The following is a 70,669-nucleotide window of genomic DNA, read 5'->3' as shown; positions in this document are numbered from 1 at the left end:
CAACTGTCAGAGATCTGGTATTGATCAGGGACCTGAAAGGAAAACAGTGTTACTTGGCAAGAAGGCCTGCCTAGGCATTCGTAATCTTTCCACAAAATTAATTAATTAGTTGAGTTTTGTGTGGAATTCTGGACATACACATACACTTAAATGTTTTATTAAGCTTAATTGAACTAATAAGGTAGAAGATTGGAAATTAGTGTTAGCTATCAAATTTTAACTGTCCTTATTAGAGGCATTGCCACTGTACAATGAATGTTTAAAGAATGTCTTCCCAAAACTTTGTTAATGCACTACAAGTATAAAGACACTGTGTAACAAAACCCTTGCTTCTAGGTGATATCCATGGGCAATACTATGATTTGCTTCGACTCTTTGAGTACGGTGGTTTCCCGCCAGAAAGCAACTACCTGTTTCTTGGGGACTATGTGGACAGGGGGAAGCAGTCACTGGAGACTATCTGCCTCTTACTGGCATACAAAATCAAATATCCCGAGAATTTTTTTCTTCTCAGAGGAAACCACGAATGTGCCAGCATCAATAGAATTTACGGATTTTATGATGAATGTAAGTACTTCTGTATCGAAGTAAGGGTTACCGAAATTGAGTTACTTGGTCATAAACTGATATAGTTTTGTTGATACAATCTCTCATTTCCTATTTCATCAACTTTTTTTTATCTTAGTATTTTCTTTTGGGGGCGGGGGCAGGGTAGATGGATATTCACAGCTAACTTAAGAAAGGATTCCTGCCCTAATGGGTTTGGCTCAGTGGGAAGAGCGTCGGCCTGTAGACTAAAGGGATCCTAGGTTGGATTCCAGTCAGGGGCACATGCCTGGGTTGCGGGCTTGGTCCTCAGTAGGAGGCGTGCAGGAGGCAGCCAATCAATTATTCCAGTGGTTCTCAACCTTCCTAATGCCATGACCCTTTAGTACAGTTCCTCATGTTATGGTGACCCCCAACCATAAAATTATTTTCGTTGCTACTTCATAACTAATTTTGCTACTGTTATGAATCGTAATGTAAATATCTGATATGCAGGATATATTTTTATTGTTACAAATTGAACATAATTAAAGCATAGTGATTAATCACAAAAACAATATGTAATTATATAGGTGTTTTCTGATGGTCTTAGGCGACCCCTGTGAAAGAGTTGTTTGACCCGCAAAGGGGTCGTGACCCACAGGTTGAGAACCGCTGAATTATTCTTTCTCATCATTGATGTTTCTGTTTTCCTTCCTCTCTGAAATCTATAAAAAATATTTTTCTTAAAAAGGATTCCTTTTACACAACTGTTATCTCAGCGAGTACTTTGAAGTTTTCATTGAAGTTCAAATCCAGGTGATCTCTTTGTTGTGACATATATCCTAGTGTGAGAATATTAGCTACATCACTTTCAGTTTCTATTTAATGCAAAGGCCTTTAAAAATGATTTAGAAGGTCAGCATTGGTTTGGTCATTAAGAAGACTCAATTATTGATCTTGTATTCAAGCTGCCCCCATCCCATTAGGCAGGTATATTTTGCCACCTAGTCTTGTGGACATAAAAGTGTCCTTGGCATAAATGGCTTTCATTTGATGGTTTGTAGACTTTTAAAACAATTATTGATATTTTATTAAATTTTTACTGTAAATTTTATTAAGGTGATGTTTTATTCAAATGTAGATTTCTCATGAAGCAATTTAAAAACTGCGGCCTTAAGTGATAGATTTATTTCCCAAGTATAACCAGCACTCTGTACTATTTTCTTTCTATCCTTATGACTGTGGTACTGGTAAGGCTGAGGTATTTGTTGTTGGATAAAATGTGAATTGTGTGTTTCCCTTTCTGATATCTTTTATTTTTCTATTTTTTATTGATTTCAGAGAGAAAGGGAGAGAGAGATAGAAACATCAATGATGAGAGAGAATCATTGATTGGCTGCCTCCTGCACATCCCCCACTGGGTCGAGCTGGCAAACTGGTCATATGCCCTGACTGAGAACCAAACCATGATCTCCTGGTTCATAGATCAATGTTCAACCACTGAGCCACGCTGGTCGGGCTGAGCTTTCTGATATGTAATAATAGGAAACTGCATTAGGGATTCTGGCTCAGAATCCCAGGATTTGAAGGCCTGCAGAGATGTTGGCAATTACCCAAGCTAAACCTTTCTGGAGCCAGATGTTCCTAGTGGTCTGAAGTGGCCTTGGACAATGGGGGTCAGGGGATGTAGAGAAGTAGAAGAGAAAGCAGGGGCTCAGGACTTAGTTAAGATGCTCAGAGACAACATGAGGGGAAAATCCTAATTTTTTATAGAGCAGCCAACAACGATAGCAAAGAAACTTGCAGGAGATGCTGGAATGTGTTGCATGACTAAGGAATCAAGGAGCAAAGCAGACTTCAGAAAGAAAGAGAATTGTTGGCACTGGCAAATGCAGCATATGGGCAAAGGGAAGATCTAAGGGAGCCCTGGGTGGTCATTCAAAGAGGGCTGCCTAATCCTGTCCAAGGGATTTTTAAAAAATTTATATTTTTATTGATTTTAGGGAGGACGGGAGAGGGAAAGAGAGATAGAAACTTCAGCGATGAGAGAGAATCATTGGTCAGCTGCCTCCTGCATGCCCCACACGGGATCAAGCCCGAAACCCAGGCATGTGCCCTGACCATGAATTAAACCATGACCTCCTGGTTTATAGGTCGACGCTCAACCACAGTCATGCTGGCCATGCATCAGTCTCTTTAACCATCCTAAAATTTTCACAGGTAAAAGAAGATATAACATTAAACTATGGAAAACTTTCACAGACTGCTTTAACTGTTTACCGATAGCAGCCATCGTGGATGAGAAAATATTTTGCTGTCATGGAGGTATGTGGGCTGATTTTAATTCCAAATGGAACTGTGGGGTTTTTTATCCCTTCTAAATGGTATATTTTGACATTTTTGAGTTATCATTGGGATGACTTCTTCTGTCAGATAACTCTTATTGATCATTAATCCACTTTGGCACATCCAGGATTATTTGGATAGAAGTCTGAAGTAAGCAATTTATTTGTTACAGGGAATTCTAGATTCTATAACAGTTTGATTTGAAAACAAAACAGAACATATTTTTAAATATAAAATGCACAGCAGTTAACATGCTGGACCATAGATCTAGAATACCGAAAATGTCAATAGACTTTCCCTGGGTAGTTTTTTATCCTTTCAAAAGAGGATTTTAATTTCATACATGTTTTAGTATATGGAACTGTTTCCATATACTGTGCCCACAGATTAGTGCTTAGAATAAATTCCAGTGCTAATTCAGTTTTGTTTTTGTTTTTTTTTACCCAAAGCTTAGTAAGAAAACAAATCCATAGATTTAATTTAAGACTTCGCCATTAAGTCTCTCTGAAGTGGTTTTCTTTAAGTTTTTCTTATTTAATAGGTTTATCACCAGATCTTCAATCTATGGAGCAGATTCGGCGAATTATGCGACCAACTGATGTACCAGATCAAGGTCTTCTTTGTGATCTTTTGTGGTCTGACCCCGATAAAGATGTCTTAGGCTGGGGTGAAAATGACAGAGGAGTGTCCTTCACATTTGGTGCAGAAGTGGTTGCAAAATTTCTCCATAAGCATGATTTGGATCTTATATGTAGAGCCCATCAGGTATTGATTTTGAATTTTACATGTACACTTAAGAGCATGTGTGTGAGCACAGATTCTCCTTGTTGATTTTGGTGGGTAGGTATTGCTTGTTTATACAAAATGTCTCTGGAAGTTGACCTGCAGCATATTAGGCTCAACGGGAAACTAAGAGTGGTTTTACTCAACTAAAATTTGCACCTCCTTAACACTGAAAACATTTTTTCTCCAAGGTGGTTGAAGATGGATATGAATTTTTTGCAAAGAGGCAGTTGGTCACTCTGTTTTCTGCACCCAATTATTGTGGAGAGTTTGACAATGCAGGTGCCATGATGAGTGTGGACGAAACACTAATGTGCTCTTTTCAGGTAGAGGATGTTTTCAACATTGTTTCCTTTTATTATGTCTGAGAGAGGAAGAAATTGCTTTAATAAGTAAACCCCCTTTTAAGGGAAACATTATCATAGAACCTTTCCCCTAATTTCCAATTTAACTGTTTTTGCATTATTTAAATAGGTTTTAGAGAAGCACAAAAACCAATACATTAGCTCTTTATGCTGGTGTCTCCTTTACTATAAATCTAACTATAATGTTAGTATGTTCAGTTTAAATTGAATCACCACTTGCATGTGAGAATAGTGCTAACTCCATGTGCCAGATGTGCTGTGATTACTCAGTTCTCCCACCACTTTTCTGAGTGTAAATTTTCTCCAGTATAATTTCTACTAAACCTCTGTTGATTCACCATGACATCATTTGGCCTTCACTCAGCACAAAAGCATCATTTAAACAAAGTAAAGTCTGTTTCTCTGTCTCTTTCTCCTTCACTTAAGTCAAACTTGTACCACTTCAAGCCAGCCCAGTCTTAAATATAAATAGAGCCACTGAAGTCACGTGCAGTTAAATGGAATAAAACAAAATTTTTTGCACCAATTATCAGGGGGAACTTGCAGCTCCTAGAGATTATGAGAGGATCCCCTCAGAGTTTGAGAAACAACATTCTTACAGCATTTTCTCTCCTTATGTCAGAAGGGATAGCGTAACGATTCTACGAGGTGTAACTTGAGAAAATTGTCAGGTTTTTTTCCAGAGGCAAAATAATTTGTCTGGATTACATCTTTTATCTATTCATCATAACATTTATTACGGAAATGTTTATTTGTCATCTTGGTTCATGTTAATAAGCTATTGGGACTTTTGAGGTTGTTGGGGCAGTTTCAAAGTCAAAACCTTTTGAATAAAAGATTTGAATGGCATTTAAGAGATCTTAAGAAGATATGGTTTTGAATATATTTCCTAAAATGCTCTTGTCTTTTGAATCTTTGCAGATTTTAAAGCCTGCAGAGAAAAAGAAGCCGAGTGCCACAAGACCCGTAACACCTCCAAGGGGTATGATCACAAAGCAAGCAAAGAAATAGATACCATTTTGACACTGCCTAGTTCGGACTTGTAACATATAGTATATAACCTTCATTTTTAAAACTGTAATGTGTATTGGTCAGCTTGCTCAAATAGTGTGTTTGTGGGGCCCTCCCTTCCATTTTTTCAGTTAATGAATAGCATTTGCTGGTTATAACAGCAAATGAAAGACTTTACTCCCAAGAAAAAATGTTTTGTTTTTTAATTCTCTCTTCCTTTTGAGAACAAGTTTAATGATGGTGTTAAAGCTGTGCACCCCCCCAGACAGTTTATCCTGTCTAAGGGGTAACTGTACAATTGACTTTCTTTTTTCAATTCAGTAAAACCCATGAATAATGTAAATGCTCGTTTTCTTTAGGATATAAAGAGAGCCCTAGGGTGCTCAGTCTGTACATGTTATTGTCATAAAATGCATACTGTTGATACAAATCACTGTGAACATTTTTTTTTTTTTTTTAGGAATTTGTTTCAAAGGGATTGCTTATTTCTCTCATTGTCATGTCATGTACGAACTGGTTTTTATAGTTATCAACATTAGGAGTAACTTTCAACCTTGCCAGCATCACTGGTATAATGTATATTTAATTAAAGCACACTTTCCTCTACCTTATACTTAAAATGACAATTAAAGCCATTATTTTAAATGTTTGTGACTCTTTCCTAAAGCCAAAGTTTCTGTTGAAGTATGTATTGACACACCCCCAAGTATAAGGAGGTATGGTTTGTGTACCCATGCCACCTTCTTGAGGATTCAAAACCAGGTTTTTGAGTTTGAATAGCAATTAGTAACATAGTGCTGTTTAAGCTATTACTGATTAAAGTTAATAACATTTTGTACAATTTCCATATAGTCTATTCATTAAGTAATCTTTTTACAGTTGCATCAGGCCTGAACTCGTCCATTCAGAAAGCTCCAAATTATAGAAACAATACTGTTCTGTACGACTGAGCAATTATGCTTTCTTTGGCCTACAGTCTTTATTCTGCGGTGAAGTTGAGGCTTATAAGTCAAAACAAAAGAACTAACTTACCTATCCACCAGTTTATACAGAACTTACATTATCTATGACTTTTTTAAACCAAGATCTGTTCAAAAGAAATCTGTTTCAACAGATGACCGTGTACAATACCATGTGATGAAAGTGAATTCAGACTTATTAAATGACGAACTTGTTAAATCCTCTCAGTGTCAATTTATCAGCACAATGCACACAGGAGAACTATTGATGGCATATTGACTAGATGTTAAAGAATAAATTGCTCTGGAAACCACACAGTTTCTATTTGAATTTGTCTTCTTTCAAATAGTCTTGTTTTCCCAAGATGGATTATAATGCATGCTCATGTTCTTTGAGTTCTAACCTGGATGTAGCTAAGTTTCTACAGTGGCGTGATGAGATTAAACTATCCTCCCATAATATATTTGGGAAGGTGTGGGGTTTGGTGAGCTGTGATTTCATCCGTATTCATAGTTTTCTTTTTGTCTGGGTTCAGTTGGACTTGGCGGTAATTTAGGAGCTACTTTATATTTGTCACATGTGTTGAATGCACACATTAATCTCAGAGTAAATTAAAAGTGGGTAAAGCATTTTAAATTAAAAGCACTTTTGTCATTTTAAATTAAAAGCTCTTCTGTCAAAAAGGGAGTTTGAAGAGGACCTGCTTGTGAGGGGCAGTTTTAACTGATGGTGGAGGGGAGAGTGCAGGCATGCTGGGGTGGCCTCCCATCTATACAAACGGGCTCTGGTCCTGAGGCATCGCTGAGTCCCTGGCCCCCCGGGTGCTCCTCTGCCAGTGAGAGAAGTGAGACCTCGTGACCTATTGCCTTCCTGCTCCACGTTCAGTGATAAATCCACAGTTGCATTTCACTTTTCCTCTAATTCTCCCAGACCTCTTTGACTGCAGGGGAAAAATGAGCAGTAATTGATTGTGTCAAAGGCCACTTTCATATGTCTTGAATCTATGCTCTGGACATTATCAATTGTGTCACTTCTAAGGTTTCAAAAATAAAGTTGTAATATTGGGCCACTCTGCTTAGGTTATAGAGTGTAGAGTGTGGTGCCTGGCTTAAAATTCCTTCAGAAAACCAACAGGCATGGGATTGGTTAGGTAGAGAACAAAGTCAATATTTTGGGTTGTAGGACGTGAGGTTTTAGAAGAGCTTTGAATAATTTAAAACTTGTATGTGACAACAGAACTTGAGGCCTTACCTTGTAACTCCCAGTCTACCCTAACCTTTCTCATTTGATTAGCTAGTGGTTTCACCTGATTCAAGCCCTGCCTCCTCTCCTAGTTGTATAATTTGAGGAGTTAAAATGCTGAGCCACACTGTCCCCTAGCTACAAAAGGACAGTCCCTGCCCCTCAGTGTGAATCATTGAGTGAAATAATGTGATAGGCTCAGAAGAGTGTTTGACTTAGAATAGTATTCAGTAAATAGTTACTACTTAGTGCCTTACCATTAATCTCAGTTGTTTCATGTGTTTGAATATCTCAATTGGTTGATTGTAAGTAGCCACCTACCTTTTGTTTGTGGCCTGGTTATGACCTGGTTCTGAGCCGTGGATAGCTAAGCCTTTCTGAGTACTGACTGCATGCGGAACACATGGATAATTTTCAGCAGATGCAAAAGAAATAACTAGGAAACATGAAGTCGTAATTATTAGTGTAATATGTTAAATGGTAATTTTCTTTTAAGTGACTGTTTTATAATGTATTCCAGCTCTCAAAATGCACCATTATAAAACCATTAGGAAGATAGGTGATAGCTACCCTTAAATGTAGCTAAACAGTCTGTATAATATAATTTAAACCCATCCATTAAAGTCATGGATTGGTACCTACTGGACTAGGCCTACCCATATCCAGCTGCAGTGAACAGCACAGATGTTACACGGCACCCTTGTTCTTGAAGCACCTTGATTTAAGACCAGAGACTTCTCAAGTAACACACACAAATGTGTTTTGAGACATGGGGACTAGGAACAAGTGAGTGCTGAGCCGTGAAGGTACAGGATTTAGATTGATGGAAATGACCTGTTTTCTATGATGGGAGGTTAAAAGGAAACTCAGTTTGCTGGTAAACGAAGGCATCATGCTATCCAGGAAGGGCATAAATGTGGTGGTTTGGATAGAACTGGGATCTGCTGGAGGGCAAAGAAGAAATGTTTCACGCAGGTTTGGCTATGCAGACGACAGTGAAAGGCTTTTGAGTTCTGTATGCCCATTTCCCACCTCTTGGAAGAGACCCGAAGCTCGTTTAGCCTTGTAGACCAGCTAGCTTGAACCTGTGTGAATGACTTCACTCTTCAGTTCTGCATATCTGCTGTACACCTGAGCCTAGACCAGAAGAATATGCCCTCTGCCTCAGGCTTTTTCTCACCTATAAATAGGGTACTTACTCCTTGATGGGATTGTGACTATTAAACCACAAAAGGTGCCTACAACTTGGCTTACACATTCAGTAAACAGCTCTAAGATACCAAAGGATATTTCTAAGATTGACATCAATGACAATGCAAAGCAATATCAGGAAAACTTGGTGCAGGCACAAGTCGATTTTCGTTCATCCTTGCTGGATTATATATGTGAGCTGCAGAAAAAGAATGAAATAAAGATGCACTATTAATGCCTTCAACCTTAACCCAAGACTGAAACAGAGTGAATACACTTACAATTCCTGGCTTCATTGGAATTTGTGCATGATTGACTAAGTGAACAGAGAGGACTATCCATCTGATCAGCAACAATAGCTTCAGTAGCTGGAAAAAGCATGGCTTTTGAATTTGTTGCAAATATCTGAATAAATTCCAATACAGGTAGGCATTTCTGTTGTGGGAATTATGTCATTTTGTCTGTTATTTGAAGTATAAATATGTTACAGGATTAAATAAAGCACTTTTGTTAATTATGAAAACTTGGAATCAAATAGAAAGCAACAGTTCAATAAGAAAATATAGTTACCTAGATAAGTTCAGAAAGAACTTTATACTCTGAGCTAACAAAAGTTTATAAGAATTTTAAAATATAAGGCACACAAATTATTGGAAGTTAATCAGGTGGCAACAGTCTTAAATACTTCAAGAAATATTTGGAAAGCATATCAAAGCACTGTACAGGCTTGAGATCGAGGGATTGTGTAAAATTGTCACCACCCAGATTTTTTTAAAATAAATATTGTTTAAAGTATTACATATGTCCCCCTTTTCCCCACCATTGACCTCCAACACCAGATCCTCACCACCCCACCACCATCTGTGTCCATGGGTTATGCAAATATGCATACAAGGTCTTTGGTTGATTACCTCTCCCCTGCCTTTCCTCCGAGATTCCACACTCTATTCAATGTTCCCATGTCTCTGGATCCATTCTGTTCATCAGTTTATTTTGATAATTAGATTCCACATATGAGTGAGATCATGTGATACTTGTCTTTCTCTGACAAGTATTTTACTTAGCATGATACTCTCCAGGTCCCTCCATGCTGTCTTAAAGCCATCCAGGTTTGGTTTGGTTTTTTGTTTTTAAAAAGAGAGAGAGGAACGTCGATTCTACTGAGGATCAAGTGTGCAACCCAGGCATGTGCCCTGACCGGGAATGGAGCTTGCAACCTCTTGGTGCATGGGTCCATGCTCAAGCACTGAGCCACACTAGCTGGGCCCAACTAGATTTTAAGTCTTGAAATTGGGAATGACATAGTCATTATCTTACTATTAGGACACAACATTCAATTTGGTGGTAGGGCCAGCCAAAAGTCATTGTCTCCTACCAGCTTCAGGTAAAAGCACCTACGTAGTATTACAAATGTGCAAATACCATAGGAGCAGTGCTAAGAAAGTATTGTTCCTGCCCAATGTCAAACATTGGAAAATCCAAACAGTTGTAATAATTAAACCGTAAGGCATAGTTTTTCCCCCCTATGGATTTCAAGTTCATTCTTGTCTCAAACAATTCTCTAATATTGGCTGAGACCAAATGTTGAATTGTAATCATTCAGCCAAGATGCATATTTGGTGCAACTATAGGAAAAATTCTGAAGAGCCATTTAAAAATGCATATTTCTGTCCAACTGGTGTGGCTTAGTGGTTGAGCATTGACCTATGAACCAGTTCACAGTTTGATTCCCAGTCAGGGCACATGCCGGGTTGTAGGCTCAATCCCCAGTAGGGGGTGTGCAGGAGGCAGCCAATCAATGACTCATAATGTTTCTATCTCCCCCTCCCTCTCTGAAATCAATAAAAATACATTTTAAAAAATAGAAGGGTGGGAAAATAAATAAAAATGCATATTCCTTTTTTCTTCTAGCCACCATATTAGCGCAGTGCCAAATGCCGTGTCTCCCAGAAAGGAACAGCCCACACACCAGTTGTTCAGGGCTGGCGAACAAGAAAACAGTAACTAGTCATTATGTTCTTGGACAGACTGGCTGCTTGACCTTTCCTGCAAAATCCCGGCAAGCTAGGTAGGTGTGGCAGGCAGGAGAGCCAGCTGGTGGGATAAAGGAAGTTCATATGCCATCTGCTGGAGATTTGCTCTTTCACCAGCTGCATGAGCCTTTAGAGCAGTGGTTCCCAACCTGTGGGTCGAAACCCCGTTGGGGATCAAATGACCCTTCCACAGGGGTCGCCTAAGACCATCAGAAAACATATATAATTACATATTGTTTTTGTGATTAATCACTATGCTTTAATTATGTTCAATTTGTAATAATGAGAATACATCCTGCATATCAGATATTTACATTACGATTCATAACAGTAGCAAAATTACAGTTATGAAGTAGCAACGAAAATAATATTATGGTTGGGGGTCACCATAACATGAGGAACTGTATTAAAGGGTCGCAGCATTAGGAAGGTTGAGAACCACTGCTTTAGAGGAATCAAATTCCATACCTTATACCAAAATAAATGCACTTCTTCCAAATTTGAAAACCCACCTACAAACACCAATATCTTCTCATGTTTAGTGCTAACCCTTTGATTAAGGGATAGCTGGAGTTGACTGGCAGATCATACCCTCAAACCTCCCCCACCCGCCGTTGGAAGGCTGTGCAGTGTAAATGATAAACTGCACGGGTCCTGTGTGGGTCAGGGTTGGCTGGGAAAGCTCACTAGCTTGGCTTACATTGGTTTCAGGGCTGCACCTGTGTTTCACTGTTTTTAGGGTCACTGAGTATTATACCCAGTAAGATTCAAGATTTGCTGCAAGTGCAAATTATTGGGTGCACATTTTGGTCACCATGAATGGTGCACTTTAAAAAATATATATTTTATTGTTTTTTTTACAGAGAGGAAGGGAGAGGGATAGAGTTAGAAACATCCATTAGCTGCCTCCTGCACACCCGCTACTGGGGATGTACCGGCAACCAAGGTACATGCCCTTGACCGGAATCAAACCTGGGTGGGACCCTTGAGTCCGCAGGCCAAAGCTCTATCCACTGAGCCAAACCAGTTAGGGCACGAATGGTGCATTTTTATGAGATTATATTTTAAATTCATGATCTTATCCAGATCAGTATCATTTCATTCAAAACTTCAACCTCTGCTTTTGCATTTATATAATCCAAGAGTGGAGAAAGGTGATCTGCCTTCTCTCCCCATCTCTAAAAAGACAGGGTGCCTCTAAGAATGCTGTCCAAACTTTGACAGTTAGAACCCTTCAAAGAAAATCATGTGAAAGGCATCCTACGTAAAATGAATAAAGTCAGAACCGCTCTATTAGAAGCAGAGACTGGGGGCTGTCCCCCCACCCCAGCTCCAGCCCCCCCCCTCCCCCCGCCCCCCAAAGGATTGAAACCACTTCTCTAAGAGAAATCCTGGCTGCTACTTTGAGGCCTGTGTTTGTAGACCAGCATCGGTAAGATGTCGGTACAACCTTCTACAATTACACCTTTCTCAAACTTTGTGATGCCTTGTCTAAGATCTAAGTAGCTAAGAAATTCAATCTAAGTACTCTTCGGGTAGAAAGTTAATCAAGTAACCCCTTTCAGAGTTACTTAGCCGGCTTTCCTTTCTTGGTATTGCATTAAGGGACACAGTAGACCAGGAAAGCCTAGGATGAGAGTAGCAGCATCGTGAGGCCACTGATGAGACGGCTGTCCTGCCTCTCTTAACCCTTTCTTGTTCATCCTCTCCTCAGTCCTGATTATTGTCCTGTCTGTTTTCATTCTGCCTCATATTTGAGCACGTGGTTTACCACTCTGCCTCCTGCACGAAGAGCCTGCTCCTAAACAGCAGGGACTTCCTCTTCTCTCTCTCCCTCAGCTCCTGGCCTGGGTTCCTTGGATGCAAATGATAGAACCCAGTTCAATTGACTGAAGCAAACAGGATGAGCACCAACAGCCAGATCCCATCCTGATTTGAGCAGATGCCAGCCATGGGCTCTCTGTCTCCCAGTGGCTCCATTTGTGTCATGTGCCCACCTCTCAGCTGAATGAGGGGGCACACTGATGCACAGTTCTACCAGACCCAACAGGGTTCGTTCCTCAAACAGGAAGTTGCTGCTGTTACCAAGAGAAAGTGAAATGGGCTCTGAGCAGCAGCAACACCCAACAAATGTCCAAATATGGGTGGAGAAGGCAGCATGTTCCTGGCAGTGAGTAACGCTGACCCAAACGATAGTGAAACGCGTCATCTCAGAAACAGGCATCCATGTGGCTGCTGGGGTGAGTGAATCAGTGACATCAGGGGCCCAGGTGCTTTCCACCCTCGCTTTGCCCTTTGGCCAGGAGCAGGTGCACAGTCCGGGCCCCATGTCCAGCCCTTGACAGGAGGAAGGAGAGAGGCTGTCTTCTGCCATGCTCCTGGGAAGAGCAAACTTCCCAGAGGCCCCTGCAGACTTCCCTTAGGTCTCACAGGCCCTTTCCTGAAACACAACCACGACAGCGAGGGCTGAAATCACCAACATCAGTTTCCACTGATCACCTGGGTGGAGAGAAGTTGGGGACTCAGACCTGGCCGGCCATGTGGAGCCCATCTAGTGGAACCTCCTGCTGGCCGGGAGGGCTGACCACATTGTCCGGAGTAGTTTCCATGAGTAACCAGCAGGTGGAACAAGATGATGCTGCTGAATCCTTCAGTGTGAGGTTCTGCTCACCAACATGAGAGGGGTATTTCCAGGGTCCTCTACCCTCCTCTTCCCAGTGTTAAGTCTCACGCACTTCAATAGGCAGGAAAGATTCTGGAGGACTAGAGAACTTGACCCATACACAGCATCCACTGCTCCAGCCACAGGCAGGGGAGGGGTCCATGGAGAATCCTCTATGTAGAGCACGGTTCATGTTCCGGCTCCGCCTCTCACCAGTTGTGTGGCCTTGTAATGAACTTGCCGAGCCTCAGTCTTCTCTGTGGAACCAGACAAGATGCTTAGCACAGCACTTGGGATACAGTAAGAGCTGAATAAATGGGAGTTCCTACATTCCAGGTACCCTGCTAGGCCAGGGGGCGTTTTCGTGTGGGCACCGCCATCCCTCCCACCATTGTCCCCTTTCTCTGCTCCCTTCATGAGTGGTCTTTCTCCCGTGAGTGATTTCTGTGTCTTTTCTCCACTTCCCTCCGTCTCTGCCTCAGCCCACTCCATCAGCATTTGCCCCATTCACTCCTCCACCTTCCTTGACACACCCCTCTTCGTTCCCAGGAGCCCACATGCCCTTGTTTTTTCTTCCACCCCACAGTTACTCTTTGTGTCTCCTTTGCAGCCCCTTCCTCACCTGCTCCACCTCTAGCTCTGTCCTGGGGCCCTTTGCCCCCAGGAGGGGCCTCTCAGCCTGGCCCATGGTCCTCAACACCAGCTGTGCCCTGAACAGCCCCTTAAAGAAAATCGCTTTGTTTTTCTCTTCATTCATTACTTTTATGGTAACAAATGTGTGGGTTTTCCACTCCAAGTAATTCTGACACTAACGGCCCAGAGTTAGCCCAGATGCCACAGGTCAGGGGCTCAGTCCCACAGGCTGCCCCCCACTTCAGATGCCAAGTGCAAGTCCGGGTTCTCACCTGTGCTTCTGATAGACAGGTTGTCAGTCAGAGGTTCCCACAGCCCTCTCCTTGGATTCAATGATTTGCTAGAATGGCTCACAGAACTCAAGAAAAGGGTTTACTTACAATTAAGGAATTGGGAGATGTACACACAGCTTCTACACCCTCCAGGCGCATGACCCACCCAGCACCTCCTCAGCTCCACCGACCCAGCATTCTCTGAATCCCTTCAGTTCGGGTTTTTAATGGAGGCCTCACTACAGAGGCCTAGTTGATTAAATTACTGGTCATTGGTGATGAGCCCAGCCTCCAGCCCCTCTGCCCTCCCCAGAGGAGGTCGGTGGGGACTTAAAGTCCCAATCCCTCTACTCATTTGGTTGGTCCCAATGGCAACCAGCCCCCCATCCTTTTAGGGGCTTTCCAAAAGTCACCTCATTAATGTAAACACAAGTGTGGTTAAAGGGCCTTGCTATAAATAGCAAGAGATGCTCCAGGGCTGGGGACAAAACCGACTACCGAGTGGGGCGAAAAGAGGGTTACAGTTAAGAGAACGAAAAACACAGTGTGGTCGTGTGTTATTATTTTATGTATTAATGATTGTGTTATTTTCCACGTGAACAGTTGTAAACCTACTTTTGCCCCCCCGTATTTTCTTTTAAATATATTTCTTTATTGATTTCAGAGAGGATGGGAGAAGAAGAGAGAGACAGAAACATCAATGATGAGAATCACTGATCGGCTGCCTCCTGCACACCTCCCTGCCCCTTACTGGGGATCGAGTCCGCAACTCGGGCGTGCGCCCTTGGCTGGAATCGAACCTGGGACCCTTCAGTCCGCAGGCTGACGCTCTATCCACTGAGACAAACCAGCTAGGGCCCCACCCCGTATTTGAAGAAAAGAAGTTCCTATTACTCTTATCACTTCAGAAAATATAAGGGTTTTAGGAGCTCTGGCCAGGAACCAGGGACGAAGACCAAAATATGTGTATTTCTTCTATCACAAAATCACACCCCAAACTTCTCTGCCAAGTTATAGATTCAAATCCTACTGCCCACATGACACCACCACTTCAGACTATTCAAACCAAACGTTATCAAGAACAACTAGTATGTCCCTCCACCTGTCCCCCTCCCAGGCTCCTCTGTGCGCCCAGGTGCTCCCGCCTCTTCCTCACCTTCCATGCCCAGTCCATCCTCAGTTCTCATCTGCTTGTTCTACCTCCCAAACAGATCCCAAACCCATGCCCTTTTTTCCTTCCCTACTCCCAACATCCTCGTCCACACCATCATTATCTCTCCCCTGCACTTCCATTTTTTGCCATTTTTATAATCCAATCCCCACCCAGCAACCAGAGTTATCTTTGTAAAATCAAACATTGTCAATGGATGGATGGATAAACAGAATGTGGCCTATCCATTCAGGGGAATAGTAAGCCATAAGAGGAAGTACTGACAAACGCCACAACATGAATGAACCTCAAAAACATGCTGCGTGAGAAAAGCCAGCGACAAAAGGCCACATATTGTATGAAATGTCCCGAATAGACAAATCCATAAAGATGGAAATAGGATGGGTGCTTAGGGCTGAAGGTAGCAGTAGGGAGTAATTGCCTGATGAGTTCAGGGTTTCCTTTTCAAGTGATGAAAAAGTTTTTGGTGTTTTTTAAATTGATTTTTAGAGAGAAGAGGGAGGGAGAGAAACATTGACTTATTATTCCATTTATTTATGCGTTCATTTATTGATTCTTGTATGTTCCCTGATTGGGATGGAACCTGCAGTCTTGGCGTATCAGGAGGATGCACTAACCAACTGTGCTATCTGGCCAGGTTGATGAAAAAGTTCTTAAACCGAATAGTGGTAAAGGTTGCACAACACTATGAATATACTAAATGCTACCAGCAGTATACTTTATAATGGATTAAACTGTGAAGTTATATTGTATATTTTACCACAATTCAAAAAATCAAATTGTGACTCTCTCCTTGCTTAGAACTCCCATGGTTTCATTTTTACATGAATTCCACCCCCTATTAATGACCTCTACCCTCCTCTCTGACCTTCTCACCCTTCTCTTCTTCTCCTCCTCCCATGGTCCAATAGTTCTGGCCTCCTTTTGATTTCTCACCAGGCCAAACATTTTCCCACCTCAGGCCCTTTGCACATACTGTCATTCCTCGGCTTAGAAGGTTTTCCCCTCTTTTCATGGTCGGCTCTACATCAGCTTTCGGTATTAATTTAAATGTCACAGAAAAGCCTTCCCTGACCATCCTACTTTAGTTGGGCCTCATCTCTATCTCCACCACTATTCTCTGCCATAACTCCATGGTCATTTCTTTTATAATACCACTAGAGGCCCAGTGCATGAAATTCATGCACAGGTGCAGTCCCTAGGCCTGGCCGGCAATCGAAGCGTGAGTGTCTGGCATGGAAAGGCAGGTCCCAGCTGACCTTTGGGCCCTGGGCAGCACCTGGGTCCCTGGGCCCCGCGTGCCCCCCTCCGCCTGAGTCATGGCGCCTAAGTCCCCATGCAGAAATGCGGTGAGCATGGCCGGACGCCACGGGTGGGGAGCAGCATGGGCCTCTGGGCCACCAAGCGGCACCACATGGAAGCCGGGCAGGCAGCACACTTTACCCAACCAGCCTTGCAGACCGACTTCTGCGCAAACCCATGGGGAGCCCTACTGGCCGCTGCGGCCTGGCTCACCTGGAAGAGACCGGGTGTGAGTGCGGGCCAGGCTCCTCATGGGCGCCCAGCACCTGAGCATGGGGGCGGGGGGGGAGTATGCTTCTGCATGAGCCCTGGTGTCCCTGGGAAGGGTAGCAGGGGGAGTGAGAGTGAGCTTGGCAGACACCCCACATTCTCACCTCACCTCTGTGCCATCACCCCCGCCCCCAGATAGCCGGCGAGAGGTTGTAGCACGTCGCCAACACCTGCCATGTTCCACACTACCTCCTGGTAGTCAGCACACGTCATAGCAAACAGTCGAACTCCCTCCCAGTCTCCCAGTCAACCTCCTGGTTGAATGACTGCTGGAGGGGACAATTTGCATATTAGGCTTTTATTATATAGGATAACTTGGTCTTTGGGTGTCTCCCTGTAGAGAATAATTTTGATGAGAATAGGTGGGACCTGCCTGTCTTGTTCACCTCTATTTTCTCGGTCCCTAGCACATAGTTGGCACTCAGAAACTATTTGCTAAATTATTGAAAGATGAGCCAGCTAGCAAGGGAAGGGGTGGAGGCAGGATTTAAACCCAAGTCTCTGGTGGTGTCTTTTATACTATGATACATTCTATTTTATGCATTTAAAACAGCTCCTATATATTTTCTTTTCTTCCATGTGATTCTGAACTATGGAGCAGAAGTTTGAGTTGAGTATCAGAAAAGGGGGTCAGAGTAAGCCATGACCTTTTTTTTTTTTTATCCTCATTTTTACATGGGTTTTTAGAGAGTGGAAGGGAGAGAGAAAAACATTGATGTGAGAGAGACACATAGATTGGTTGCCTTTGCACATGCCCCAGTCAGAGCTGGGAATCAAGCCTGCAACCTATGTACATGCCCTTGACCGAAACTGAACCCAGGATCCTTCAGTCCCCAGGCTGACGTTATTTCCGCTGAGCCAAACTAGCTGGGGCGAGACATGACCTTTTAATGCAACTACACGATCATACATAGGTCCTCAGGCCTGTGCACATACCCTCGTGAGGCTGCGACTGCTGTAGATGACTCATATGTGCTGGGAAAGGAGTCTCTGGACCCAGACTGCAGATGTAACTCTGGGAAATCCAAACAGAGCCCCTGCCCTGGGCCTGGCTAAACTCTCTTCTACTTCTCTCTCCTAGAGCCCGGACCTGGCTTTCCCCCTAGGAAGGGAAGTGGTCAACTGCAACAGCTGAAACACTGCCCTAGAGGAACCAAAATCAGCAGAGGTAGCCTTCTCTCTTCCCACTGGGCAAAGCCCGAACTGGTCACTGCCTCGGCCTGATGCCAGCTGATTGGGGGCATAAGCAGGCCCAGACCCAAGAGCCATGCTTAGCTCTTCCTCAGAATATCCCCCAAAGGTGGGACATTCAGAAAGCTCCTGGGACAATGACTGACACATACTTAAGCAAACAGAGCTTACTCCATGGTAAGAAATGTGAAGGATGGGCACTGGGGGAGACACCCTTGTGCAAGAGAACTGGGTTGACATTGCCCCAAACCTAGAAAACAAAACCTTCCTGATCTTTCTTGTATCATGGATCCTCTTCTGGGGATAATGTTTTAAATGCATAAAATAGAATGTATCATAGTACAAAAGACACCACCAGTTATCTTGAAGTTATTGAATTAGTTTAAATATTGTGATAAAGTAATATATGAAATTCTTTGTTAACATATCTATATATATAAAAGCCTAAGCGACCGTTTGACTGTTCTACCAGTAGCTATGATGTGCACTGACCACCAGGGGGCAGATGCTCAACGCACAGGCATGGAAACATGGAACAGACTGATGAACCTCAGAGAGAAGGGGAAAGGGGAGAGGGTGGGAAGAGATTAACCAAAGATCTTATATACATCCTAGAGGTCCGATACACAGATTTGTGCACCAGTGGGGTCCTTTGGCCTGGCCTGCGGGGATCAGGCCAAAACCAGCTCTCTGACATCCCCTGAGGGGTCCTGGATTGCAAGAGGGCACAGGCCAGGCCAAGTGACCCCACCAGTGCATGAATCCGTTCACCAGGCCTCTAGTTAAACTATAAGAACTAAGACCTGGTTTAATAACTACTGTAATGGTAGGTATATGTTAAATTTTAGATATTTACAAATACTATATTGTGATTTGAAAACATCTGTGATTTTGATTGGTGACAGTCATGGGTACTGCTAATATAGCTGTTGCTGACATTTGTAACTGAAGGAAATGATACACATCAGTACCAGCTTAATGAAAATAAAGATGTAATTTTTTTCTCATCCAAGTTTATCAACTTCATGGATTCTTTCTTTTGCAAGTGACTCAGCCCTACGGATTGTCAGCCTCACCTCCACAACTAAAATGGGAGCTCGCTGAGGGCTGCTCCTTCATCTTATATTAAGTGTCTAGAATGGGCCTACCACTCAGTAGGGATCCAATACTAGAATGTTGATCTCTTGGATTTTCTGGGTAGACAATCACGTTGATTGCAAATGACAGATTTTCTCTTTTCAATCTTTGTGCCTCTTGTTTCTTGTCTTATTGCATTGGCTGGGATCTTCAGTTCAATGTTGAATAGAAGCAGTGATGGTGGGCACCCTTAGTTTATTACACAGAATGCTCATTTGTTAATTTATGCAATTGCATAATTACATCATGGAATGTAAAGTACCCGCTCTATGCCACATTTTGTGCTGGGGATAAAGATGTAACACAACTGAGATCTTTTGAGAGAGGTAGGGAGAGGGGAAAAAACCCATCTGATTGGTTGCCTCCCTCCGGGGATCAAACCCACAACCTAGGTATGTGCCCTGACGGGAATCGAACCCAAAGCCTTTCAGTATATGAGATGAAGCTCCAACCCTATGAACCACATTGGCCAGGGTAAAAATAAATGTGTTATTTTAGGCCATTAGGTTTGTGGTAACTTGTTACAGAAGCTGTTACAGCAGTGGTGGGAAACTAATTCAACTCCAGGGAGTTGAGACGCCTCCTACCCAAGCAGGGAGGTGTGTAGAAGATAGCCGGCTCCTGCCCTTGGACGTTTGGGACAAATGGCCTTTGGGGGAAGACTGGGGCTAATGGAACAACTGATTACAGTATGAGCAGTGAAATCAGGTATAAACCGAATACTGGGGGAGCCTGGGCGAAGGAGGGCCCACAGGGGAGGGGCTACAGCTGGGCCGGGAAGGTGAGGAGCAGTTGGCCTGAGCAAGGCCTGCAGGCAGGAAGGCCCCCTACTTTTGCCAATATCAGCCCTGGAGCCAGGCACCCCCTTTTTACCTCCAGCGTCAGCCCCCATCCAGGGGCATCCTGACAGCTTCTAGGCTGGCCACCCTCCACTCCCTCAATATAGCAGATACTGTGCAGGGACAAGTAAGGCCACTTAGGGTCACCCCTAAGTAATTAGGGGTGTGGGGTGGGAGGGTGCCAGAAGCCAGGCCGGTTTACCGAGTGTGTGTGGTGGGGAAGGGGATGGATCCGCCCCCCATCACGTCCCCCGCCCCTATCCCGCCGGAGGAAGTTAATGGTTCCCTCCTCCCACCCCTTCCCGCAGGCTTTTGGGGCCAGGACTCTCGTGATTAGGGGTTGGCTCCGCGGACGGGGCCTGGTGCTTCAGCGGGGCTGCGGGAGCCCCTGGCCAGCTCGGGCCTGCGGAGCAGGAGGGCCAGGGTGGGGGGAAGACCGAGAACTAGAGGGAGACCGACAGACAGGCTAGGTCCTAGGACCACTGACCCAGGCCGGAGCCAGAGGCAGAGACGGGACTGAGTTGCCTGGCGGGCCGGAGGGGCCGGGAGGGGGCGGGAGGGGCGGGGAGGAAGGGAGGGCGGGGTGGCCGGGCTGGAGCCGCGCTCGCATTTGCAGCGGTGGCCGCGGCGAGCGGACTGCAAGGTCAGTGCTCCGGGGCGGGACGCGCCCCCTCTCGATGCGCAGCCCCTTCTCTCTGCGCCCCAGCTCGAGTCCTCGAGGAGAGCAGGACCCCGCCATCCTGCTGGGACCGCGGGAATCCCAGGCCGCCCTCAGGTGCCCGCAGTTCTAGCGTTTCCCAGCGCGCGGGGCGGGCAGTGATTTCCGCCCTGGAACCCCTGCCTTGCCCAGGGGTCCTAGAGTCCATCGGAGGGGAGGACAGGAGAGGACACTCACAGGACCTGGGAGAAGTCCCTCTTGTCCCCAGTTATCCCCCCTTAGAAGTGAGGGTGTTGGCAGAAGAGCTACCCTTTTGTCTGGAGTTTGGAACAGGTGCCTTCACTTGGTCACACGCCAGGCAGCAGCAACAGGTGAGGGGGTACCATCCTTATCTCCCTCTCACAGGTGAAGAAGCGGAGATTCAAAGAGGCCAAGCCACTTGCCTGGGGTCTCAAAGGAGGCAGAGCCAGGACTTACACCCAGGTTGGTGTGAACCCCTAAGTCCATGTATTCCTCGTCCCTGCCCTGACCCCCACCTGGGCTGCAGGGAGAGAAATGGAGGGGGGGGGGGTGAGGGGGGAGTATCCCAGGAGGCGGCGGAAATGAGCCAGCCAGCCTGTCCCTGCAGGAAGAACCCCCAGAACAGCACATGCTTTGCCTGGGTGAGGGGTTTGAGAAGTGAGCATGGTGGTTGGCACCAGGTTAACTCCAGGAGTGGTGGGAAGCAGGGCAGCGCCCTCCAGGAACTCCCAGGCCTTTACTCAGCACCTCCTTGGGGCACAGGGGGCTCTTGTGGACTTAGCCATGGGACCTCACCTCTCCATGCCTCAGTTTCCTTCTGGGTCCCCTGGGGTTAGCATGGTGCCTGCCTCACAGGATGGCTGAGAAGATTAAATGAGATGATTGGTGTGAAGGCTTAGCCTAGTGCCTGGACCAAGCTGTAACCCCCTCCATCCCCATCGCCGTCCCTCTGAGAGCACATCTTTAACCTGAGGTCAGTCAGAGCTATCTGAGATCTGCAGGGTTTCCGGACAACCCCGCCAGCAGCTGAAGCTTCTTGAGTAAGACCAAGGCTGGGGTGGCAACTTCTCCCTGCTCTGACCCTCTGGAGGGAAGGCTGGTAGGAGCAGGCGTTTGGACATCTTTAGGCTGCCGCTTACACAATTCCAGAACTGCTCTGCATTCCCCACGCCCTCCCCCACCACTGGTTGAGCAAGAAGGAGGAAGCCCAGAGTTTTCTTGCTCCCATACCTGCTCTTCTCCTCATCCTGACATCTAGGCCCACAGCAGATCCTATCCCTCGGCACGTTCTGTATTTGACCATTCCCACCCCCAGGTCCTCAGCATTGATCCCGCCTGCTTGAGTCTTGATTCTCCTCTCACTCTGCTGCCCATTGTAGCCACACTTCTGTCCTCGGAGATGCTGAGTTCTCTGCTCTCTCAGGGCCTTTGCACGTGCTCCTCCTCCTCCTGGAAATGTTCTTCCCTGCCATCTTCTTGTGACTGGTCGTCTTGCAATTCAGGGACCACCAGAAAAGACTCAGAAGTCTGCCCTGACCACCCACCCCACTGCCGGGGCCACGCTCGCCTGCTCTCGGATGCATTCCTGTTTTTCCTTCCAATGCTCAGCCCTGGATGATGTTACCTTGCTTATGCGTTTCCTTGGTTCCTCAGTTGTCTCCCCAGCTCAAATGCCAGCCTTCCTGGGCCCTGACCTTTTTCTTGCCTCTTCACTTTGGATTCTTCAGAACCCAGCACTGTACCTGGCACATAGTTCTCATCATTATGTGCAATTGCAAGCAGTGTGTGCAACCATGCAGAGTTCTACTCCTCATTGCTTAACAGCAATCTTTCTACATTTCTACACAGACCTCATCATTGCCATTCCTCCTGACTGCCCACTGCCTTCCTGAGCTTTTCCCTAACGTGGGGTCTATGCGCTGTTTCCAGGTTCTAGCCATAATACCAACTTCACTTTCAACTTTTTGTCCAAATTGCACATGTTTTGTTTTTGTTTTGTTTTTGTTTTTTTTTTGCAACCAGGGGATTTCTTTGAGAGATAGTTCCCAAACTGGTCAAGTCAAGGATATGATCATTCTGAAGGCACATGCCACTTACCACTTGATGGCTGTTTAAAAAAGTTATCCCCAGCAATATGTGCAAGTTTTTCTACAGTCCTATGAGCATTGGGTGTTCTCATTATTTGTTTTGTCTGTTTTAATGGGGAGGTCATGGTAGGTTTAAATTTTCTGTTGCTTGGCCCTAGCCAGTTTTGCTCAATGGATAGAGGGTCGGCCTGTGGACTGAAGCATCCCAGGTTTGATTCTGGTCAAGGGCATGTTCCTTGGTTGCAGGCACATCCCCAGTAGGGAGTGTGCAGGAGGCAGCTGATCGATGTTTCTCTCTCATCGATGTTTCTAACTCTCTGTCCCTCTCCCTTCCTCTCTGTAAAAAATCAGTAAAATATATTTTTTAAAAAATAAATAAAAGCTATGTGAATGATGAAAAATAGGCTTAATTAAATTTTCTGTTGCTTGAATTATTAAAGCTGGGTTCTTTTCAACGGATGTGCTAGTTCTATTTCCTGCCTTGTGAAAGGAGGAAATCTGCAGGGCACCTTCATTCTTCCCTTCACCTTCACTTGTGGTAATGGTTCCACTTGAACCCATCTCATGAGAGTAGAGGGAGGGCCCCCAGGGGCTGGAACAGGAACCCATGGAGTCAAACTGTGCTGGTTGCAGAAACTGCTCTGCCAATCAAGCAGCAAAAACGCCTCTAAGTGCCCCTTAGCATGGTCCTGTGGGGAGAGAAAGAAACCCCTTATTTTTTTAAGTCTTTGTGAATTTTTTTTCACGTTGGTATTTTTTAAATGATAAAAGTAGCACACGATGTGCAGGGTTATTCATTGGAACACGGGGCAGCAAAAGATTGGGAAACAACCTCCGTGCTGAACAAATGATCACAATTAGAGTTCTGGGGGTCAGTGTCGAAAATCAGTCTCAGTTGGCCAAGATCAAGGTGTTGGCAGGGCTGTGTTCCTTCTGGGGGCTCTAGGGGGGGATCTGTATCGTTGCCTTTACCGGCTGCCAGCATTCCTTGGATCATGACCCCTTCCCTCCATCTACAAAGGCAGCAGCATAAAATCCTCAAATCTCTCTCTGACTCCAACCTAACCCTCCGTGGTCACATCTCCTTCTATGTCTGATTCTCATTACATTGGGCCCACTGGGGGTCTCAGGATCCTTTACGTAATCCCATCTGCAAAGTCCCTTTTGCCAGGTAACGTGACATGTTTACAGGTCCTGAGGAATGGGGTGAGGATGTGTGCATCCTCAGGGGGCCAATATTCAGTCCGCCACACCCTAAAGGGAAATGAGCAAGGTTCAGAGCTGAGTGTGGGGCTCACGTTTGTTTAAGGAAAAAAAGAAAGAGAAAAGGAATAAGTATACATGTGCTTGCAAAGGCGACATAGGAAAGTGGTAAGAGTGGCTGCTTCTGAGAAGATTGGGTAGAAAGGAACCTTGCCATAGTATATCTTCTTGTGTTATTTAAAACTTTTTACTACATGCATATGTCACTGTGTTACAAATAATTTTTAAGAAGTAGCACATAGTCATTGTAAAAGTTGAGGCTGTCCAAAAGCTGAGAGAAGGAAAATACCCCCTCATCATTCCCTTTCTCTCCAGCAGTAACCACGGTGAGGAATTTGGCTATATCCTTGCAAACTTGTAAAAAAATGCACATGAATTTTTTCACATAGATGGGATCAGACTCTCTACACACTGTGATATAATGTGATGGGGGCACTATATTTTTCACATCTTTCCTCATCCATGTATGAAAGTTTAACAGCACTGGGGTCTCCCACTGCTCAGATGTACCTTAACTGACTTAACCAGACCCCTTGTTGGTGGACATTTAGATTATTTGCTGCTGTCCACAGTAATCTCAACACTGTAATCTACGTGTCTGGTTTTTTTTTTAATTGAAGTGAAATTCACATAACATGAAATTAAGCACTATAAAGTGAAAAATTCAGTGGCATTTAGTGCATCGACAGTGTTGTATAACCACCACTTCTATCTAGTTCCAGAACATTTTCATCATCCCCAAAGGAAACCCCATCCCCATTAAGCTCTCACTTCCCATTTCCCTCTCCACCCCCCTACCCCCCCAATCCCTGGCAACCACTAATCTGCTTTCTATGTCTACAGATTTGCATATTCTGGATATTGCATATCAAGGGAATCATGTCATGTGATGTTTTATGTCTGGCATAATGTTTTAGAGGTTTGTAGATATCATAGCATGTGTCAGTACTTTTTAAAAATATATTTTTTTTATTCATTTCAGAGAGGAAGGGAGAAGAAGAGAGAGAAACATCAATGATGAGAATCATTGATCAGCTACCTCCTGCACGCCCCCTACTGGGGATCGAGCCTGTAACCCAGGCATGTGGCCTGACCAGGAATCAAACCATGACCTGGTTCATAGGTCATGCTCAACAACTAAGCCACACTGGCCAGACTGTACTTCCTTTTTTAAATTAATTTTTTATTGTGGTCTAATTGACATACAAAATTCTATTAGTTTCAGATGTATATATATATTACAAAAGTATTTCGTTTCTTTTTATGGCTGGATGACATTCCATTGTATGGATATAACATCTTTTATTATCCATTTATATGTTAATGGACACTTGGGTTGTTTCCACCTTTTGGCTATGAATATTTGTGTATATGTATTTGACTGAGTGCCTGTATCAATTCTTTTAGGTACGTACCCAGGATATACGTCCTTCTATACACACTTCGAACTTTATTATTTACAACTTTCAGATACTTAATCAAGTTTTTAAAAAATTTATAAGAAAGTGCTGCATCCTAAGGCAAATGATGGCAGGAGAACAGATCTGGACAAATGCTTTCTTATTTTCCAGATCCAGAGAGGACAGGAAAATGTCTGTCCGGGACGAAAAGGTAAGTTGCGTCTGGGATCTCCCAGCCTTGAGATCATTGTTTGGTGTTTCTAACAGGAATGAGGAAAAACGCCTATAACAATAACTGAGTTCCAGTTATTGTTATTAATCAGAGAAAGGCAAATGGAAACAGTTTGTATTTCCTTCATTTGTAGTTCCTTATTAAATTAGGCAAACAAAAAAGCAAGTGGAAATGCTCGATGCTGGTTATGCAATCGCCTCATTCCTACATCTACAGAGGGGCTGGGCCAACTCACATAGCTATTTTTTTCTTTTTATTGATTTCAGACAGGAGGAGAGAGGGAGAGAGAGATAGAAACATCAATGATGAGAGAGAATCATTAATCTGCTGCCTTCTGTACATCCCACACTGGGGATCAAGCCTGCAACCCTGGCATGTGCCCTTGACCGGAGTCAAACCTGGGACCCTTCAGCCCATAGGCTGATGCTCCATCCACTGAGCCAAACCAGCTAGGGCCACACAGCTATTCTGGGGGAAAAATGATGGTGTGTATCAGGAATCATGAAAATGTCTAGGATCAAATCTACTCATCTCACTTATGGGAAAGGAAATGACCCATAAAAAGGAAAAAGTACAATTTATGGCACCATATTTCTTAGCATATCAGACACCATTGATTGTAGACCCACCATTATATTAGGTACTATGAAGAAGAAACAGTGCCGACAGTTACTGTGATGTAATGCGACACAAGGCTGAAATTGGTCAATTGTAAAACACATTCAGATTTCAGAAATGCTAAAAAGTGAGAAAATGTGGTTTTAGTATTGGTGATAAAAATGCTAAAAATGAAGAACAATCAGAAAACGCAATCGTGAGAGCTGTTTTTCCTTGGTAGGTTTCTGTGCCATTAAAAAGGTATAAATAGCCCTAGCCAGTTTGGCTCAGTGGATAGAGTGTTGGCCTGTGGACTGAAGGGTCCCAGGTTCGATTCTGGTCAAGGGCACATGTCCGGGTTGTGGGCTCGATTCTCAGTAGGAAGTGTGCAGGAGGTAGCCAATCAATGATTCTCTCCCATCATTGATGTTTCTATCTCTCTCTCCCTCTCCCTTCCTCTCTGAAATCAATAAAATATATATACATATATATATTTAAAAGATATATATATATATACATATATATATACATATGTACATATGTATATATATATGTATATATATAAAATTTAACCAAAGTATAAATAAGTCTGATGCATATAATTAGTGGGGGGGGGGGGACGATACAACATTATCTGTAGTCTTTTATTATAATTGTAAAAGACATAGATTAGGGGCAGAGATAGGTAGATAGGATTGGTAGATGATAAATTTGGTGTGTTGGGATTATTGTGAATTTATTTCCTTTTGCTCATGTCTCCATGGTATTAACACTGAAAGAAATTGATCTAGGGCAGTGGTTCTCAACCTTCCTAATGCCGTGACCCTTTAATACAGTTCCTCATGTTGTGGTGACCCCCAATTTCATTGTTACAAATAGAACATAATTAAAGCATAGTGATTAATCACAAAAGCAATACGTAATTATATATGTGTTTTCCGATGGTCTTAGGCGACCCCTGTGAAGGGGTCATGACCCACAGGTTGAGAACCGCTGATCTAAGGGCAAGGTCTGCTCATTGGGGTGAATGACAGCAGGTGAAGCTGGGGGTGGGAATCTAGGTGAGTTGGGGCCTGAATGAAGCTAGGAAGCTTCCAGGACATGTCACAGGGGTGAGGTGGGTGTTCGGCCACAGACACAGCAGGGGAGGCAGAGGGTTGGAATGCAGAACTAAGGACACACCTGGAGGGTCAGAAGCTTGTGTGTCATCACACGGGCCATTTGAGAGCCTGGCCTTGGGGCATGGTGAGGGGCTGGAAAGATTGGGCCAGGGCCACTTATAGCAAATAAGCCTCTTAACTGATTCAAAGAACAGTTCCTTTCAGTATCTTATGGAATTAATTGTGTTTTTTAAAACCTTTTAATAGGATTGCTCTTAGGAGCTCTGTAATTTTCTCAGTTCTCCTTGTTTTTGAAAGGAAAACTGTGTTGTAGGAGAGACTGGTGGGGTTTTTAGCCATGACTCAGACCTGGTTTGCTGTAGCCAGCTCTGTTGAGAGGGGCTCAGAGTCCCTCTCTGCCCCTTCCCATCTCTCCAAGCCTCAGTTTTCCTGTTCTGTAAAGTGGGAACAATAACTCCCTGCTAGACCTGTGGTGAGAATGAAATAAGATTGTGCATGGAAAGCACTTGGCAAGGTGCCCAACTATAATGAACACTTAAACTCAGGAGGCGGGGAGCAGCGGGGGGGGGGGGGGGGGGGAGCTGGGGATTTGATCATGAGTATAAGCTGGGTTTGCAGCCCATCAGCAGACCTATCCTCATCTCAGATGATTGTGTGTCACCCGCCACCTCTTGGGAACCTGAGAGCCAGGGGTGCTTAGAAAGCCTTGTAGCCCTTTGGCTCATTTCTCACGAGGCTTCTGGAGGCTCTGGGTTCATTTGTGGTGCTAGTTGTCTGCCTGGGCTGCGCACAGGAGATCTCAACCCCTAGGCCATCCCCAGACCGACTGAATCACAATCTTGGGGCGTGGGGCCCAGGCATCGGAGTTCTTTAAAGCTTCTATGTGTCCAATGTGCAGCCAGGACTGAGAGCCACAGGTTAGACTGTGAGGCAGGGAAGATGGGTGCCCTGAACTCTGTCCTGGCCAAAGCACTGCTAACACGTTGGGGGATAGAGTCACCCCGATGACTCATTCGCACTCCCGATAAGTCTTCATTTCTATCTGGATCACTGCATATTTTTTCTTTCTGTGCTTTTGTTTTCTTTCTATACTTTTGTAAACAAAAGGAGGAGCTCTGGGCCAGACAGCCTGGGTCAGAAAACAAGGTCTGTTTCTCACCAGCTGTGTGACCCTAGGGCAGGGGTCAAACTTTTTAAACGGGCCAGTTCACTGTCCCTCAGACCGTTGGAGGGCCGGACTATAGTTTAAAAAAGAACTATGAACAAATTTCTATGCACACTGCACATATCTTATTTTGAAATAAAAAAACAAAACAGGAACAAATACAATATTTGTATTTGCATGTGGCCCGTGGGCCGTAGTTTGAGGACCCCTGCCCTAGGGCATGTTGCTTGGCCTATCTGTTCCCAGTTTCTGTGTCTGTAAATGGAGTTTCACGCCCCCACTCCATGGAGTGTTTGCCGTGTGTTATAAAGGGCTTTGCACGGAACTCAGAAATGGCAGGTACTCTAGTTGTAATCACTACGATTTCCACTACTGTAGGTATTACCACCAGCCTCGTGATGTGATCATCTTGCTGGGTTGACAGACGCTTATCAAGAAAGGAGGGATCCTGACCCCAGTGGAAAAGGAGAGAAATGTTGCAGCGCTAGGCTCAGAGGGGGTGTGGCTGGGAGGCACCTGGGCTGCCAGTGGCCCCTCCCCCAAAGCTGGTCAGCCGTCACAGGTGGTGGTTTCCCTGAACCTCAAACTTCCTCCCCACCCTAGAGAAGGAAAACCTGTTACGCTTATTTAAAGACTTCCCTGATTTTAAAAATAGGCATCCCTCAGAACACAGATGCCCAGAGGCCGGGAGGGGCGGGTGAGGGCCCAGGGGTGGTGAGCATGCTGCTGGGACCCTCCAGGTAGTTGTGGTGGGAACCGACAGTCCTCTAGCCACAGAGGATCATACCTGAGCAGGAACCCACCTGGTCTCTGCCCTGATGGGGATGACAGACTCCAACAGTCACAGAAACTGCTGGACCTGCCTCCACAGGGGAGGAGAGAGGGACCCTTTGTGAGTGCAATGGGGGTGGTAGCCAGTCTGGAGCTGGGATGCTTGAGAGAGACCTCCCGAAGGGGGTTATTCTTTTGTTGTTGTTGTTAATCCTCACCTGAGGATATTTTTCCATTGATTTTTAGAGAGTGAAAAGGAGGAGGAGAGACAGAGAGAGAGACAGAGAGAGAGAGAGAAACATCAATGTGAGAGACATCCATTGGTTGCTTCCCGCATGGTCAGGGATAGAACCTGCAACTGAGGTTGATGCCCTTGACTGGAATCGAACCTGGACCCTGCAGTCCATGGGACAATGTTCTATCCACTGAGCCAAACTGGCTAGGGCCTGAAGGGGGTTAAAGAAGACACATGACACAGTGGAAGAGGGGCTGGAGTTTTAGGCAAGGGATTGCGAAGGCCCTGTGGTTGAAGGAACGTGTTGCTGAGTACACTGTGGCCCAGCAGAGAGGGTGGTGAAAGTGAGGTCAGAGAGGCAGGTGGAGGCCACAGCATGCAGAATAGGCGTGGGCCTCTGGAAGGCACTTGGTCTTTATTTTTAAGAGCAGTGGGAAGCCCGAGAAGTGTTTTAAATAAGGGAGTGTGTCAGAGGTCCCCAACATCACCCAGGCTCAGCGTTTTGCTAGGAGAGCTCAGAGAACCCAGCCTACAGCTTGACTGATGGCTATGACTTGTTACCGCAAAAGGACACACATTAAAATCAGCAAAGGGCAAAGGCACCCAGGGTGAAGCCCAGAGGAAACCAGACTCCGGCTGGAGTCACACAGGACGTGCCGGACACCTCCAGCCACGAGTTGTGACTCCGTATGCGCGATGTTGCCCACCAGGAAAGCTCGATAGAAACTCAAGGTTTTCATTGGGGGCTGCTCACATAGGCATTCTGTCCAGCCCTTACAAAAATGGCGGACTCTGAGAAGGCAAGCAGGTGTGCAACATAAACTACGTTGTTTACACAAACTGTGGGCACACTGAGCAGTTCCTATCAGGGAATGCAATGAACCCTCCCCAAGTCTCAACTTCCCAGATGCCAGCCAGGGGCCAAGCAGGCCTTTCTAGGACAATAGCCTCAGGCCTTTCTGCACAGGGCGCGACATGGTTATGTTTGCTGATGAGAACGGGGGAGTGAAGGGGACAGCCGTGGGAGCTGGTACATCCTCCCCCTGAGAGGAGGATTCAGGGCCAGGGCCCTGGCAGGGGATGGGAGACATAGTTATCAGATTCCAGGGCCCTAGCCAGTTTGGCTCAGTGGATAGAGCGTCAGCCTGAGGACTGAAGGGTCCCAGGTTCGATTCGGGTCAAGGGCGCATGCCCGGGTTTCGGGCTCGATCCCCAGTAGGTGGCGTGCAGGAGGCAGCCAATCAGTGATCCTCTCTCATCATTGATGTTTCTGTCTCTCTTCTCTGAAATCAATAAAAAAATATATGTATATAAAAGATTCCAGGGTCATTTGGATGCTAAAATGCACGGGGTTTAGTGATGGATGGGCTGTGGGGGAAGGGGAGAAGGCTGGGATTGGCGACAACTTCTTTGACCTTGCCTGGGTGTGTTTTAAAACCCCTGGACCAGAAGACAGGAGACCCAGGTGCCTGTAGGTTAACTGACGGTTGCCATGTTATAGAGCCTCAGTTTCCCCATCTGCTAAGGGAGGGAAGATTGCATCTCAGAACCTTGATTCTGCCTCTTACACTCTCATCATTCTTTCTGCTTAAAAATCCAGCTTTTCTGGCATATCTTCCCCGCATTGGCAGAGCATCTTGGAAAGAACAGAGCTGGTAGACTTGAGTTCATATGCTGGTTTTATCACTGATGCTTTTTTGTTCATTTTTTTAAATTCTGCATGAACAAGTTCTCAATGTAAGAAATTGAAAAAACAAACTAGTATATATTACAGGTTGAATCACATGAAATTGTCTATCTTTACCAGTTTTGGCCTACAAAAAAAGTATTTATTTTTTTATTTTTTTTTCTGGAGTAGAATGTTGGGGAGTGCAGTCAGCCCTGTGATATTCTCCAATAAGGGCTGCTCTCTCCAACCCTTTTTTTTAGGAGGATTGTATCAGAAAAAAAGTATTTTTTAAAAAAAGTCTTTTATTTCAAGGATGTTTTCTTTCTTTTTTTTAAAAAAAATATTTTATTGATTTTTTACAGCGAGGAAGGGAGAGGGATAGAGAGTTAGAAACATCAATGAGAGAGAAACAATGATCAGCTGCCTCCTGCACACCCCCTATTGGGGATGTGCCCGCAACCAAGGTACATGCCATTGCCCGGAATCGAACCTGGGACCCTTCAGTCTGCAGGCCGACGCTCTATCCACTGAGTCAAACTAGTTAGGGCCAGGGATGTTTTCTTGAATTATATTTTAAACACTTTGTTCTGTTCCATTGTTTTGGTTTCCTTATTCAGAGATTCCAATTATGCATATGTTGGACATATAGGGGTATATGTAGTCATTGGCTGCCTGGCTTTTTCTTGGTCGTGTGTTCTAGCACATGGGCTCTGAGTCACCCCGCACAGGCGACAGGTCCTGGCTCTGCCATTTTCCAAGTGTGTGACTTCGGACGTGCCTCCTCCCTCACCTAGACCCAAAATTATGGCCTTGACCTCAGAGGGTTGTTAGGACTTTAAATGAAATAGAGCCTTTAAGGAACTTAGTGATGCGCTAATATAACAGATAACATCACTAATAATTGGTAATAATAGATGTCGCTGCTGTTGTGTCTCGTAGTTTTTAGGGTGGGGAGGTTTGGATGAATAAGCACATCGAGTCCCCAAAAGTGAGCTCTGGGAGGGGAACGGGAAAATGGGGACTTAGAGGACATTGGGCCCTGGGAATCGGGAATCGGCTGAATTTCTTAAAAAGTGCCATTTTCTGTGATTGTTGGATGACCGTGACATAGGGACTTCCCCTCCTACAGATGGCAGCTTCAGAGCCCGTAAAAATAGACGTTCATGAGAACGTGTTTCTCCATCTCGCCTCTCCCAGGTAGTAATTGTTCTGGTATAATACCTGTCACGTGTAAAGAAGGCCGGCGATTCGATTATCTTTGAGGGGTAGCTCTTGGTTAACTCGCCTATTAGGTATTTATGAAGCCCCTCCCTGTGACTGAGGGAGGAAGAGCCTGGGCTGCCCAGAGTTGGCAGGAGACAGGCAGAACCAAGAGGCACAGTGCTCACAGGTAAGTGGCATGGTGGGGAAATAGAGGAAGGCCGCTAAGCCAGCAGGCAGTGGTTAAAGAAGGCCTCCCAGGGGGATAAAATCGAGACGTTTGTAAGGCCTGAAAGAGAACTGGGGTGAGACAGACAGTGGGGACAGGCTGTGCAAAGTCCCAGAAGCAAGAGACAGCATGGTTTATTCAAAACTGCGGGGTGTTCGGTGTAGCTGGAGTGCGGCAGAGGCTGGAAGAACACCGGGGCCTGGGGACACCCAGAGACCCAGGCAGCTCTGCCTTTTCCTGAGCCCAGTGGTGGGCAGGCATGGGGCGGGCGGGGGGGGGGGGGGGAAGGGGTGGCGTAGATGAGAGCAGGGACATGGCCAGGTGGGCAGTGGGGAAGGGTGATCCTGGCTACTGCTGTGTGGAGAAAGAATGTGGGGCCAGGAGGCCGCATGAGGAGGCTGGTGCAGGTGTCCTGTTGATGGGAGAGGGTTAGATGGAAAAGAGAAGGTGGAGGGTGAGCCGTATTGAAGAGGTTACATTGATATTGATGAGCTTGAGGGAGAGAGAGGAGCCAGGGATGACTGTTGGTTCTGGGCTTGGCCAGCGAAGTGGATGTGATGCCAAGCCCTGGGGGAACGTGGAAGAAGTGGATCTGGGAGGGAAGTTTGGGTCGCAGCAAACAGCATACCAGTCATCTGGCTGAGACTTTGAACATGAGCAGCGTTAAGAACACAGGTGTGCTGAGACCACCAAAGGGGAAGGTCACCCTGCCCTAGGACAGGGTCAGAATCTCAAGGACTCCAGGTGGCAGGACAGGGACATGGTACAGGACACTGAGAAGGATGGCCAGTCGTAGGAGAAAAATCACGAGGCAAGATTGTCAAAAAGAACCGAGTCAACCTGGCTGGTGTGGCTCAGTGGTTGAGCATTGACCCATGCACCAAGAGGTCACTGATTTGATTCCTGGTCAGGGCACATGCCCAGGTTGCAGACTTGATCCCCAGTAGGGGGCGTGCAGGAGGCAGCCAATCAATGATTCTCTCTCATCATTGATCTTTCTATCTCTCTCCCCTCCTTCTCCCTTCCTCTCTCTCTCAAAATCAATAAAAACATATTTTTAAAAAACACCTGAGTCAGCAGTGTGACAGGATGCAGTACAGTCAAGCAGATGGGAACCACAGCTGTGGGCTTCGATCTAAAGGTGACCCCAGAGAGAGTAGGGTCAGGATATAGTGGGACAGTAAGGGTTAATGCAGGGGGCATGGAGATGGGCAGTTTCCAGTGTCAGGGACTCTACTGGTCTAGATTTTTGGGTTTGTAAGTGACAGAAACAACTCAATGTAGCTTAAGCCACAAAGGAAATCCAACAGTTTGTGAGACTCAACAGCCTGGGGGTTGCAGAAGCTGGCAGCCGGCCAGGAAGCCAAGACGTGAAATACTCATGGACGGTGATGAAGTGGGAGCAGTGGAGAGGAGAGTTTTCGACGTTGAAGAAGAATGGCCGTCACTATGGAGTGGCTGCTCCAGGCCAGGCACTGGGTTGGTGCTCTGCCTTACTCACTGAGTCAGTCCTTCCTCCCGGGCAGGGCTAGTGGTGGGGGGCACTAGAGCGGGGAGTCCAGGGTGGGTGGTGGATTTCGGAGGCCCACAACATTTTCGTGATGAGCTCTATGGTTGCCCTTTTCTGGAACTTTTCTGCTTCTGAAATGACAGATTTTTTAAACTTAAAACCAGAGTTCTTTTCTGCTCTGCTGGGTGCTGTAAATATTTTCATCCCAAATTATTAAAAGTTGCTTCTTTTTACTGGTCGCAAGGTTTCAGGATGAAAAATTTCCTCTTCTGTAAAATATGTGGTTTTTGCAAAGCACTCGGAGGCGCCCCCATGCTGCAGACTAGCACAGGAGGTTTTGGGGGGGAGGTATGGCCAGTAGCCACCCTTGGCCAGCCCTGGGAACCAAGTGATGGAGGATCCAGCCTGAGACGAGTCGCAGCCCGACATGGGAGACGGGGTACAAGGGCCCTCAGCCAACAGGCGCTTGGTGGGCTTCTAAGTCAGGTGTCAGGTGAGACTCTGGGGACACACACTCTGCCCTGATGGCGTTTAAATGCTAGTGTGGAGAGAGAACTAATAAACAGCTGCACCTACCCCATTGGAGGGGTAGGTTGTGGGGTAGGAGATGAGGTCACACCTTGCAGGGCCATGTAGTTTATTCAAAGAGCAAAAAGCAGGGGGCAGTGATATGATCAGGTGCTATGGTCAGAGGTGAAGGTTTATAAAATCCATTCAGGCTGCTGGGTGGAGAATGTGCTGGAAGAACTGGGTCGAAGGAGAGAGATGGATAAGGAGGCTGTTGCAGTCTTCTGGGTGAGAGGATAAAGGCCTGGTCTAGGGAGACGACGGAAGAGGAAATGAGTAGTGGGGGTCAGGAGAGAAGAAAGCCAGGCAGGCCCCAGGATCCTGGAAGGGGCCAGATTCAGAAGGTTCACTCTTGGGAGGTTATAAGCTCTAGTTGGGCCTCTTAGCATCAGAGGAAGTCTCAAATCAGGGGCTCCCACAGTGCTTGAACAATATGGGAGACTGGGCAGGGGGGCAGTCTGGGGTCAAAGGGGTTCCTAGATACAGCCTTTTGGAGCACCATCCCCTCCACACACACCACCTGCAACCTTGCCCTACAATCTCAGGGCACTTAAGAAAATATTGGGATTCAGGAAAGGCTTATGAAAGAGACTTATAATCAATTTGGAGCTTAGAAATGTACAAGGCACCACAGAACAGGAAGGAACAGTGGCCTGGGATCAAAGAGCTTCAGTCCTATTTTCCAGCGCACGGCTGCTGGTTACCTGAGACCTTGAGCAAACCCTGGCAGCTCATGGTCCACCCCATCACTGAAAGCATGGGGAGATCCGACCAAGTCATCTCTGTGGCCGGGTGCATGCAGATGTCCTCAGTGATATACAGAGGCATTTCTTTTAACTCACACAAATAGGATCCATTTACCTCCCACCACTCAGGTGAACGTTTCTGGTGAACGTTCTTGAGCATGTCATTGATTTGAGCACATGTGGGCAGTTTTTGGGGGGAGCCCATCTGGGGATGGAATCACTAGATCGTTAAGAGAGATATACACAACTTCATCTTGACAAAGCAATGCCATATTGCTTCCAAAAATGGTGGTGCCACTGCCTGTTCTTCAGTGTTCAACAGACCCCGTTGTTTCACGCCTTCACCGACATTTGCTATCGTAGGCTTTACAATCTGGCCAACCTGAGGAGTGAAAAGGTGTGCGATGTTACGTCACCTCGCATTTTCCTGAGTGCTGGTGAAGCTGAGTATCTTGGCCATTTGGGTTTTCTCTTAAGTGACCTGCTTCATATCCATTACCTAGTTTTCCATGGAGTTGTCTTTTTGAAGTAACGTTTCTTTATATATTCGGGATGCTAAATCTGTGTCTGTTAAGTACATTGCAATACTTACTCCCAATCTGTGTGTGTCTTAACTTTGTAGGGGTGTCTGTGAGATAGAAAAGCTCTTAGTTTTGATGAGTCAACTCTATCCATTTCTTTGTGTTTTTGTTTTCTTTTTTAACAAATACATTTTTATGAAGAACATAAACTGATGAACAAAAATAGATACAGAACAGAGAAGCATCAAATAGACTATGAAACTTCAGAGGGAAGGCAGGGGTGGGTGTGTGTGGGGGGGTAGTAAGAGATCAACCAAAGGACTTGTATGCATGCATATAAGCATAACCAATGGACACAGACAGTAGGGGGGTGAGGGAATCTGCTAGGGGGTGGGGGTAGCCGGGGAGAGGTCAATGGGGGAAAAGGGAGACATAAGTAATACTATATGTAATACTTTAAAAACTGTAATATATATATATAAAATATAGGTTTTTTTATTGATTTCAGAGAGGAAGGAACAGGGAGAAAGAGATAGAAACATCAGTGATGAGAGAGAATCATTGATCGGCTGCCTCCTGCTCGCCCCACACTGGGGATTGAGCCCACAATCCGAAATCGAACTGTGACCTCCTGGAATCAAACCATGACCTCCTGGGCCATAGCTTGATGCTAAACCACTGAGCCATGCCGATCAAGCAGTTTTGTCTTCTTTAAACAATCTTTCCCTGTTTTGAGGTCATGAAGATACTTGTATTTTGTTCTAAGACTTTTTTTTTTTTTAATATATTTTATTGATTTTTTACAGAGAGGAAGGGAGAGAGATAGAGAGTCAGAAACATCAATGAGAGAGATACATCGATCAGTCGCCTCCTGCACATCCCCCACTGGGGATGTGCCCACAACCCAGGTACATGCCCTTGACCGGAATCGAACCTGGGACCTTTCAGTCCACAGGCCGACGCTCTATCCACTGAGCCAAACCGGTTTCGGCTGTTCTAAGACTTTTAAAGTTTTAAAAACATACACACACACACACACACACACACACACACACACACACACACATTAATGCTAATGCCTCCTAAATTTATTCTTTGTGTTGTAGGGGGGTCTTCTGTTTACTTACTTTTCTATTGGGAAAGCCAGTTGTCCTGACCTCGCCAGCCCTTCCCGCTGATCTGACCTGCCACCACCATCACATCCAGGTTCTGCTTAGGGCTCTCTTCTGTTCCACTGACCATATTGCCTATTCTTGCATCCATACCTGAAACTTTTCATTATCAAACTTTATTAAAAAATGTATTATCGCCCTAACTGGTTTGGCTCAGCGGATAGAGCGTAGGCCTGCGGACTCAAGGGTTCCAGGTTCGATTCCGGTCAGGGGCATGTGCCTTGGTTGTGGGCATATCCCCGGTGGGGAGTGTGCAGGAGGCAGCTGATCGATGTTTCTCTCTCATCAATGTTTCTAATTCTCTATCCCTCTCCCTTCCTCTCTGTAAAAAATCAATAAAACATATATTTTTTAAAAATGTATTATCTGGGCCAAGAGAGGAGGATTATTTGCTTTTTGCTTTGAGACCATTGGTCTTTAAGTAATTGTCCATCGTGTGTTTAAAACAGCTGAACCTAGAAAAAAATCCATTTGCTTCTCACCTTTCAAGGACTGATCGGCCATGGCATGAAACTGGGTACTTTTACTTTTGGCTTTCCCCTCCCCCTTGCAACTCTCGCCTCTGGTTTTTCAGGTTGTGATATCTCTGAACCATGGGGCCTTCTTCCGACCTTTACACTTGGGCCCGTGATGGGTATTTGGTAACTGGGTTGTAGTACCAATTCCGTTGGTTACTGCCAACCAGACCACAGTGATAGGCCTGATGGGGTCTGGCATTTCCTGTCGCCTCACTGACACTGACAGCCTGGATTCCAAAAATAAAAGCACAAGAAACCACTGTGACCTCACGGTCTCTGTGCTCACACGGTGCTCTGAGCTCTGGGACTGCCCTCACCCCTGTGGCCCAGCTGGGGCCCTGCTCCCCGCCAGAGAGACGTGGGGTCCCAGTGGTCTGGTCGGGCTCCGGGCTCCGAGGCCGCCCTGCCGAGCGCTCACTCTCGGTCCCCTCCCTTTAGACGGTCACCCGAAGGGCCAAGGTGGCTCCCGCCGAGAGGATGAGCAAGTTCCTGCGGCACTTCACTGTCGTCGGCGATGACTGCCATGCCTGGAACATCAACTACAAGAAATGGGAGAATGAAGAAGAGGAGGAGGAGGAAGAGGAGGAGGAGGAGGAGCAGGAGCAGGAGCAGCAACCGCCGCCGCCGCCAACACCAGCCTCAGAGGAGGAGGGCAGAGCTGCTGAGCCAACTGCGGCCCCTGTCTCCACACCCAGGCGCCCTCTAGACTTCAGGACCAAGTTGAAGAAGCTCTTCAGCTCCCACAGGTTTCAGGTAGGTGGGCAGAGCCCTCAGCTGAGAGTCACGAGGCTGGGGTGGGGGCCCATCTCGGCCACTGCCTCATTCACGGTGCAGATGTCTCCTGGGCACCGACCATGTGCCAGGCGCCTACACAGTGCTGGGTCCACGGGGCAGGTCCCCCGTTTCAGGGATTAAATCACACTCCAACGGCCCATCCTCTGATGAATGGATAAACGAAATGTGGTCCATCCACCCACTGGAATACTCCTCAGCCAGGAAAAGGAAGGAAACGCTGACACCGGCTACAGCATGGATGAACCTGGAGAACATGCTGCTGAGTGAGGGAAGCCAGGCACAAAGGACTATGTATTGTATGATTCCATTTGTGTGAAATGCCCAGAAGGAGCAAATCCGTAGGCACAGAAAGCAGACTGGTGGTTGTCACAGGTTGGAGGGAGGGAAGAATGGGCAGACTGCCTCATGGGTACAGGGCTCCCATTTGGGGTGATGAAAATGTTCTGGAACTATATAGTGGTGGGTGGTTCCCAACCTTCGGAAGAGACTTAATGCTACTGAATTTTAAAATGGTCAATTTTATGTTATACAAATTTTGCCGCACACTCACAAAGTCAATTAAAGGATAAACATTGGAGGCAGAAAAAACGTGCCAGCCCCACAAGGCGAGAGGGTGCCAGGCCACACCCACTCTTCACCCTGGGGGCCTCAGTCTCAGCCAAAAATACCTGCCAGGCTTAACTCACCGCCGACTTCCAGGTGTGGTCATGGGGAGACCATGAGAGGCAGATGGGGGGCTTCAAAGGACAGCAAAGGAATGGAGCTTTCTCCAGAGTTCAGGATCTGTCCTGCCATCTGATTGTGAAGGATAAAGGCAGGTGGAGTCTGGCCAGCCCTCAGGTGGCAGGCAGGAGTCCAGGAGCATGTGTAAGGCCCAGGAGAATGCAGGAGGCCCAGGGACACTGGGGAAGCACGCAGCCCCATTACCACATGGAGCCATTTGGGGGACCCTGGGTCAAGATAATCCGGTTCCTACCAAGAGCCAGTGTCCCTTCTGGAAGCAGAGAGAAGCGGCCCTTGCCTCTCCCATCGCTGACTTTGTTCCAGGGTAAAACAGGGAAAACTTATTTTGGTCTTTTGTCGCTTTTATGTGGCTTCGAGAAAGAATGCAGGCCCAGCAGCCTGGCACAGTGCTCTCCTCTGTGGCTGCGACAGGAAAGAAAGCGTGGTATTAACTTGTTGGGGTTGAAATCCCAAACCCTCAATTTTCAGGAGCAGGAGGAAGGAGCCAGCTTCCTTCCAGCTGCAAGGGGAGCCCTGGATTATCCCCCTCGGGGAGGTGCCCCCCTTCTCCTGACTCAGCCCACCAGCTGGCCCCTGAGCTGGGATCCCCGGAGATGCTGGTACTGGGGAAAAACAAGTAGAGATGTCTAGTCATTCACTCAACAGCCGTTTCTTAGCACCTGTGTGTGGGGGGAGAAGGGGTACAGTGGTGAGCGCAGTGGACATGTTCCTGCCCCACTCACGGATACAGTCATTCCAGAAACCACCCGGACAGATAACTGGTTACAAGTGGAGAGAAGCCCTCTGTAGGAAAACAGAGGGGGCTCTGAGAGATCCTGGGGACGGGGAGACATGTCTAGGAGGTGACATGCCCCTCTCCCCCCAACACATGAAGGCTGGGCAGGAGTGAGCTCAGTGGGTGGGAGAGGGAGCAGCTTTCCAGGCAGATGGCCCTGTTGCTAAGGGCCCGAGGTAGGAGAGGGTCGGCAGCGTTGCAGGACTGAGGAGGGTCCACGAGGCATGTGTGTGGTGAGAAGAGGGACCGCTTGGCAAGAGAGGAGGCACTGGAAGGTCGTCATCCCTGGGCAGTGGGCAGCCATGGAAAGTTTACAGGGGGTGGGAGGGGGTGACATGACCAGATGTGGAGAGGGGACTCAGAGTAGAAGAAAGGTGGCCACCTCACAGCGGGGGACACAGGTTCAGGCTCGGGTTCGATCTGTGCCAGTAGGATCAGCATACAGAAGATTCTGGAATCCCTTTCCTTCAAACCACTTGTTCCACATGGTTTGAGGTGGCCAAGGTGACATGATGTACAGCTGACTGCTGGCACACATGGGATGGCACAACCAAGAGAAAATACAGGGTGGGGACCCAGGCATTGTAGCTTTGTGACCTTGGGCCTGAGATTCATATAAAATTAATCATTTCAAAGTGAATCATTCAGTGGCGTTTATTTAATACATTCACAATGTTGCACAGCCATAACCACTATCTAGTTCCAGAACATTTTCATCACCCCAAAGGAGATTTGGTACCCATTAAACAATAACCTCCCGGCCCCTGACAACCGCTAATCTTACTGCGTCTATAGAATTGCCTGTTCTGGACATTTCATATGAATGGAATCATACAATACAGACTGTCTTTGCATCTGGCTTCTTTCACTTTAGCATAATGTTTTCTAGGTTCAACCACGTCATAGCATGTACCAGTACTTTGTCCCTTTTTATGGCTGAATATGCAGTCTGTTTTTAATATTTCTGTGCCTTGGTTTTAAGTCAGATCCGTTTAGCTCTAAAATAAAACCAAGGATGAAGAAAGAAAAGGGGAAAACACCACCAAAAGCTTGAATCTTTTTTTTAAAATATATTTTATTGATTTTTTACAGAGAGGAAGGGAGAAGGATAGAGAGTTAAGAAACATCGATGGGAGAGAAACATCAGTCAGCTGCCTCCTGCACACCTCCCACTGGGGATGTGCCCACAACCAAGGTACATGCCCTTGACCGGAATTGAACCTGGGACCTTTCAGTCCACAGGCCGACGCTCTATCTACTGAGCCAAACTGGTCAGGGCTTGAATCTTTATTAAGCTGCTGAATTTGATCTGTATGAAAACTTCATTGAAAAACAGTTTGCCATGCAATTTCACAATAATCCATATCATCAAATAATTTAATTACTGAAATAATTAGCTACAGGTGGAAATGATAAAAAATGTATACAGTACATCGTTCTTAGTAGGCCTGAACTTGTAGAATTTCATCCTGCAACTGCCAAGAAAATTAATGGCAACATTAACCTTCAGAGGCCAAAATAGATGTACCTGAGAGTGTAAGCGGCAAGGCCCCGGGGGAAGCAAGTAATGGTCCACCGTTTCCAAAGGAAGAAAGTCACGCAACGTCCCCTGGGTCCCTCCATTGCTGCCATTCCCATCACCATCCTGTCATCCCTGTGGTCTCTCTGAACACTGTCACCATCACCCATTAGTGCCCTTATCAGAGTCGTCACCACCTCCATCTCCGGGACCACCACCATCACTGCGATCACCCACTCCCTCCGCTCTGGTTCCCACTGCCCTCCTCTGCCCCCAGGTCATGACTGTCTTTCCCACAACTCTTCTCGGCTTTCCACCTGAGGCGGGCAGGTATTTCCCGGCTCTGCACCGCAGCTGTTTTATGTGCACAGTGGACATCACTATAACCCAACTGCCCAAAGCGGGCAGAGCCTGGAGGTTCCTGCCACCACTCAGACCTCTGAGGCTGCATGTTGCTCATTATTTGCTGAGCATCTACTCTGGGCTTACCCGAGCGAGAGCAATGCACAGTACTAGGAAAATAAAAATGTGGCAAAATGTTTTTATTGCTTATTTTGTTTGCCACCTAGGAATTAGCAGTTTGGTTTGAGAGATGCTGGGAAACAGTGAACGAGTAAGAAAAAGACGAGTAGTGCCCGGCTGACATGGCTCAGTGGTTGAGTGTCGACCTATGAACCAGGAGGTCATGGTTCGATTCCCGATCAGGACACGTGCCTGGGTTGTGGACTCAATGCCCAGTGTGGGGTGTGCAGGAGGCAGCTGATCAGTGATTCTCATCATTGATGTTTCTATCTCTCTGTCTCCCTTCATCTTTGAAATCAATAAAAAAAAATATATTAAAAAAAAAAAGACAAATAGTGACAGAGGGTCAGTGAGTGAGCTGTCCCGAGATGCCCTGGTACAGGCACTGAGGTGGCGAACAGCCCGGGAAGGTAGCAGGGGGAGGAGGGGCTTCTGTGGAAGAGCTGGCCCCCAGCGGGCTCCCCACAGGGTGCTTGGGCCATAGCCAGCAGCCTCCCATCCTTGGCATTTTTCCCTAGTGGTTTCATCCAGATGTTTCCAAACCAACCTTTGAAAGATAGAAGGCGGTCTCCTTTTAGGGCTCATGGCTTCTCCTCCTTCCCTGGGTCCGCAGGTCATCATCATTTGCCTGGTTGTGCTGGATGCCCTCCTGGTGCTGGCCGAGCTCATCCTGGACCTGAAGATCATCCAGCCGGACAAGAACAACTACGCCGGCAGGGTAGCGTGTCCACGGCCCTTATGCTTTCTTCACTCTGGTACCTGCGCTGGAGGGGACAGAGCAGGGTGGACAGCAGCCGCCCGAGGCTGCATGGGAGCAGATGGGGTGCTTTTAGCCAAAGGGCAGAGGAAAGTTATAGAAAAGCATTTACTACAAGCAGGACACTTTCTCCTTTCACTTGATGGCTTCCCAGGCCGACCGCTGAGCTGGAGTGTGTCCCTGATTCCAGAGGGGCGCTCTGACCAGGAGACCATACTTCCCCGTCCCCTGGAAGAGCTGTTCCTCCTGAGCCGTTCTGATGGGGTCTCTAGGCTGGAGCCATCGGGGACGTGCCACTATTTATTCCCTGATTCACACTTCCTGCCGGAGTCCCTCCCCAACATTCGCCCAAGGGGCACTGGATACCCCAAAAATACACCACCTGTGGCCCATCGTCAGTAACATAGGAGACAGTCGGGGGCTGGAAAGCTTCTCCCAATACTTTTTTAAAAACAAAAGTTGATTTATAATTCGAAAATGCCCTTTCAGGTGTAAAACACCACCTTACTACGCGTGGCCCCTTTCCCAAGGCACCCTTAGGTGTCCCTCTGCGACCAGCCCCAGTCCTTCCATACATGGATGAATTTCTCTTTCCTTCTATTTTTTTTAACAGAATCAATAACATACCTGCAAACTCACTGTCTTGTGCCCTTCCTTTTCCTCAACTTTTTGATTATGAAAAAAAAGAGGCAAATCTACATTTTGCTACATTTGCTTTATATCTCTATCCACAAACACACCCATATATTATTGTCTGACCATTTGAAAGTAAGTTAGACATCATGACACTTCATCCTAAATACTTTGATGTACATAAGAATAAGGTCTTCCTCCTACAGAACCACAATAGCATTTTCATACCTTTAAAATTATCAATAAGCTGTAGGATAAATTCCAAGCAGTGGCATTGTTACCCAACTGAAGGGCCTGTTTGCCTGCACTTATCAAATGCAAGTTTGCAGCCAAGGAAGTAAGGATTTATTAAGGAGATGGCACCATGCCTGGAGTCACAGGTGAGCGACTGCTCAAAAAATTCCTTCTCCATGGCTTCCAGGGAAAGGACTTTGGGGGGGGAGGGGGGGATCATTAATCATGACTCAAGGAGTTAGGGTCATGGTCTCTACTGATTGGTTGGCGCTAGGGTAGAGGGTAGTTGATCACTGTTTCTGGTCCTGATGTCAGCCATGGAGTCATTCTGTCCTGATTGGGCAAGGACATGTTTGGAGGGATTGCTCTGCTTTCCTGGAAACTGAGGCCAACATGCTTCTCTGTAGTCTGATTGAAAATTCTGTCTCTATAATCAATAGACTTGTTCTAAGACTACTAGATGCTGACCAGAACCTCACTGTTCTGAGGGCTTAATGATTGAGCAAGGTGGGTGAGTCAGGGTGCTGGGTGAGAGGCGAGTTTGAGTCAAAGGGAAAAAAATGAAAAGGCCCAATGAAAGAAAATAAGGTTTCTGCATGGTTATAGTATTGCTATGCTAATAGGCACGGCGGATGTTTTCCAATCCGCCATCGCCCAGCTGTCCTTCAAAGAGCAGAGCCCTGTCTGCTCTTCCCACTGTTTTACCAGCCCGAGAACAGGGCCTGGTGCTGGCAGCGGCTTGGGACTGGTCAGTGAATGAAATCTCTCTCTGGCAACCTGACAGGTGCACTCGAGGCCTGCTGGTCTGTGTGACCTGCCCCAGCCCGGACCTGCTCTCACTGTGCTTCCTGTCTCCTTCAGGTGTTCCACTACATAAGCATTGCCATCTTGACCTTCTTCATGATAGAGGTTTTCTTTAAAATATCTGTTTTCCGCTTCGAGTTCTTCCACCACAAGTTTGAAATCCTGGACTCTGTTGTCGTTGTGGTCTCATTTGTCCTCGACATCGTCGTCCTGTTCCAGGAGCATGAGTTTGAGGCTCTTGGCCTGTTGATTCTGCTCCGGCTGTGGCGGGTGGCCCGGATCATCAACGGTATGTCCCCTGCACCCCTGGGTGGCAGAGCAGATAGGAACGGGTGGCGCCTGGGAGTGGACACAGAGGCTGCAGGTCCTGGTTTCCAGGTCGGTTCCCTCTCCTCCCCGCCGTCTAGAGGAAAGTGAAGTGGTCTGATCTGGGGTCCCACCACCACCTCTGTGGCTAAGACGGACACCGAGACATGTGCTCTCAGAGGAACTACCTTTCTCCTTTAGGCCCTATTTCTATTAGACCAGTGGTCGGCAAACCACGGCTCACAAGCCACATGCAGCTCTTTGGCCCCTTGAGTGTGGCTCTTCCACAAAATACCACGTACACTGCGATTGAAACTTCGTGGCCCATGCGCAGAAGTCGGTTTTCGGCCTGTGCGAGTCTATTTTGAAGAAGTGGCGTTAGAAGAAGTGGGGGGGTGTCGGTCGGTCGGTCGGTCGTTCGGGCGACAGGAGACACGGCGCAGGCGGGCCGCGGGATACGCAGCGCGGGGGAGGCATGCGCGATTCATGCACGAGTTGAGTGAGCCAGTCAGTCAGCAGTCTCATTGCGCAGTGGTTAGTGCTAGTCGCGTCCGCAAATGGCGCACGTGACAAAAGATAGACAAAGCAAGTATACAAGATGAGTGTGGATGGGAGAGTTTGAAGGGGTCGACCTCAGCGAACGTACCTCAATCAGATTGAGGACGTTTTTAGCAAAGGCCAGCTTAGGAGTACCCTAATTAAGTTAATAACAATGTACCTACCTATATAGTTTAAGTTTAAAAAATTTGGCTCTCAAAAGAAATTTCAATCGTTGTACTGTTGATATTTGGCTCTGTTGACTAATGAGTTTGCCGACCACTGTATTAGACTAATCACACCCTACCCACCTGGGGAGGGGCCTCATCCAAAAGGGATGCAAGGAAGCTGAAAAATGGTTTACGCTAGATCCTGCCCCCTTTGAGAAAAGCACAACATGTGTTAGTGTGATGAAGGCTCTGAGAACTGTAGTATTTTCCAAATTGACCAATCTGATACTTTCTGGGTATGTAATACCTATTCACATGCTGTAGACACTGGCTGTGGAGCACACACTTGAGGAAATACTGCGTATTTTAGGTAAAAAGCCTATGCCTTGCACACCCTGTTTGTACAGGGAGCCTCTATCTCAGAGAATTCATGTTTCTGCTGTGACTTTATTTTATTTTTATTGATTTAAGAGAGAGGAAGGGAGAGAGAGAAAAACATCTATGTGAGAGAGATTGGTTGCCTCGAGCACATGCACCAACTGAGGCAGGGATAGAACCTGCCCTTAACTGGGAATCGAACCCGCAACCCGTCAGTGCTCGGGCCAACACTCTATTCACTGAGCCACACCAGCCAGGCCAGCACCTTTGTGGCTTTTGCACACACTGCTGCCAGGCAGTGCTGTGGTGAAGAAGCTCTGTGCTAAGGAGCTCAATGCTCATCTGTTCAGTGATTTTTTTTTTTTAATATATTTTATTGATTTTTTACAGAGAGGAAGGGAGAGGAATAGAGAGTTAGAAACATCGATGAGAAAGAAACATCGATCAGCTGCCTCCTGCACACCCCCTGGGGATGTGCCCGCAACCCAGGTACATGCCCTTGACCGGAATCGAACCTGGGACCTTTCAGTCTGCAGGCCGACGCTCTATCCACTGAGCCAAACCGGTTTCGGCGAGTGATTATTTTTAAGGATTTTTCAGCCCCTGGGAACCAAAGAGAAGTATTTCACGAGATCCTCAGAAATGAGTCGCTCAGAAATGAAAAATCTGACCCTCCTAGTTCAGATGCCTTTAAGCAATGACTGTTTTACTTGTCTGTCACCACTCTTCTCAACTGTATACATTTATAAGGAATACAGATTTTTTTTTTCAAGTGGTTAAATTAGAAACCAGGATCATTGAGACCCTCAATTATTTTTCAGGAATAATTATCTCAGTTAAGACACGTTCAGAACGGCAACTGTTGAGGTTAAAACAGATAAATATGCAATTGGCTGCCAAGATCCAGCACCTTGAGTTCAGCTGCTCTGAGAAGGTAAGAAAGCACTTCTGGGGAAATACCACCTGTTGGCAGTTGCCCACCTCAGCACAGTGCTTCTCACACCAGGCCTTCGTTCCTGTGGGCCTTGAGCCAGGAGCACCCCTCCCCCTGGCCAAGCCTTCCCTGTCCTTGCCTCCTTCCCAGAGCTAGGCTGGGCATCCCTCCTCTTGTCACTGGACCCCATCTGACTGTGGCAGTCACCTTCAGCGGGCTGACTCCACAAGCTTCGTGGCCTGTCCTCGTACCAGGGCTCACGGAATGATGGTCACATCCCTGATGAGACTCAGAGGTAAATTCAGTTATTTCTCTGCTTTTGTAATAACAGGAACAAGAAATTGGAAGACTTAACAAGCTACTGAGACAGCACGGACTTCTGGGGGAGGTGAACTAGAGGCATCCCTGCTCCACTCCAGAGACACCGCCTCACGGGCTGTGGCTGTGAATGAGACGCGTGGGGCATCTGCGGGACAGGGCTGGTCTGATGTCTCTGCCTCCTACCCAGCTTGGATCCTGGAGGGACAGTCTTCCGGAAGGCTCTCTCTCTTCCTCGGTGTGACCGAGGGCTTCCCATCCCATTCCCACCTGCACTGTATCACAAATGTATCATAAGCTGTTTCTCATGTTGAACACTTGACTCTTGCTTGAAAATGTACAACAAAGCTGGACAGTCACTAGTTGTATACAACATTTAATCTCATCAAATGCAGTTTTCACGTTCTACGTGAATACTGAGGCGTTCTTTCATATGAGCACTCTGAAAGACAAAAGAAAAAAAAGGAAGCTACCTTAACAACCAGCCCATTCAGGAAAGGCCTTTTCTATTTCCAAGCTGTTCTGAACAGCTTGTTGTAGGGCAGTTCCCCAAGGAGGCTGTCCTCGGGTTCCCACCCCCTCCTCCGCATCATCCAGCTGCATCACCCAGCTGCTAGCTGGCTCCACCTCGTTCTGCCACCTGACATTTTTCTCAATTACTGTACAATTAATGTATAACATAAACTCTCTCCTTCCCCCGGACCCTCCTACTATATTCCTTCCAGCTTCAACTGCTTGGAACTGCTCTGTGGCATTCCACACCAGCCCACCAGTTGGAGAGCTCGCTAGCGACAGTGCCTGGTACAGAAATGTCAATTGGACCCAAGACTCCACTCTAATTAACATGACATTTGGGGGAAGACCCCCTCCTGAGGCCTTGTATTCTATCTGCATGAGCTTATACAATAGTTCGCTATTTTTGTACTCATTTCAATGGGACTTGAAAGAAAACCTGAACTAAAAACAATGATTATTTTAACAACAACTCACATCAAAGCAGGAGGTGAGTGAACTGGATAAGCCCTCAATGCCTTTGCTACTTCAGAGTCTGTTCTCTCTACCGTCTTCCCAAAGGTGCAATTTGGTTTCCACGTAGGGTCTGTGTGTTGAGAGTTTTGGAAATTACCAAGATCAGATCGTGCCCCATTTTAAAGTCAAACCAAGTAGAATAAAATTTCCAAAAGGAGGGAAATGAGTGGGGAGGGGAGGTGTACTGGTCTGGAAGTCTAATAAAATGAGATGTTGCTGAGGGGCCCCACAGCCACTCTGTTCTAGAGGTGTAGCCTCCTTTCTTTAATGACTTACGTCAAACAAATGGGAAGAAGAAATTGAAGGGCAGCTTGGCATTGATGGTTGGCCGAGCTCTGAAGCCTGCCACTGCAGGAGCAGACACATCCACGAAAGTAACCGCAGTGGAAATAAGAACCGTCCTTTCTTTTCCGGAGTTGGTCTGTAATAAAAAGCCAGGGTGGTGTAAGCCTTGCCGCCGTGTGTTACCGGGATAACAAAGACAGGACATCTTTCATTCTCTTCCTCACCGACCATTGTTGGTCCGTTCAAAAATCTGATAGGTATGTGGAGGGCTAATCAGCCATTAACTTAGATGAAATAACTTTTACCCAGCTTGTCCCAACACATCAATGTCAATCACAACTCAATTTTCCTAAGAATTTTAAAGATCAAATCTAAACAAGCGTGCTACTGTGAATAAAACCCTTGTTAGTGGAGGTTTTTCCTCTAAGACTTAGAGTCTAATCAGCGGTTCTCAACCTGTGGGTCGCGACTGTCAGAAAACACATCCTGCATATCAGATATTTACATTACGATTCATAACAGCAAAATTACAGTTACAAAGTAGCAACGAAAATAATTTTATGGTTGGAGGTCACCACAACATGAGGAACTGTATTAAAGGGTCGCGGCATTAGGAAGGTTGAGAACCACTGGCTAAGTGAAAGAAAATGACTGCTACAATGTTTTAAGAATCCAGATTGTTGCCCTGGCTGGTTTGGCTCAGTGGATAGAGTGTCGGCCTGCAGACTGAAGGCTCTCGGGTTTGATTCCAGTCAAGGGCACATGCCTGGGTTGCGGGTTCAATCCCTAGTAGGGGTCATGCAGGAGGCAGCCGATCAATGATTCTCTCTCATCATTGATGTTTCTATCTCTCTCCCTTCCTCTCTGAAATCAATAAAAATATATTTTAAAAAAATAATCTAGATTGTTTCCATTTTAATTATAATATTTTTCACAAAATAATAAATTTTACTATCACACTTGAGTTTTGTCTGGACTTGGGTCTTAACCTATACCTTGAAACTGAAGTTAGGCCTACCTTAGGATATGAGGATGAAATTAGATTTGCAGTTACGTTGACTATTTTAGCCTGTGGGTTCAGTAAGGATCCGTACTTAGTCCACTTCACTTCTATAACCAAAGCCAGTGGGAGCTGGCAGACATCCTACAAAACAAAATGCTGTTAATCAGTTTGACTATTACGCCAACTGCAAGTCAAACTTAATCTTCAGTTCAGAGTTTTAATTATAAAATGTTTCACATATTACAAAATGTTCTGAACAAGAGAATGAATAGACTCTCAAAGTTCAGATAAAAACCGCTTAGAGAAAGCACATATTTTAAAGTACTCAATGCTCCAAAAACATTTTAACACCTAAAGCACAATTTTTCCATTCCTTCCAATTCCTCTGATTTCTAAAGAGGCCAGCATCACCTGGGAGTTGTAAGCCCAGTGCATGTCTGTAGAACCTTCAGGGCCTTGCCTGCTCTAACTTCCTCTATCTGTTTACAGCGACCTCCAAGGTACTTGAGGAGAGAAACGGGCATTGGGTGGGGAGGAGAAAGAGAGGATGGTATTATTAACAAATTAAACCCAATTGCATATCATGTTAAAATACACTTACAAGAAATGTAAGTGCCTTCTTTTCATTTACCTAATTTCATCAATTGGCAATTAAAGTGTTACACTGGGTTTATAGGCAGAGTCTGAGTTGTCAAAAATACTGCCAACTCTCCACCAGAACAGAGTGCCTCCATGGAGCTGCCAGTTCAAACTGGACGCTGTGGGAGCTGGGCCTGAGGCCTCTGCCCCAGGGCCTCTGTTTGGGCAGCCCCAGGGGGAAAACGGTTGGTGGGACTTCCCGATCTTTTTCCTGCCTCTAGACCAGCCGTGGGCAAACTACGGCCCGCGGGCCGGATCCGGCCTGTTTGAAATGAATAAAATTAAAAAAAAAAGACCATACCCTTTGATGTAATGATGTTTACTTTGAATTTATATTAGTTCACACAAACACTCCATCCATGCTTTTGTTCCAGCCCTCCGGTCCAGTTCAAGAACCCATTGTGGCCCTCGAGTCAAAAAGTTTGCCCACCCCTGCTCTAGACTCTAGACCTCTACAGTTGGCAACTGTGATTACTGTTGAAGCTGCATGATGGTTAGAAGGGATTCCGTTGTATTATTCTATTTTTGTGTATGTTTGAAATTTTCCACAATAACAAGTTTTTAAAAACACATCTCTTCAAGGCATGAGAAGCTAGCAGGCCTGCTAAATTTGTGCCTGCCAAAAAGGCACTGGTGGGATCCTTAGCCTGGAACTGCCTTTGAAGCAATTTGTAGGCTGAGAGATCCTTGACTATCCTGTTATTAGGAGAAGATGCAACAAGCAGCTGGTATAACTGAGCTTAGCAGATGCTCTCATGTCTGCTTCTACCTGGGTTTCCTGAAAGGTTGGCCCAAAACCCACCCCAGGCCCTGAGCTCCCTGGACCAGCACAGACCCTGGCAGTGCTAATGTCCTCGCTGCTGCGTCTCCTCCCAACCTGTTTCCCTTCTGAGGGGGAGGTAATAACTGGATGTCTTAACCCGTCTCCAAGAAGCCAGAAGCAATCTGCCTGGTTCACTGAGGCAGCAGCGCTGAGCCAAGACTTAGCAGCTGAACAGCAGGGACTGAGCAATCACCCGTCTCTGGTAGGAAGGGCGGGATCCAAGCTGGGGAGGCGTCCTCACCCCGTCCCCATGCTATAAATATGCTAGCAGATAATGAAAGGCCTGAAGAAACTGTGACAAGAAAAAGCTGGGCAATTAAAGGATAAGATGGAGAGCACACCTCCAGGCATGGGGGCCAGCCCACACTGACTGCTGAGACAAAAGGAAAAGGTGGGCAGAAGAATCACATGTGATCAGGAACCCATTTATAGGATGTCAAATTCCATTAAACTCTTGGGAACTTTTGAATTGAAAGCTCTCATGTGGGCTGCCGTTATAGACCAGGGAACAGCTCTGTGGATGAGAGGATGTCTCAATCTCTTTGAGACAGTCCTCACACTTGTCTCATATCCAATGCCTAGAGGCCTCATGTAACCCCAACAATGACAGTAGGAATGGTCAGGTTCCCGGTTATGGAGTAACCACGAGGCACCATGAATATTAATCACCTCATTAACTCAACAATCCCTATGAGGTCGGTACTATAGCCATCATTCCCACCTCACTGACAGGAAAGGGCCCAACCCCACAAAATCAATGGCCAGTGACAGCAGTGTTAACAAGGACAAAATCAGTATTCAAGGTCCGGGCCCATCTGATGATAAATCCCAGGCTCCGGCCCAGAGCCATCTACCTCCCACGGGGTGGAGGGGCATGGAAGAAAGAGAGATCGCCATTACGTGGCCTTCAACTTCTCCCCCCGTACCTTCGTGTGGGGTGCCTGGGTGATGAAGTGGACAGGCACCCAGTCCGGCACATCCTGGGCCTGAGAATTTCCAAAAGAGGCCACATAATCTGGGAAGCCCTGACCCTTCAGCAGGCTCTTCACCTTCTCCACGACAAGTGGACACGTGATCGTGCTGGTCAGTCTTTGGAGAAGGAAAAAGAAGTCAATCAAATGAGGCTGCTGTTCACACCAGCACTGTCCACAGGCTCAACAACACACATGCTCTCTGCGGTTTACTTTCTCTCTCTCCAAAAGGGGCTTGTTTGAAAGAAGCCAAACTGTTTCTAACTTTGAAACATAGTCGTTGGCCAAGGAGATGCATACAAAACAATGTTTCTCAAACTGCGTTGCATCAAGAGGCTCTGTACAAGAAAGGTTCCATGGCCAAAAGTTTGAGAACTATTGCCTACCCATGTCCCTCCTGAAGTACACTGGCATATTAAAGGCTCTGAGAAGTCCTACAGTAGGAACATGTTTTTAACTTTAATTGGTATTTCCCAAACATACTGAATCATAGACCTACTCCTACTGACATCTTGTGGAAATGTATTCTGAACCCCCCTTTCACAAATGCTGGTCTAAAATGATCAGAACTAATAACGTAAGCTCTGGTCAGGGATCTTAGTGGTTAGAGCGCCATCACAGGTTCAATTCCCGGTCAAAGGCACCTACCTGGGTTGCAGGTTTGTTCCATGGCCCCAGGGCATGTGCAGGAGGCAACCAATTGATGTTTCCCTCTATTTCTCTCTCCCTCAGCCCCCCTCTCTCCCCCGACTCTCTCTAAAAATGAATGGAAAAAATATCCTTGGTGAGGATTAACAACAACAAAACAGAACTAATAATGTAAAAATGTAAATGGCACATACTGGTCTAACCAAAATAATGACATAATTATCCTGGGGAGTTACAGGGTCAGAAGGGAGTGGATGGTGGGGTAGGGGGTGAAAGGGAATAGAGCCAGATTTTCATCTTCCATAGTGGGAACTCAAGAAATAATCTATAAAACTAAAATATCAAGAAATAGCGTTACACGCAGGCCATTTAAAGATTTGAAGGTAAATTTCCAACAAATCAGCTATAAGAGTTACTACCTCTGGGGTGGGGCAGGTGAGGGTAAGAACTGCTATTTTAGACTAAGCCATGCAGAGCCATTTGACATTTTACAGTAGACGCGTGTTTGATAATAAAAAGGTAAATTAAAAGCAGAGCACACTCAGGCTTCCTCTCACTGGGCTTGCTATGTTGTGTGCAGGATGTTAAAATGCAGACCTATAGCAAGGACTTCTAGGGGAAGTATTTTTGCTGTGAACTCAAGTGCTATGCAACCTCGAAAACAAAACATACAAAGCCTTGAGGTTTTTATTCCACTCTATTTGATTTGAAAAATGGTTGTAATAGTTTTCCTTTGAACCATGACACACGGCTTATGGTTCTGAAAATTAAAATAAAAACTATATTATAATGTACTGTCACTATTGCTACTACCTATTAATAATCATAAGGTACATTGTAGCTTTCACAGGCACTCCCATCAGCTGAGGCAAATGTCTGATTGAAAAGGTGGCGGGGGGAAGCGGGATGTTTTATTTTCTGATCAACACATGCAAGTTCCAACAGAAACAAGTCACTCCCTTACCTTAGTTTACAGCCAGACTGCATATTGTAACCAAATAATACTGGGGTCCGAATCCCCTCTACTGCCAAGCAGTCTTGCTCAGCTGTGCTACGAAGAATAGTAAGTTGTCCATATCTATTCATGGTCTGAATAATTCCAGACTTTCATGGAGAGTTAAGGGATAACCACCCAGTAGGACAGCATCTGGTTCTCAGGAAACAGTGGCACACGTGTGACTGAGACATGAGGGAGACCCAAATATCTCTTCTCCGGCCTCTGGGGATATGACAGCTATTTCCCAGGAGATGGTAAAAGCAGTTATAACTATTTTCCTTGATTGGGTCCTCCGAAGAAAAAAATCTTCAGAAACTGGCCCTTCAAAATTAATTCGAAGTTTTCAAAATCACTAAATTTGTTTGAATCTCTGTGAAATTAAATACATCTACATCTCTGTCAGCTTTTTGGGGTTAAGACTGTCATTATAACCATTGACATTGTCCTGGGTCGTGCTGTTCCACCCCTAACCTCCAGTCTCCAAGGAGCCCCACGTGCTGTGTGGCCAGACCAGCCCCTCTGGAGCCACCAGGGAAGCCTGTGGCCGAGACCAGCCCCTCCAGCCCACAGGCCCCTCAGCGATAAAGGGAAGCGTGGCCCCGCCACGTGGACAGGGAAATCAACCTTCTCCACGGAACCAAAAGGATATCCTTTGTGAGGCTGAAATCCAGCATCCAGCGGGAGGCCCGCAACATAACCAGGGTTTCCACTGAGAGGAACTGGCTTTGTATTTTGCTGAAAGACAATACAGAAAAGCCCCCACGTAATTCTCACTTTAACAAGGAAGTGGCAGGGGGTAAATGAAATGCTTTTCAGAATAAAATCTGGAATTACCGACCAATAAAATAATTTCTCCCCTACTCCGAACTATAAATGTGTCTGCCGAGGGTAGGAGTGCATCATGCTGTAAAGGGCAAGCTTGCATGCAAGGACTCAGTCCCCGGGGGAAAGGATGCAGGCCTCGGCCTGCTGCCTTACAAACCCAATGCTATGTGCAAGCCTTCGTTCAGTGCAAGGGGTTAGGTGTGGCAATAGTTGTAAACTGAGACTATGTTTTTCACTGACAAGTTAGGGTTTCTTTTCACTTGGCAATGAGCTACTTGTACAAAACTGATCAATCTTACCTGAATAAAATGAATTTCAAACTTTTGCTGGAGTGGAAGCTCTGCGTCGCTCACTGTCCCCAGAAGGAGAGAGAGATCGGCTTTTGTTACTTCACCTGCTTCTGTGTATGTGAGACTGTACTTTACCTATAAACGAAAACGACACTCCAAATACACCTGTTCCCATGACATTTCTGTAGCTGTATTAATAACTCAAATAAACTATAGAGAGGAGGCTAATGCTTTCCCATTTCTCCACTTGAAGCTTTTCTCTCCTGTCCAATCAGGTAGGGGAGGTGTTATTTTGGCATCACCCCTGCTGACAAACAGGGTCATGTGAGCCTCTCCGTACGCTTAGTAAGTTCCACATCAGCTGGCCTGGGCAGAATATAATCAGTCTCTCTCTGCAGTGGAAACATTAAAACAAAACAGTGGCAACAACAACAAACTTTTATGTATCCTTGTAAGTCACTGGGTTTATGGAGAAAAAGCACAGGTGATTACTTCAGAGACAAAGAGGTATCCTCTAAGGCAGTGGTCGGCAAACTCATTGGTCAACAGAGCCAAATATCAACAGTACAACCATTGAAATTTCTTTTGAGAGCCATATTTTTTAAACTTAAACTATATAGGTAGGTACATTGTTATTAACTTAATTAGGGTACTCCTAAGGCTTAGGAAGAGCCACACTCAAGGGGCCAAAGAGCCGCATGTGGCTCGTGAGCCGCAGTTTGCCAACCACTGCTCTAAGGGGACAGCAGAAAGGCAAGCAGGAGGCCACATCAAGAAAAGCAATACCACAGTGTGGGCCAGAGCCCCTTCTGAAGGACGTCCAGTTGAACCCCTCGGGACCGTGCAGTTTGAGTCTGCCACAAACTGATGGAGCTTTCAAAGCCACCGGGCCCCTACCTCTAGAACGACCTTGGTGCAGACTTTAACAGCCCCAGCCTCTTCAACAAGAACCGGCTCCAATACGTGCGTGTCTGCCAGCCGGGTGAGCGTTTTATTTAGAGACTGAATGACGATGGACTGGACAGTGATAGGGACCTGCAAAATAAAGAAGTCCTGGCTTACCGAAGATACTACAACAGAAGTGAACGGGTTAAAATAACAAAACACTTGAAACGAACCTCCACTGATACACTGCCAAGTAGGGAAAAGCGTGCTATAGAACAACAGGCTTGCTATGTAATTACACATTTGCAAAAATGTGGATATTTATATGTAAGTACATATATACGTTCACAGAGAAAATACTTAAGGATATAGCCAAAACTTTACTTGTGGTTACCTCTGAAAACATATGCTCACACACTCACACGTGTGTACAAATGTTCACAGCAGCATTTATAATAGCCACAAACTGAAAACAACCCACAGGTATATCAACTGATGACTGGATAAATAAAATGTGGTATACTCATACAAAAGAATATTATTCATCTATGAAAAGGAATAAGGGACTGACACCTGCCACAATATACATGAACCTTAAGCACGTGGTGCTAAACAATAGGAGCCAGGCACAAAAGGTCACATACTGTGTGATTCCTTCTACGTGAAATGTCCAGAATAGGCAAATCCACAGAAACAGAAAATATATTAGTGGTTGCTGGGCAGAGAGAGGGGGTTGGGGAAGAATGAAGAGTGGCTGCTAATAAGCACAGGGTTTATTCTTAGAGCAGTAAGAATGTCCTGGTGATAATGGTGATGGCTGCACTACCTTGTGAATATACCCCAAACCACTAACTTGTACACTTTTAAATGGTGAGTTTTATGGAGGTGAATTATGTCTCAAACACAACCACAAAAAACTCTCATCACACCATCAAATGCATGTGTATGTTATCACCTCCAAAACTCAGCTCCTATGGATAAATGCCCTCACTCTGTACGCACACATGCACATTCTCCAACAGTCCCAGGCACACCCTGTAGTATGTGGGTGTGGCTGGCAGAAACCAAACGGTCTAGGTATTTATTTTTTAAATATATTTTTATTAATTTCACTGAGGAAGGGAGAGGGAGAGATAGAAACATCAATAATGAGAGAGAATCATTGATTGGTTGCCTCTTGCATGCCCCCTACTGGGGATCGAGCCTGCAAACCGGGCACATGCCTTTGACCGGAATCAAACCTGGGACCCTTCAGTCCAGAGGCTGACACTCTATCCACTGAGCCAAATCAGCTAGGTACAAACGGTCCAGTTTAAACAAGCTTTGGAAAAACCAATGGGAAGCCGAAACCGGTTTGGCTCAGTGGACAGAGCGTCGGCCTGCGGACTGAAGGGTCCCAGGTTCGATTCCGGTCAAGGGCATGTACCTGGGTTGCGGGCACATCCCCAGTGGGAGATGTGCAGGAGGCAGCTGATCGATGTTTCTCTCTCATCGATGTTTCTAACTCTCTATCCCTCTCCCTTCCTCTCTGTAAAAAATCAATAAAATATAAAAAAAAAAAAAAAAAAAAAAGAAAAACCAATGGGAAGAACAGACTCATCTACCAGCATCCACGGGAACAGCCACAAGAATGACAACGGCAGGGCCATTCTGGTCTCCTGCACGTCCCACTCAATCATCTCCCATCCCAAACTAAAGAACCAAAGCATCTATAATAACAAAAGCGTAATATGCTAATTAGACCGGACAACCTTCCAGATGACGCCAGGGCTGGAAGGGAAGCCGGGTGCCGGCAGCCGGGGAAAGGAAGGCTTACTCTTGCACAAATTTCGTGCATCGGCCTCTAGTACTTAACAAAACTATGGAGCCATAACTTAACCATCCACTGATGGTTCAACAGATACTGACAATGATTCTAGGTCAGCCGTGGGCAAACTACGGCCCGTTCAGCTGTTCTATCCGGCTCGCAGAGCCGAAAGAGCGGAGGGTTCTCTTGCTCTCCCCTCCGCTCCTTCACCAGCAGCAGTGTTAACATGTATTAGTTCACACAAACACGCCATCCATGCTTTTGTTCCGGCCCTCCGGTCCAGTTTAAGAACCCATTGTGGCCCTCGAGTCAAAAAGTTTGCCCACCCCGGTTAGGCTGTCATCAGGGGCTTCACTCAATGGGGAGACTGGATCCAATTTTTATATTCCTGATTCTCTAACAGACTTTGGAAGTCACTTTTGGGAAAAAAAACCTTAGCCCCTAGCTAGGTAGCTGTTGGTTACAGCATCATCTGGATATGTCAAGGTTGTGAGTTCAATCCCTGGTGAGGGCACATACAAGAACCAACCAATGAATGCATAACTAAGTAGAACAACAAATTAATCTCTCTCTCAAATCAGTAAGTAAAAATTTTAAATGAAGAAACCTCTGATATTAGTTGATATGCTTGTCTTTCAGAGCACAAACTCTAACGCCACACAAATCTGAGTTGGAAGTCCCAGCCTTCCACTTGCTGTGTGGCCACAGGATGTAGAGAGAATGTGCGTGAAGCCTGTAACTCAAGGCCTGGTACACAGAAGAGCTAGTCCAGTGCCATGGTCTCTGTGGCCAGACAGCCTGTCCCGGCTCTGCCACTTCCCTGCTGCATAGCCTGGGGCAAGTAATTCATCTGCGAATCACGTGACAGAGGGGCACAATAACAGGACCTACTTCCTAGGATTGCGGAGATGACCAAAGGACTTCGGACATGTGTAGCAACTTGGAACACTGCTTGGCGCACACTTCGTGCCTTTCAGTAACATCCCATTATTCCTCATAAAGGATCTTCCCTACTTGATTGAGCCAATCCCCTAGTCATTCATTCACTTAACATATAACCCAACACATACTAGGCACCGCCCTAGTACTAAGGACATATTGCAGACGGCCACTGCCCCACAGACAGTTCAAGCTTTGAATGGTAGGTTCAAAGCACTTTTTAGTGACTTAGAGGTATTTGAGAGCTAGTCCAGTGCCTTTCAAACTGGGTTCCTGGGAGCTGTAGAGGTTCCTCAGAGGGGCCAAACCAGCAGAGAGATGGAGAGGCCGGGCAGGCGGAGAGCTTCTGACACCACCCTTATTCCAACCAGGGGCTTTGGATTCAATCTATCTTGCACACTAGGCAGCGTTCTGGCTGAGATTTCATTTGAAGAAGCTCTATAACTAAAACAAGTTTGAAAACCCCCTTCACAGAAGAGGAAATCCAGGCCCACACACAGTCATGTGAAATTCAAATCACATGACTACTTCCTTTCAAATGTCTACCTCAAACACATGTGTGTCCAGAGCAGGGGTGGGCAAACTTTTTGACTCGAGGGCCACAATGGGTTCTTAAACTGGACCGGAGGGCCGGAACAAAAGCATGGATGGAGTGTTTGTGTGAACTAATATAAATCCAAAGTAAACATCATTACATAAAAGGGTACGGTCTTTTTTTTTTTTAGTTTTATTCATTTCAAACGGGCCGGATCTGGCCCGCGGACCATAGTTTACCCACGGCTGGTCCAGAGCCTTAATGACATCATCAGTGGGAGTAGGATCGTTGTCCCAAGTGCTTCCTGTGTGACAGACGCTGCACAAAGCAGCTCATGCGCATTGAGGCTTATCGCCCGCTTGACAACTGGGGGTGTGCGGAGCATGTTATATGAGAAAGTCATGGCAGAGCTGACTTCTGAATAAGGCTGACTAACCCCACAGGCTTTGGGATACTATGGCAAGGCCATCGCCTACATTCACAGACCCAAGAATAAGAGGTAGAGCCACACTCCTCCTCCTGACATACCTACAGAGACACTGGCCTCCTCACCATAGCCTGACAGGGCCCCTGGCTGTGGGGGGATAGGCTTGGAACAGAACCTGCCCACAACTAAATGTGAAGCTACACTGGGATGCTCACCTCTCACTGGGGAAAATGTCTCTATCCTCCTCTCCTCACTGGACAGACAGCATCCTGGGGGCTAGCCCACTCTCCTGACAAGAGACCAAGAAGGTATCAAGGGAGGCCAGAAAGCACAAAGGCCGATCACACCAACATATGACTACAAAAGGGTCATCCATGAAGTTTCCCTATTTCATTTCTGCTTGCTTTTTTTTCTTTTTGTTAACCCTCACCTGAGGATATTTTTCCATTGATTTTTAGAGAGAGTGGACGACAAAGGGAAAGACAGAGAGAAACACATTGATTGGTTGCCTCCTGCACACATCCCGACCAGGGGCCAGGCTGCGGAGGAGCCTGCAACCAAGGTTCATGCCCTTGACTGGAATTGAACCCGGGACCCTTTGGTCCACAGGCCAATGCTCTATCCACTGAGCCAAACTGGCTAGGGCTCTGCTTGCTTTTTGAGATGTGTTTTTGTTCTTGGCAGTAAGGTACTTTTCTAATCATAAATATAATCATTTCCAAAGGCTCAGAAATAAGACAGTGTATAATGAACTTTCCATTAAGAAATACTCTTACCTTTGTTTTTGAATTAGGTACCTAGACAGAAAGAAACAACAAATTTTGTTAAATACAACAACAACAAAAATCATTTTTATTGCTTTTTTTTTTTTTTCAGACTGGGGGTCAAAGGGCATATTCATCTTATTTAAGACTTCACAAAGAGGAAAACAGAATATCCTTAATCAAGACCTGCCAGCTATATCTTTTAGTACCTATGTCATAATCAAAGAGGTAACCTTACGTTTTCCTTTGATATTCACCTCCTCCAAAATGGAAGCTTAATAGAACAACCCAACAGAGCCAGGCTTAGGAAGCCTCTCTGCTTCAGGGTCATCACTCAGTATTTTCCATGCGGTCACCAGTGACACAGCCCCGTGAGGAAGACATGGCTCCCACCTGCCAGTCGCTCTCACTGCATTGTGCTCGCTGAAGGTCAGCATCCTTCACAGCCTCCTAAGTGGTCTTCCTGCCTCTAGCCCAAGCCCCCTCAAGGCCACACCCCTGCCTCCTCTACACAGCCAGAGCACTTTTCCTGAAGGCCTCAGCCTCCCTTCTATAATCACAGGACACCCACCCTTTTAGGCCACTGGAGCTTCGGGGAGGGAGATGAGTAGACCATTTTGGGGAGGCCTGTGCTGAAAGAGACCTGTGCCTGCGTGCCAGAGGGAATACTTCCAGAAAACTGAGAAGGCCAACTCGCTGGAAGAATTCGCAGGCCTAGATGGCTGACATGAGACGGGAGGGGAGAAAAAAGGTTAAACTTGACTCTGAAAACTGAAGCCCAGGTGGATGCTGATGCCATGGACCACTCTTCCACTACCTCCCAAAAAAGAAAATCAGGAGATCCGGGATTTCACAATAATCCCATGTTTTTTAAACATTAAAAAACATTTTCTCCCCTGCAGCCCTCCACATCATCCACCAAATGGGCCGGTGGCGTCTCTCATTTATTCAGGTCAGGCTCGGGTCCCTGCGACCAGGAGGAAGGGGCCTCTTCACCACTGCGGCCTCTTTCCCTCTCCCAGCAATCCTATTTCCTGCCCTTCCCTGGTTGCTTATTTCATCTGTCAGCCAGAAAGTGGATTTTCTATCCTTTTCTGGTCTGTTTCTCAGAGAGATCTCTACTTGGTGCTAATGTGATTATTTCTGTCACAGACATGAAGATGCTTTTATCATTGGTAAAGTTTTTGGTTATTAATTATTTTTTTAATTCAGGAGACAGACATTATTGGTTACCATCAAAATGAGTGAAAGAAAAAGGAAAAAATGAATAAAAGCAAAATATGAGCTAGCTAGATAAAAATAGAAATTATTTTAAGTGATTTTTCTCCAGTATGTTCAGTATCAGTATACCAAAGAACTGGAGACATTTTAAAATTTATGTGTCAATCATGTACTTAAATTATTCTATATTTGTCATATTTTAAAAGGGTACCAAGAACAGAAAATAAACCTAACGAATTAGCTTCACTTCAAAATAATTCTTACCCTCAAAATGTTAGGGCTGCTGTAATGAGCCATGCTCAGAGCTTCCATTTCTTCGCACTGTTCCAAGTTTATCCTTCTGGTGCACTTAACAGCTTGATTCATCAGAAATGCTGGAAATCATAACGTTCCCAAGGGGAAAAAATTAAAAAAGAAAATTTCAACTGTCCAATGGTTGCTATAAAATTGTAATAGAAGTAAAATTACAAAATACATTGATACAGATATATGATATGTTTAAAATGGGGCTTAAGATTTATTTTTCATATAGGCAACACATTCACATGATTCCAAATTAAAGATCACAAAAAGGTACTGAGAGGTCGCCCTTAGGGCCCTGGTTACCCAGCCCCCAGAGACACTCAGCATGAAGTTTCTTGTGTATCTTTCTGAAAATATTCTATGCAAATAAAAATGTTTAAAAGTAAATATATTTTTACTATTTCTTTCCCCTTTTAGAAACAAATGCACAATATATATATCCTGCCCTTTGTTTTTTTCACTGAACAATCTTGGAGTTCAGCCTGTCTCATCCTCCTCCCTTTTTCTTTTAGGAATAATTAGTAACCTACTATAGATATGCCATCATTTATTCAGCCAGTTCCCCATGATGGATGCTTAAGTTGTTTCAAGCTTTCCGTCGCAAACAATGCTACAATCTATTATTTTGAGCCAGAGTTTCTGTAGGACCAACTCCTAGAAGAACAGCAGGGTCAAAGGGCATATTCATTTGCAACTCCAATATATACTGCTAAACTGCTCTTCACAGAGACTGTACCAATAAATAGCCCACCGGCTCTGTAGATGAGTGCCTACTTCCCCACAAGCCCTACGTTCTTAAGCTTTGCAAGTCCATTAGATGGAAATGCTCTCAGTTCGGTTTTAATTCACGCTGGTCAACAGAATACATTTTCCTTCGCGTATCAAATGATGTTTCAGCCCTAGCTGGTTTGGCTCAGTGGATAGAGCGTCGGCCTGTGGATTCAAAGGTCCTGGGTTCGATTCCGGTCAAGGGCACATGCCTGGGTTGTGGCTCCATCCCCAGTAAGGGGTGTGCAGGAGGCAGCTGATCAATGATTCTCTCTCATCATTGATGTTTCTCTCTCTCTCTCTCCCTCTCCCTTCCTCTCTGAAATTAATAAAAAAATATATTTAAAAAAATAAAATAAAATAAAATGATGTTTCAATAAGCCACAAGCTATCACCCATTCTTGGCTGGCTTCTTCCTAGTGAGGCTGACATTAGGACGGGAGAGCCAGGCTTGCTGCCTCCCACTGCCAAGAGGATTGCTCCACAGTTCTGGGAAGCTCCTAAAAGGAGCAGCAGGGCCCGTGGGAAGCAGTTGTGTGGGTTGCATCCCTGCCCGCCCCCCCTCCACCTAGGTGAGCCTGAGCAAGAAACTGAATGTTTCTCAGGTTCCTCATCTAATGACAATAACTCTACCTCAGAGGCACTGAACATCATACCCAGCACACAGTGAGTGCTTAATGAACATCAGCTACTGACAAACTTTAGCTCTGGGGAAGAGAGAACTTTCCCACAGATGGAGGTGTTAAACAACTCAGTGGGCTGGTTCAGGTTGGGAGTCCCCATCCTACAAGTACTCAAGCAGTGAATGCATGTGGCAGGAAAGATTCTGGCACCAAACAACATAAACTTTGAGGCTTCTTTCAACTCTAAGACTCTGCTTCTAGTCATGAAGCCTGTTTAATTATGATTACTATAAATTTAAAATAAGCTAAGTTTGTTTTAAGGACAAAGAAAACTCTCTTACCTGCAGGGTTATTATCAGTGCACAGAGATGACGTAAGGGGGGAAGGAAATCTCAAAAATGAATCTGAAGTCTGCAGAAGAACCCCATACTGCAAAGAGAACCACCAATAGTTATGAAGTCATTCATTCAACATTTATTGGACACCTACTATGTGCCAAGCAGCATTTCAGACATTAGGAACACAGGGATGAGCAAAAAACAGATATGGTCCTTGCCTGAATGGAGTTTACATGTAGCTGCCCCATCCATTTCTTTTAAGGGTGCATGTTTCTTTGTATCCATGTTACTATATATTGCCTTTTTATTAAGGAATTCTTCTGGAAGGGTATATAAGAAGCTGACATAGGTGTCTGCCTCTACAGACAAGAACATGGTGGCCAGGGACAGGGGTGAGAGAGATAATTATTTTTCAACTAGAGGCCGGGTGCATGAAATTTGTGCACTGGGGGGGGGGGAAGGTGTTTCCACCACCACCGCTGCACTCGCCAGCCATGAGCCCGGCTTCTGGCTGAGTGGCGCTCCCCCTGTGGTAGCGCACTGACCACCAGGGGGCAGTTCCGGCATTAAGCGTCTGCCCCCTGGTCGTCAGTGCACGTCATAGCAACCGGTTGTTCCGCCATTTGGTCAATTTGCGTATTAGCCTTTTATTATATAGGATAGCAATACTTATTTAAATCACATTGAAAGGTTTACTAAGGAACAGATATAAAATAGCACACATCATCCCCAAGTCTATACAGCTAAATACAACTTTGAGAAGATTAGGCATCCCACCAAACCCCTCTGTTCCAGCAGCATGCCTTCAGCACTTTGCTACATTTCTTGAGGTGGAAAAGAACAAATTCTGCAGGATAAATGCAAGCTTACCACAGAATAAATGACTTTAAACCCTATGTCAGAGCCCCGGCTGGTGTGGCTCAGTTGATTAGAGTGTCACCCCGTGTACCAAAAGGTCTTGGGTTCGATTCCTAGTCAGGGCACATGCCTAGGTTACAGGTCCGATCCCCGGTGCAACTGAAAGATGTTTCTCTCTCACCTGATGTTTCTCTGTCTCTGTCTCTCTCTGTCTCTGTCTCTCTCTCAAATCAATGGACATGTCCTCGGGTGGGGATTAAAAAATAAATAAATAAAATAGCCAACACCCGTTTGGCTCAGTGGATAGAGCGTCGGCCTGCGGACCGAAGGGTCCAGGGTTCGATTCTGGTCAGGGGCATGTACCTTGGTTGCGGGCACATCCTCAGTGTGGGGTGTGCAGGAGGCAGCTGATTGATGTTTCTCTCTCATCGATGTTTCTAACTCTCTATTCCTCTCCCTTCCTCTCTGTAAAAAATCAATAAAATATATTTTTTAAAAATGCTTTAAAAAATAAATAAATAAATAAATAAATAAAATAAAAAATAATTCCTATGTTAGAATTCAACTACTCAATTTTAATTTTCATGATCTTTGATTTATAGGTACAAACATTAATTTTTTGTGTGCATTATATGAATTATATGTCTCAGGTAGCTGATTTTACTGGGAACATACTGAAAAAATAACTTATAAGGACAGGATATTTGCAACAGGATGAATAGACTTAGGTTCTCAGCCCACCTCATATTTAGTAGTATTTGGAACATCTGGTTCGTTTGTTAAAGAAACATCTGATTCTGTATTCAATGAAAAACCATGGAATGTTTTCATCAATTTATCAAAATTGTTTTCATCAGGCACTTCTGGATCAATAAAGGATAATGCAGGTTTATCTGTTTTTAGAAAAAGTATTTTAAATCAGTATAAAATACATATATATTATATACAGCGTATATAAAACTTTGAAAGTCTTAATAGCAATAAGACACATGAAAAAAATAAAATATCTTTCTCCATCTCTACTTCCCCCAAGATTTCTTGAATCTGACTAAATAAACAGGATCTTCAGACTTGGCCTGTTTCTCTAACAGTGTAGAAGCAATGGTTTCTAAAGCCACAGATAAATAGCACAACAGAAGCCAGTAATAATCAGTAACTTTCTCCACCCCAGATGGCTATGGGAATGAACGACCCTATTTCTACCCTCACACAGCCACCTCTGAAGTCCGGGAGAATACATGCTGTTTAGGGAAAGGTAGAAGGGAATAGGCTGGTAGGTTCACGGGGCCACTCTTATGTCAAAGAATGTGACAGTGATGGACCAGTCACTACTCCAGGTTACAAATCACAGAGCATTCCCCTAAGTGTTCACTTATAAGGGAGCAAAGTCAAAATATGAAGACATTCTGAAAAGATGATAAAGCTTAACTGGGTACAACCATAAATGTGTCTGATCTTTGGTAGCGCTAACATTTGACATTTTACCTGTGCTTTGGATCTAGTCACCTATTTGAGCCAAACGCTCAGATAAAAATAAAGATCCTGTTTTCATGCAAATATTCTAAGTAAAAATAAAAGAGAAAAAAGGAAATTGAAACTATAGCTGAACCTGATTCTCAATCATTAAACCAGGAGGAAATAAAGCAAAAAAACCCACAACTCTCATGTGCCTAAATAAATTTAGATTCCTATGCATGTCTACATATCATAAACACCTTTAAAATGAAGTATGAGACTTTAAAAGTCAACTATACAAGCAGTTCCTTTGCTTGTAAAGAAAATGTGCATGCCCACAGGTCTCTAAAGTTACTTGCAGTTGCCTAGGAAACGGCCTCAGAAGATACACCCTAGCCAAACCATAGAATGACTGCTTTAAATCTAACTAGATTGGACATTTTCCCATAAAAGATCTTTTAAAAGAAAAAAAAAAGCCAGAGTTTTACAAAGTATATCAAATACTCACAGTTTGTAATATGAATGCAGAAAATAGAAGGATTGATCTGGTCTACAACTTTAAATAGCCTCTGGGGCGGGTTTGCTGTTAAATTCAACGAATAGATGGCTGCTTTTTGGCTACAAAACTGACTATCACCCCTGAAAATTAACAAAAAATAATAAGACAAAGTTTTAAGGCATGTGCACACAATCTTAGCAAGATTCTTTAAAACTGTCAGATGCTTGTACTGTGTACTATGTTAACAACCACGTGGAAGATATTTATGAAAGTGTGATGCTAGAATTGAATCCATTTTTATTTAGTTTATTCAGTGTTAAAATGTTTGGCATTTGAAACATTTTCCTCTAACAGGAAAAATATTAAGACAAGTAGAATAACCTTCAAGGAAATCTTGTCAAGTATGAAATGTAGATCAGGGTATAATTTTGATGTAAATGAACCCTGCAAACTCTGACAGAATCAATTATGTAAAATTTTGCAGAACTTTTATAAGTAATCAGAAGGAACCTAAAATTCCTTTTCTTCAGAATAAAGCCATCTTCAAAGTACTGTGAAAATTAGAAAATATGAAGACATCTGAAAGTTTTGGAGCTTACAAGTTATACAGTCAGGTCTTCAACCAATCCCAGACTTGACAAACCCTAATCAATATGACACAGATATAGATATGGCGCTAGAGATATAACAGAAATGGGATCATATTCTACATACTGCTCTCAGGCCTTTTCTCACTTATTCTATATTGCCCAATATTTATGTCATCAAATATGTTTTTGCAATGTTATACTAAATGATTTCATTGTACACCAACTTATTAAGATCCCTAATTTCTTTTTAACCAATCCTCTACTGTTGGTTTAGGTTGTTTCTAATTTTCCCCGGTTCTTTATGATGCTATAATGACATCCTTGTACATACATCTTTATGAATGTCTCCAATTATTTCCTTAGGCTATATCCCCTGAAGAAGAATTGCTGGGTCAAAAGGTAGGTACATAATTTAAGGCTACTGAGACATATTGCCAGATTGCCCTCCAGAAAGGCAAGAGGCATCCTCACCAACACTGTAGCAAAGAGTGCTGTTCCCCCGGAATCTTGCCAAGATTGGATATTATCCAACTTATAAATATCCTTTGCCAATTTCATGGGCAAAAATCCGTTATCCAGTTGTTTTAATTTGAATTTTATAATTTACTGGCAAGGTTAAACATATTTCCATATGGTTACTGCTCACTGGTATTTCTTCCGTTAAGTTGCTTACTCATATCTATTGGCCATTTGTGTATCAGAATGTTTGTTTTTTCATTGATTTGTGAGAGCCCATATTTTAAAGAATCTCCTTTTAGTGTCATGTGTTATACATACTTTTTCCCAGTTAATTACCTTTCCATTTTATGGTCTTTTTGTCATTATAGAAGTTTTAATTGGTTTTTATAATCATAATTCCTTTTTTAAAATTGAGGTATAATTGACTAATTTTTTAAAATAATGAAATTGTCAATCTTTTATAGTTTGTGGGTTTATGCTTAAAAAACATTCCGTAGCCTAAGATTAACAAATGTTCACCTAGCCCAGCCGGCGTGGCTCAATGGTTGGTTTAGTGTTGACCTATAAACCAGGTCACAGTTCAATTCCCCATCAGGGCACATGCCGGAGTTGCAGGCTTGATCCCCAGTAGGGGGCATGCAGGAGGCAGCCAATCAATGATTCTCTATCATTGTTGTTTCTATCTCTTTCCCTCTCCCTTCCTCTCTCAAATAAAACACACACACACAACAAATGTTCACCTATATTTTTCATTCTTTTTTTTTTTATTTGATTTTTTTGTTGTGGTTAATCATCATCTGAGGATATTTTTTCCATTGATTTTTTTTTTTTTCAGAGAGAATGGAAAGGAGGGGGGAGATGTGAGTCACATTGATTGGTTGCTACTTGCAACCTGACCACCAGGACCAGGAATGGAGCCTGCAACCATGGTATGTGCCCTTGTCCAGAATTGAACCTGGGACCGTTCAGTCCTCGGGCTGATGCTCTATTCACTGAACCAGCTAGGGCCATTCTTTAATTTTTTAGTGTATTTCATTCTTCAACCTATTGGTAAGAAGAGTTTGCTATTCTTTTTTTTTTTTGCTATTCTTATTCAATAACCTCTTGGCTGTTCTCATCTGTTTAGTCTTCCAGATGAGTTTTAGAATCATTTTAATACAATATCCCTTTCCCATCAAACTAGAATTAAATTTATAAATTAAATTCTTATAAATTAATTACATAATTACTCCATCTCTGAATATGTTGGTCCCATCCTGAATAAACTAACTTCTTTAAGTGCTGCTGTTTTTCAAAAACCTTTGAAATCTGAATTAGAAGAAACAGATCACTCAGAAGAGATTCTTTTTTACCTTGTAATAGGCTAGGAATGTCGTTTTCCATTATTTTCCTACACAATGTGAACTGTGAGGACTCCTGCGAGATTTGCATATCAGAAAGGTAAAAAAACAAAGCTTTCCTGACCATCTCCTTAATTTGTTGTTACTATTACTATGTCCAAAACAAAAGCTGTAAAATTAAACTGCACCTTTCACCTAGGAGGCTATATATAACAGGAATTCACTATTGCAAAAATGATGCATTATCTGTTTACAAATCAAAGTGAAATGTAATTCAATCTCTGAACACAGATTTCCTTATACTCTTAAAAAAGTACTCTTGCCGTGGCCGGCTTGGCTCAGTGGATAGAGCGACGGCCTGTGGACTCAAGGGTCCTGGGTTCGATTCTGGTCGGGGGCGTGTGCCTTGGTTGCGGGCACATCCCCAGTGGGGGCTGTGCAGGAGGCAGCTGATCGATGTTTCTCTCTCATCGATGTTTCTAACTCTCTATCTCTCTCCCTTCCTCTCTGTAAAAAATCAGTAAAATATATTTTTTTAAAAAAAGTACTCTGTTTGCTCTTTTGACTGCACTATCATCTGGCTGGATGCAATAAGAGAGAGATACTCTTCTACATACTGGTTGGACAGCATGGCTTCTGAAGGATGCAAAATTCAGGAAATCAGGCTTGAGTTTTTCCGCCACGGGGGCGTTTTCATGGTCTTCTCAAAATCTTATAATCTTGGTCTAATTTTATCAAAACTTCATGTGTCACAAACTTACATGACAACTGGAACTGAGCAATCAGAAAAGACACTAAAATCCACGGAACTGCAATCAGGATCACAACAGCAGTTGACGTCACACTGTACTGGAGACAGGTCACAGACACACAAAGCGGCAACTACAGAAAGGAGAGAATGGATGCAGAGCGTCACAATCAGCAGGTAGTGACTGCCCCCTGCCACTACAATGCACCAAAAAAACCCTGTTTGGTACAAATATCCACTTGATTTTTGCTACTGCACTTTGGGAGAGATGAAGTGAAGATTAGTCAGTTTGAGCACTCCTCAATCCGGGGTTTCCCCAAAGTGGCTAGTCATCTGGCTCACCTGGAAAGCTGTCTGTGCTCTATCTACCTACAAAGACCCCGATTTGGTAAGCTGACTGTGAAACCCAGACATCTGTGTTGTTCAAAAATTTTCCAGTGATGCTGACCATAAGAACCATCCGATTAATATTGCAGACCCCCAGCCTCCTCTGATTCAGAGGAAGGACCCATTTAAGGCCACCAGGCATCAGGGTTCTGTGCATTCTCTGCATTTAATTTTCACAACTGCCTTGAAACTGCTGATTTAATTTCTTCTTTGGCTGCAAAGCTGCAAGGACTTCATTCATTATTACCTTTAGCATTAATGTTGTCCAGGACCACTGCAAGTACTTTCAAAGATCTGCTATTGTCCCACTTACGCTCTCTGAGCCTCGGTTTTCTCATCTGTAGGACAAGGATACTACCTGCCTCTAAAAGTTATTGAGAGAATCCCTATGAAACACTTGGGAATGCTTGCACAATAAAGTGTTCAATAAACGTTAACCAACATTATTACATCCTCACCCGGGCTCCCCCCTTCAGGATGGATCACTGTGGATCCCCTGGACCGGGCACTTGGTACCCACCGTCCGTGACCGGGGTGGGCCTGGGACCCGAGGAGGGTCCGGGGGCACTGGGGGTGCCCGGGGGCCTAGCAGACAAGGCAGGTCGGGGAGTCGTCAGGGCTGGTTCCGTAGAGTTGAGGCCCTCCGTTGTCACCACCAGGGTGGTCCCGGCTTGGGCGTTCACGGAGGCCCAGCAGTCCAGGAGCACCAGCAGGAGTCGGGGGAGGCCCCGCGGCCCCATCGTGCGGTCGAACCCCGCGCCGGCGGCGGCAGGGACCGCGTTGCCTGGCAACCACGGCGGCAAGGCGCGGGGCATTATGGGAAATATCCCGCGAGGCTACGCGAGACTGCGGAAGGCGAGGGCGGGGCCTCGGCTGGGCGGGCGGGGCCTCGGCTGGGCGGGCGGGGCCTCGGCTGGGCGGGCGGGGCCTCGGCTGGGCGGGCGGGGCCTCGGCTGGGCGGGCGGGGCCTCGGCTGGGCGGGCGGGGCCTCGGCTGGGCGGGCGGGGCCTCGGCTGGGCGGGCGGGGCCTCGGCTGGGCGGGCGGGGCCTCGGCTGGGCGGGCGGGGCCTCGGCTGGGCGGGGCGAGCCGGAGGGTGAGCGGCCGTGTGAAACTAGTGTTGATCAGAGGCTTGTGTTTTGGATCTGTGATTCCCAAGCCGATTGCGGCC

General features: G+C 45.5%; 3 protein-coding genes and 1 non-coding gene across 10 annotated transcripts in view; 2 read left to right on the top strand and 2 right to left on the bottom strand.

The window, feature by feature from the left end:
* The window catches only part of PPP1CC (protein phosphatase 1 catalytic subunit gamma), a 17,898-nt gene extending 11,590 nt beyond the window's left edge, over positions 1–6,308 (top strand). Inside the window, exons 3-8 of the mRNA XM_036353573.1 lie at positions 337–567; positions 2,749–2,853; positions 3,416–3,639; positions 3,849–3,983; positions 4,944–5,004; positions 5,913–6,308. Of these exons, the coding sequence (XP_036209466.1) occupies positions 337–567; positions 2,749–2,853; positions 3,416–3,639; positions 3,849–3,983; positions 4,944–5,004; positions 5,913–5,983 (827 nt within the window). The 3' untranslated portion in view covers positions 5,984–6,308. The remainder of the gene's footprint in view (positions 1–336; positions 568–2,748; positions 2,854–3,415; positions 3,640–3,848; positions 3,984–4,943; positions 5,005–5,912) is intronic.
* A 14,219-nt stretch (positions 6,309–20,527) lies between these two features.
* Positions 20,528–47,199, top strand: HVCN1 (hydrogen voltage gated channel 1). Of its 6 annotated transcripts, XM_036354096.1 has the most exons (8): positions 20,528–20,579; positions 21,000–21,077; positions 25,537–25,576; positions 38,057–38,371; positions 42,587–42,691; positions 44,459–44,690; positions 46,614–46,726; positions 47,058–47,199. In XM_036354096.1, the coding sequence occupies exons 3-8, from the start codon at positions 25,556–25,558 to the stop codon at positions 47,121–47,123; spliced, it is 852 nt and encodes a 283-aa protein (XP_036209989.1). In that variant the 5' UTR covers positions 20,528–20,579; positions 21,000–21,077; positions 25,537–25,555; the 3' UTR covers positions 47,124–47,199. The 6 variants fall into 6 exon arrangements, with proteins under 6 accessions (XP_036209989.1, XP_036209984.1, XP_036209987.1 ...); XM_036354091.1 differs by lacking the exon at positions 47,058–47,199 and having other exon boundaries at positions 46,614–46,905; XM_036354092.1 differs by lacking the exon at positions 47,058–47,199 and having other exon boundaries at positions 20,573–20,711; positions 46,614–46,905.
* Positions 31,344–31,467, bottom strand: LOC118678690. Its single transcript, XR_004974976.1, has one exon.
* TCTN1 (tectonic family member 1) lies at positions 46,503–70,303 on the bottom strand. Of its 2 annotated transcripts, XR_004974888.1 has the most exons (16): positions 70,021–70,303; positions 69,127–69,247; positions 65,986–66,116; positions 64,764–64,915; positions 63,168–63,255; positions 61,397–61,506; positions 59,924–59,944; positions 55,452–55,589; positions 54,564–54,689; positions 54,089–54,174; positions 53,407–53,547; positions 51,750–51,912; positions 49,377–49,502; positions 48,350–48,494; positions 48,035–48,143; positions 46,503–47,486 (listed from the first exon to the last, which is right to left on the bottom strand). XR_004974888.1 is itself a non-coding variant. In XM_036354090.1 (15 exons), exons 1-14 carry the CDS (start codon positions 70,238–70,240, stop codon positions 48,351–48,353), a joined length of 1,767 nt encoding a protein of 588 aa, XP_036209983.1. In that variant the 5' UTR covers positions 70,241–70,303; the 3' UTR covers positions 46,503–47,486; position 48,350. The 2 variants fall into 2 exon arrangements, 1 of the variants encoding a protein (XP_036209983.1); XM_036354090.1 differs by lacking the exon at positions 48,035–48,143.
* Between the last annotated feature and the right edge of the window lie 366 nt (positions 70,304–70,669).

The sequence above is a fragment of the Myotis myotis genome, unplaced genomic scaffold, assembly GCF_014108235.1.
Source record: "Myotis myotis isolate mMyoMyo1 unplaced genomic scaffold, mMyoMyo1.p scaffold_m19_p_20, whole genome shotgun sequence".
Lineage (NCBI taxonomy): Eukaryota > Metazoa > Chordata > Mammalia > Chiroptera > Vespertilionidae > Myotis > Myotis myotis.
This window is presented reverse-complemented; position numbering and strand designations above follow the sequence as displayed.

What these genes read in the sequence shown, in the direction of transcription:
- HVCN1 (XM_036354091.1), top strand. Translation starts at nt 25,556, where the DNA reads ATGTCTGTCCGGGACGAAAAG. An exon ending in AGAACAACTACGCCGGCAGG is followed by an intron (nt 42,692 to 44,458) that starts GTAGCGTGTCCA and finishes TGTCTCCTTCAG; the next exon opens with GTGTTCCACTACATAAGCAT. An exon ending in GGTGGCCCGGATCATCAACG is followed by an intron (nt 44,691 to 46,613) that starts GTATGTCCCCTG and finishes ATTATTTTTCAG; the next exon opens with GAATAATTATCTCAGTTAAG.
- TCTN1 (XM_036354090.1), bottom strand. Translation starts at nt 70,240, where the DNA reads ATGGGGCCGCGGGGCCTCCCCCGACTCCTGCTGGTGCTCCTGGACTGC. An exon ending in TACCTAATTCAAAAACAAAG is followed by an intron (nt 55,590 to 59,923) that starts GTAAGAGTATTT and finishes TTTATTTTGCAG; the next exon opens with GTCCCTATCACTGTCCAGTC. An exon ending in TTTCATCCTCATATCCTAAG is followed by an intron (nt 48,495 to 49,376) that starts GTAGGCCTAACT and finishes TTTTTATTACAG; the next exon opens with ACCAACTCCGGAAAAGAAAG.